The sequence below is a fragment of the Centroberyx affinis genome, unplaced genomic scaffold (assembly GCF_046629955.1).
Source record: "Centroberyx affinis isolate AG114_WGS23_722 - 3 ecotype Tasmania unplaced genomic scaffold, CSIRO-AGI_Caff_v1 ptg002834l_1, whole genome shotgun sequence".
Lineage (NCBI taxonomy): Eukaryota > Metazoa > Chordata > Actinopteri > Beryciformes > Berycidae > Centroberyx > Centroberyx affinis.
In genome coordinates this window covers 1-72,089 of record NW_027280976.1, presented here as the reverse complement: position 1 = coordinate 72,089, position 72,089 = coordinate 1, and the positions used below count along the sequence as shown (strand labels likewise).

The 72,089-nt window shown below is 38.9% G+C and overlaps 3 protein-coding genes across 4 annotated transcripts; 1 reads left to right on the top strand and 2 right to left on the bottom strand.

Annotated features, from left to right (window-relative positions):
* The first annotated feature begins 18,692 nt into the window (after positions 1–18,692).
* Positions 18,693–24,324, top strand: LOC139658112 (uncharacterized). Of its 2 annotated transcripts, none has more exons than XM_071536149.1 (2): positions 18,693–18,786; positions 21,377–24,324. In XM_071536149.1, exon 2 carries the CDS (start codon positions 22,171–22,173, stop codon positions 23,308–23,310), a length of 1,140 nt encoding a protein of 379 aa, XP_071392250.1. In that variant the 5' UTR covers positions 18,693–18,786; positions 21,377–22,170; the 3' UTR covers positions 23,311–24,324. The 2 variants fall into 2 exon arrangements, with proteins under 2 accessions (XP_071392250.1, XP_071392251.1); XM_071536150.1 differs by having other exon boundaries at positions 18,784–18,917.
* Positions 24,325–24,465: 141 nt separating this feature from the next.
* On the bottom strand, positions 24,466–48,893 carry gad3 (glutamate decarboxylase 3). The gene is made up of 16 exons (XM_071536148.1): positions 48,658–48,893; positions 41,881–42,000; positions 39,949–40,055; positions 39,703–39,838; positions 38,833–38,923; positions 38,257–38,369; positions 37,900–38,015; positions 37,398–37,477; positions 36,786–36,840; positions 34,970–35,086; positions 33,733–33,797; positions 31,624–31,702; positions 31,107–31,256; positions 29,861–29,968; positions 28,098–28,187; positions 24,466–26,987 (listed from the first exon to the last, which is right to left on the bottom strand). Exons 1-16 carry the CDS (start codon positions 48,677–48,679, stop codon positions 26,814–26,816), a joined length of 1,623 nt encoding a protein of 540 aa, XP_071392249.1. The 5' UTR covers positions 48,680–48,893; the 3' UTR covers positions 24,466–26,813.
* Positions 48,894–57,140: 8,247 nt separating this feature from the next.
* LOC139658113 (UPF0489 protein C5orf22 homolog) lies at positions 57,141–68,632 on the bottom strand (the record flags this gene model as incomplete). The annotated part of the gene is made up of 6 exons (XM_071536152.1): positions 57,141–57,648; positions 60,280–60,419; positions 61,297–61,363; positions 64,559–64,680; positions 67,096–67,158; positions 68,295–68,632. Coding segments are annotated over 6 exons (887 nt in total), but the record flags the coding sequence as incomplete, so codon positions are not given.
* Between the last annotated feature and the right edge of the window lie 3,457 nt (positions 68,633–72,089).

Below are 72,089 nucleotides of genomic sequence, written 5' to 3'. Positions count from 1 at the left end.
TAAGAGATGTGTCCTAAAGTGGTAAAATGGTTCAGCTCCTTTTTCCTCACTCCTATACTGGATATTGGTCCAACTTGCCACAGACACTGGCCACATTGTCAAACTGGTCACTTAAAACCATGCCCCAAAAAGACACAGAAAAAAACATATTATTGTTATATCTATTAAGTGTATAAAGGCAATGAAGTAAGTTTTATCTGGTTTCTGTTCCTCTTAGACTCTCTTAGAGTCTCCATGGATTAGGATTTTGGGCTTGTTTGAGGGACTGTTTACTGAATGTATCAGGGTTGTTTTGGACTCATTTAAAGATAAATATCAGTGCAGCGTGAATTGGTTATGATTTCACTGTTTATGGTTTTACTCTAGACCAACCCTGGATGGAACGAGCTGCAGCGACAGCCCCAGACAGCTGGGGAAGCTGTGGAGCTAAATATAAGCCCAGGTCATCGAGACCACATAATGGGACAGACGAAGGTAAGACTTTGCTTACCTTTTTAAAGAGAAACTTATCACAACTTATTACAACTGTATGGCAATTGCTTGTTGGTTATTGCCATATCTTCCATCAGCTTATGCAGCAGGGATAGCATATGCATGCCTATTGTGTTTGCAGGTGTTGGTTAATCAAATCAAAAGCTAAACTAAACATAAGAGGAGAAAATCACAGCAATACTTCATGTTGCAACAAAGCAAACTTATAGCTGCACTAGGCCCAAAGTGGCAGTGAGAGATAACTTTGAACTTTTGATAGTTTTAATGACTTTATCACCCAGAAATCATGTAACATGGTGTGCCCAGTCCTGAACTTAAATTTCTTCTTATTGGCTAGTGAGGGTGGAAATAGTGGGGGGGGGGGAAAGTCTATTGGCAGCAGGTGAGTCCAGCTTTTTCTGGCTGGAGTGCTCACGTGCAACTGTTTAGAACAGTGATTCTCAACCTTTTTCATATCAAGGACTCCTAATTTAGTCCACATTAGGGCCACGGACCCCCACTTGATGAGATTTTGTCTCTCAGACCCAAATCTGAGATTATTTTTATTGTTGGATATGATTTTGTCCAGAATCCAATGACTATCTGTATTGTAGGTAGCGAGATAACAGTGAAACTACGATCAAAATAGTCATTCTTCTACATCCTCTAATTGTGTTAATTAATATAATATCTAATAATAATCATATAATATTAATAATAAGTTTAATAATGTGAGAACCACTGGTTTAGAAGACTCTTCTGGATTTCACTCTCTCCATTCACTGCCATTGTACGGTGGAACAGGTCTCAAAATCACACTTCTAGCAAATGAAGAATGCAAACAAAGCAGATTTAAAAAAAAAAAACTAGTCCTGTCACTGAATTGTGGATGTGAATTGCTTTCTTTGTTTATCAAACCTTTCAGTTTGAGCAAGTGTAACACTGAAATCTGGCTGGAAGAAACTTGGATGGAATGAAGAAAACCAATAACTGTGAATAGGCGTAAAAAAGTGAGATACTTGTTTTTTTATATATTGGCAGCATCTGTCCTGTTATCCACTTTTTTTTTTTTGCCTATTTATAGTTATTGGTAAACACTCTTTTCTTCATTCTGATTCCCTTATCCACAATTCAGTGGCAGGACTACATATATATATTTTTATATATTGTCAGAATCTGCTCTGTTCCTGTTTATTTGTTAGAAGTGTGATTTTGAGACCTGTTCCACCATACAGTGGCAATGAATGGAGAGAGAGAGAGAAAAAAACACTCTTCTCCAATCATTTCCCACCAGTGACTATACAGAAAACAATTTAATTTGAGCAAATGGGGTGAATCTGCGGTGTCTCAGTTGGTGGGGATGGGATGCTCTTCTCTGTTGCAGCCCGACTTTGTGATTTAGGCTCATAAGACAACTGGATTTTTACATAAAAATCTTGCCTTGTGCTTTAAATGAATGACTTTTTTGGTCAGGGGCCACCTCAAATATTTGTGTTGCAATCCAACAGTTCCCATCTGTCTCCATCTGAACCCCCTTCCCTCTCTTTCTCTCCCCAGTGTGGCCCCAACGCAAAAGGCCCGCCTGTAAAACGTTTGTCCCGCAGAGGCCCAGGAGGACCGACCATGATTACAAGGAGAGCGAGGTCTCTCATGGTCACAGGAGCAGAGGTAATGGAACAAAAGCAATTCACAAATTTGACATGGGGAAATGGTGAGCAGGCAGAAATTGTTTTGATTATACAGAATGCAATGATTAGAGCTTCAGTGCCTACAGCGAGACAATCTGTGTTGAAACTAAGCAGTGACATTTTAAAGGCATACTGCACCATATACAGTGGTGGAAAGTAACTAAGTGCATTTACTCAAGTACTGTACTTCGGTACAATTTTGAGATACTTGTACTTTACTTGAGTATTTCCATTTGATGCTACTTTATACTTCCACTCCACTACATTTCAGAGGGAAATATTGTACTTTCTACTCCACTACATTTATCTGACAGCTTTAGTTACTTTTCAGATGGAGATTTGACACAATGGATAATATAACAAGCTTTTAAAATACAACACATTGTTAAAGATTAAACCAGTGGTTTCCAACCTTTTTGGCTTTTGACGTCTTACAAAAAGCAGTGTGTAGTCGGGGTCACATTTCAGATGTCTGAGTTGTTAACAGCTCCACCAAATAGTGATTTTTCCCTCTAAACCTCACATGGTTTCATTTCAATAAATGTTCAAATGATCCAATATTTCAGAAAAGATTAGAGAAAAAGTCCAAAAACTGAAAACAGATTTGTGTATCAGAACTTTTCTTCTTTCCTCTCCCATGAATCATCTCACGACCCCTCAGATTTATCAGGTGACCCTTTGGAGGGGCCCGACCCCTAGGTTGGGAACCACTGGACTAAACTAGCTAACTGTATATAAAGTAGTTCAAACTAGCTCCACCTCCAGCAGCTACAACAGTAACATGCTGCTTACACACTGATGCTTCAGTATTAATAATCTAATGATGTCATATATAATGAAATATCAGTCAGAGGGACCAAACCACTACTTTTACTTTAATACTTTAACTACATTTTGCTGCTAATACTTATGTACTTTAAGTAGTATTTTTCATGCAGGACTTTTACTTGTAATGGAGTATTTTTACATTGCTGTATTGGTACTTTTACTTAAGTAAAGGATCAGAGTACTTCTTCCACCACTGACCATATAAAAATGAGAACAGCACTGACTTGGTTATACACAATTAAGGTACAGCTCAATTTAGGTGTTTAGAGCTGCACTAGATTCAATTTTTATGGATGGGGGATGTCTGCAACTTAAGAGTGAAATCCAAAAGTGTCTCCTAAACACCTTTTCACCACCTCCACCCCCACAACACACTAGGAAGACATTTACTGACATCACCGTTACAGGATTTCTGGGTAATGAAGTCCTCAAAATTCCAAACGGTTACCTCTCGCTGCCATTCGGGGCCGCCACACATTTGTTTTAGTTTAGTCTGATTTTTGCAGAATATAAATTTTCACAGCCCAAACTAACCTGTCTCTTCTACCCAACAGGGTCCACAAAGAGAAGAAACACAAGATATTGACTATTTGCAATATCTATATTTAATATATTTATTCTAAATGTATTACTTAAATCTAATATAAATTCACTATGCACTATGTAATGCACACAAAGCACACTCTAATAACTTGACAGACACTAGTGATGAAAGATATTGGTGTTAATAGAGATTGTATGTCACCAGTGAACGGCTTGCTGTGAAAAGAGTAGATGCATTTCCATTGTTTCATGTTGGCCATTTTAACCCATATCCCAACAGGCTTAAATGACTGTCTTCCCTTAGTTTTAGGTGTTAGACACAAAGTTGAATCAGATTTCTGGGTAAATGTTCTCCATACTGATTTTACTTGATCTGTGTCTTTAGATCCTATGCAAGATGATTTAAATCCCTTTCCCCAATGATCTAATTGTCATGAATGGTTAGTGCTAAATTAGTATAGTTTTTTTTATTATCTAAGAATGTAGCATTTTATGGGCAGCCTGAAGCAGTCTTTCAAAATATTGTCTCCATCTGCTTCCCCATATTGATTCTGTAATGCTAATCAAATCTGAATCTAACCACCTGACAACTGGCTTTTTGCTCAGCCTCGCGTATACAGAACAGTATTGAGATTCTTCCCAGATGCTTCCTTCAGTCAGCGTCTCACTGCCTCCTCTCCCAGTGTCTGTAGATGAGACTAGGTCCGGGAGGTGTAGACCCAGTTCATCTGAACAGAGCTCTCCTGGTTTTAACTGGCAGTGGGACCTTAACTGTAGATGTCGAGCTACAACTGGTAATGGTTTCTTTCAAAATTAATAGATCGGTGTAAAACTGCCTGTTTCAGTGGAAATGGAACTCCTGATATAGCTTCTTTGTTTTTAAAATGTATAGCCAGCAACCTAACATTTTGTCCTTTTCTACTACAGATGGTCTAAATCAGTGGTTCTCAACCTTTTTCATATCAAGGACCCCTAATTTCGTCCACACAGTCAACAGAGAAACTATGATCAAAACAGTCATTCTAAAATGACCAAATAATGAAGTTTAACAATTCATCTGCAATTCAATTTGCTGGGGACCCCCTGGAATGCCCTCAACGACCCCTGGTGGTCCCCGGACCCCACGTTGAGAACCACTGGTCTAAATTGTATAGCTCCCATTTTCATTGTTCCCCAAACTCAACAAATGCATAATATAGCTAATATATACTCAATAGTCTACAAAAAAATGTTTGGTTTTTCACCCTGAAGCAGAGCAATGAAATTCCTTGATTGGATGTCAAGTTTATGTTATTGAGATGCTTCCTTCAGTGTCTCACTGCCTCCTCTCCCCAGTGTCTGTAGACTAGACCGGGTCTGGGAGGTGTAGACCCAGTTGATCTGAACAGAACACTCTTAGCTTTAACAGGCAGTGGGATTCTTACTGGGGGAAAAATGCCGAAGAATGAACTCTATTTCTAAGCTGTTTCAACAAAAAAAAAAACGATGGGGAAAAGAATTGATTTTATGTTTTCAATTGTAATTTAACTTTCCAGTCCTTTCATAGTGAATTTGAATTAATTGAAGCTGTATTGAATGTAATTTTTTTAGCCGCACAGGAGCCCCTTACACAGTGGAAATGCCATCAACTTTGATGAAACGTGAGGTGTGTTTGTCTTTGCAGGCTTTTGAGTAGCTCCGCAAGTGGAGACGCCTTGTGCAACTCAACCCCGCCTCACATTTCCCTTCATGCATGTGATGTGAATTATTTGCAAGCCCGGTATAAAAGAATCAGTCGGTTTGATCTGGCTTTCCAGCGCCAGGCTGAGTCCTTGAATGTGTCTTGATATTTTTAGAGTTGTGCAGACATTTTTAAACCATCATTGTCATGTTAAGATGGGTGACGGGTTTGTCAAGACTTGTGCAATGTTGTGTGCTGTTAAAGTCCTTGCGTTGCACCATTACACACTTGTGAATAAATTGGTGATTACTTGGCAAGAACAGTGTGTGGGACATTATTTATCACTCATATTTTGATATTTTTTGTTTCTTTAACAGCTACTTATTTGGGGTAAGCTGCTGTATTCACTGAGTTTATACAATAACAATTTGTAGGCTTTTATCAGTGGTGGAAAGTAACTAAGTGCATTTACTCAAGTACTGTACTTAGGTACAATTTTGAGATACTTGTACTTTACTTGAGTATTTCCATTTGATGCTACTTTATACTTCCACTCCACTACATTTCAGAGGGAAATATTGTACTTTCTACTCCACTACATTTATTTGACAGCTTTAGTTACTTTTCAGATGGAGATTTGACACAATAGATAATATAACAAGCTTTTAAAATACAACACATTGTTAAAGATGAAACCAGTGGTTTCCAACCTTTTTGGCTTTTGACGTCTTACAAAAAGCAGTGTGTAGTCGGGTCACATTTCAGATGTCTATGAGTTGTTAACAGCTCCACCAAATAGTGATTTTTCCCTCTAAACCTCACATGGTTTCATTTCAATAAATGTTCAGATGATCCAATATTTCAGCAAAGATTAGAGAAAGTCCAAAAACTGAAAACAGATTTGTGTATCAGAACTTTGTTTTTTCTTCTTTCCTCTCCCATTAATCATCTCACAACCCCTCAGATTTATCTGGTGACCCTTTTGAGGGCCCTGACCCCTAGGTTGAGAACCACTGGACTAAAATCCTTGCACTCTGTTATCTTCCCAATACATACAGTACTGTGCAAAAGTCTTAGGCACATGTAAAAAAAAAAATCCATAAAGCGAAGATGCTTTCAAAAATAATGAAATGAAAAGTGTCTAAATGTCAAAAAAATTACTATGAAGAGAGGTCTACTGACACACTAATGCAGAGAAAACAAATAAATATCTAAGATGAAATGTATATAAAAAATCTAGGGTGCCTAAGACTGTTGCACAGTACTGTACTTTAAAGTAATAATTGTGATATTTTCATATGTCATGTTTCTAATATATCATGGAATGATAGGTATTCAACCTACAGCCAGTCCATGAAAGCTTTTACATTACTGTTGTAAGCATCCGCCGTGGGGAAAAGTCCTCTGGCGCACAGGAAGTGATGCGTTTTACATTTCCAGTTTGTTTGGAATGAATAGCCGAACTGGGTAGTTAGCATGAGCGGTGATAGCCACCATGGCTGAACAGACAGAGAAAAGAGCGCCACCTACAGAAGCTCAAACTTCCAAGGAAAAAGGTGTCACAATACTGGTTTGATTGACAAGTGATCTCTAGGAAATGCACCACAGCAAGATGGAGACAAAGAAAAGAAAAAAAAAAAAAGGGAGGGTTTTTTTTGGAGGGTGAATTTCCTTGATTCTCAGTGACATCACAAGTGAAGAGTGATAACTAGGATACCTTCTGAACAATCTTCTTTCCAATACCATCTTTTTCTTGGTGGGAAATGTTTTGGATATATAAACTTAATACAATGCAACCACAAGGGCTGGATGATGGCTTTTCTAATAAGCCATTTTTATAAGAAAACTGGACTTTTTCTGTCTTCACATGAAGCTTCATGCTTGCTCTATGGAACATGTGTTTCTGAGATGGTGTATGGTTCTATCACAAATTTCATATTGTGTAGATCCTACTATGCATCTGAGTCTGACTAGTATGTCATGGTTTACTGAATTATGTTATTGTTGTGGCAGACACAATGCCATTTCCCCCCCCATGTTTTGTAGAATACTGTGCCCATTTAAAATGAATCATGATGTTGTGTCAGATAGGATCATATATTATAAATTGTAAGTTTGTAACTTGCCATATGTATGTGAGTCTATATACAGTATATTCACTTGTGAACTGCCCCCACACACCTGTGGTCAATCACTATTGCAGTATAAAAAGAGAGGCTGGTACCATTATTATAATAGTGCTCTGATGAAGGCTTTATGCCAAAGCATGTTAGCCTGATGAAGACAAAAAAAAAAAAAAAAAAGGTAAACTGAGACCAAGTCTTGCTGTGTTATGTATTTTTGCAGTGCCAGGATAACATTATGTGTTTGCTTCTACAACTGAATATTGTGATATTTTTGTATTTATTTCTATAATGTCACGTTTACATATGGATATTTACAAAGAGAGCACATATTTCATATTTAACTATATTATAGTAAGCAATCAATAACAACTGTGGAAAATGTTTGCATATGTTTATATAAGCCTCACAATTGTCTTATCTGATGATTATATTCACAAAACACTTCTAGCTCACTGCATGCACACACGCACACACACACACACACTCACACAGAAGTAACCAGGTCAACATTAGTTAGTCATACTATATGACAGTAGATCTACAGTAACAATACTAGAGTTGTAGCAGAACAGAACAGAATCGTAGTAGAAGACAGTAATGTCTGTCGTAGAAGATATTAATCAATACAAGAATCAATGCACTCAATAGAGCCGAGAAGTAGCCTAATAATCTCCCTAGTTAACTGTCAATAATGAGGGTTGATGACAGGTGTTGAGCCAAGAATAACAACCCAAAATTGAATAGTAGGAATCATAGGTAGGAATGCATGCCAAACATAGCTAGAGTTAGCAAACAATTTCCCTACAACATCAAGTAGGCTAACGCTAAGCATGTCTAGTGACAAAGTTATAATAATATTGATAATACATTAAAGTAATATTTCGACTTTTCTCTCGAAATTATGATTTAATTCTCGTAATGTTATGAGTTTCTTAACGTCATTTGGCCCATGGGGCAAGACCAGCCTCAGAGCCAGGCGGAATATTCGATTGCAAAGGATTACCCAATCAGCAAACAGATCCCGCCCCATTCACTTTGATTGACAGACGACTGAGACATTACGAAAAGAGACATTATGAAATGAAGAGTCATTATCAAAAGTCAAATAAAAAGAGGAGCAACGAAAAAAGAAAAAGGGAAATAAAAGAACCACTTTGAAAAATGTAATTCTGAATCTTATGTAATTAAAAATAAAAGCCATTTGAAAAATAATAATAATAATAATGTTTTTATGAAATACCAATACAATTAAATATATGAAATAATATTCTGTAATAATTTTGAAATTAAAGACAAAAATAAACAATTATTAATTTATTTACTGATGATATTATAGATTTCTGTATTTATATATGTAATTATTTATTTCACTGACACATATTTATTTATTTAATTGTGACTACTTTGGTCCTCCACATTTAAAAATTTTAATTTTAATTTACACATTAATTGCAACCTAAATCCCAATCTACATATGGCAGTAATAGTAACATTATTGCAGTCACTGCACTTGTCTCTGTAGCAATCACACAGTCACAGCTCATGGTGTTACTAAGCTATTTATAGGGCAGCAAGACACTTTCTTTTTTCACATAATAGGAAAACTGCACTTTGAATGACATTAAATAGAATGAAAAAATGAATAAATGATAACGTCAAGGCACCTATCCTTCTATCTTTTAAAAATGTTCTGTGACTTGTGACTAATCAACTAACAAGACAGAATATTATTTTACACAACTTCAAGGGATAAAACTGATGACATTAGTGTACTCTTGAAATGTTCACAATTTAATCATAGTAATATAATGTTAATGTATACAACATTTTATTGGTTAACACTTTATTTTCTGGGTCCACAATTTCCTAATAAATTCATAGAAAGGAACTGTTAATTTCTTAGGAAGTTTCCTGGAAAGAACCATGAAATGATGTAGTAGTTATACAGAAAATGTAAACAGTCTGGTGGAGTCGATAAGATATTGTCAATTTCTAAAAAAGTTTCCTGAAAGAACTGCAAAATTATGAACTATTTACTGGAAAAATAATAGGCAGAGGTCAATTATCAGAAGTCATTATTCATATAATTATATAATATAGTTATTTGTTGAATTCTTAATTAATCTGAGTTCATACAAATTACTGCAAAGCGTCAGTCCGGTATTGAGCCTCAGCAAGTTCACCCACCTTCTCTGGGGGTTGTTGAAAGGCATTCTGGGAAACGTAGGAAATGACTAACTGAAGTACAAGTAGATGAGACAGGAAAGTGGGCACACCAAAAAAGTAAATTACAACATTTCATCACAAATTCCTGGAGTGCACTGGGCATCACTAACTGATCATATATCTTACAGTGTAAGAGTATCTGGAATTTTCCTTTAGAAAATCAATAAGCAGCTAAGTGCTTTGTGCTTTGTGAAGTTTCTATGTGGTTCAAGAGGGATTGTGTCCTGAGTGCCAATAGCTCCTAACTAGTTTACCAGACAACATATACAGTACTATGCATAGCGTTAATCCCTACTGATGGGGATGGGTGAGGGGTGAGAGGGGTGTGTCCCCCATCAGATCAGCTGATGGGGGACACACCCCTCTCATCACCAGCTACTTGAAGTCAGGTGTGTCAGCTCCTCACTTTTAATCAGTTTGTCTCCTGGTCTGTCCTTTAAACTCATATCCAAGTGGTAAAAAAAGGTAAATTCACACTAGTTTCTGTTGTTTATATTAATACAGATGACAATTTCTAGGTAATGGTGATAGCTTACAGCACTAGATTTATTTGCTTATTTGTTCATGTGTTCCATCCTTTGTTTGATATCTATGTGCGGATGTTTGATGATGTATGTGCACTGAACAGCACAGCCTCTGTAACAATGTTAAAGGTTCGAATCCTTGTCCTTCTCGCCATCTTGCATCTTTGATGTCACTTTCAACTGTGTATTAAAGCACCACCAGGCAAGATTTACATGTTAAAACAATTTCTTGGGCTGCAACAGAGAAGAGTGTCCCATCCCCGCTAATTCAGATCCCATAGATTCACTCCATTTGCCCAAGTTAAATTCTGGTGTCTGTGTGGTGGGAAATAATCTTCACACAGGAAATGATGAATCAAAACTGGAGAGTAAAATCCAAAGGTAAACAACAATGATCGAGCACTCCGTCCAGAGAAAGTCGCCAACAATGTATCTTTTGCCTCTCTTGTCCCTTTGGTATGTTTGGTATAAAGTGATCGCAGACCATCAGGGTTGGTAAATATGAGCGTGCAGTTTACTGACATCACCTTACAGGATTTCTGGGTATTGACCTTATTCACACAGCGGCCATTTTGAACACTCTGGGTGGGAAACTACCTGGAAGAGCGAATTCAGCTCAGCTCTGTGCTACTGTTGTGAACCAAGATGCATCATACAAGCAATTAATGTTTTACAGATTCCCCACTGAAAATCTTTTATATATTAGACATTTTTTCTGTTAGAAACAAATGGCTGTCAATCAGGATGGATATAGGGTAACTTTTTTTAATATTTGTCCCATTATCGCTAGCTACCACAGTCTAGCCTAGGCAGCTAGCTAGTGTCTTAGCTAATTAGTAAGCTAGCTAACTTCGCTAAATTCAAGAAGTCCTTGCGGTTGTTGTTCCTGAGATTGCTGGTTAATTTGATATCTGTTCACTCTGTCCTCACTTATCTGTTGAAGTAATGCTAGTTTTATACAGTATAGGCCAGTCTTCCAGATAGTTTCCCACCCCAACGTTCAAAATGGCCGCCGTGTGAATAAGTTCCAAATTTGCCTACTGCTGCCTAAGGTAAAATAATATTCCTCTTTCCTCCTCTGTCTAGGTTGAATATGGCAACAACACAGTGTGCTAACAGACATCCCCCCTCTCATCCGAGACAAAATGGAGGCAACCCAAACCCTCAAGCCCATACTGCGACTGGTGTGCCAAACGCTGGACAGCAGGGTCCAGGACTGCACGCCACCAGCCAGGATCAAGGACCATCCCCCTATCCCTATCCCCATCCCCATCCCCAAACCCAGGTCCCTCCCCGGCCTTTCTTCTATGTCCAGGCAGCGCCTCCACCCCCCCTCCTCCACTACCAGTGGCCCATGCCCTTCCATTATAACCCGTTCGCTGGCTTCCCTGGCATGGGTGAGTTTTCTACTTTCTTGTAGTCAGGGCAAAATAGCCTCAATAAGACAGTCTGTATGCTGAAATCAATATAATGAGATCAATATAAAAGTTTTTATACAGACATCGGTGCAGAAAAGTGAAAAAGTCACTTTTGTACAAGGGCAGAATATATATATATATATATATGTGTGTGTGTGTGTGTATGTATGTGTATATATATATATATATATATATACATACATACATACATACATACATACATACATACATACATACATACATACACACACATATGTTAGCATTAACCTCGGCATAACTAACTTATTGAGGCTGCATGATGTGCATGGTGTTGCTTTTCAACCAAAACACCCAAGGTCAAATTTTTACTACTGAATGCAGACTCTTAAGACTCTTTCCCGCTATCTTCTCTTCTGATTCAATATAATTACTATTTTTTTTAACTTTTGAATTATTTTCTCAGTGCATTTGACAGATACATTGTTTGGTTTTTTTTTCTCACCTCTCAGGCTACAGCGTGGTCATGCCCCCATTCCCCCCCAACCCCTACATGGAGGCTCCTGGCTACATCCTGCCCCACCCCCACCTTCAACCAGTCGACTATCGACGCTTGCTCCATCCTCAGGTCCCTGCTGCCAGCGCACCCTACCAGAGCCAAAACCAGAACCGTAGATTCCGCCCTCAATACAATGTTTCTGTTGGCCGAGAGACCGTGAACTCGGAGGTCCAAACAGAACCGGCACTGACGAGAACCGCAGCCTGTTGTGGCGACGGAAGCCCACTGGCCAGCTCCGAGTCTGGGCATGGGACCAACTCTGCGTCCCCATCCTCCTCAAGTTCCAGCACAGGAAAACGGGGCTGTACCAATGTGGAGAACTACAATTTACCCAGCAGCAATGCCAAAGAAGACTTCCTGGTTAACAGGACAAGTCCAGTTAGAAGCACAGCCAAAAATGGCTATGAAACCTTGCCGACAACGCCCAAGAATGTCCAGTCGCATATCAGGACACCTTTAGAAGCAAAGAAGAAGCGTAAAGGCAGCGTTGGTCAGGAAAACGGTGCCCCTTGCATCCATGGGGGTCTTGGTCATTGTGACATGTGGTCGGTCTGTTCTACTGATAGTATGGTTCCTGTGTGTAGCTCTCCTGACCGAGAGGACGGTGTTGTTGCCAAAGAGAGACGGGTCTCTTTTCCCGATATTCTGATGAGCTGGGGAGGCGGCACCCCACCCCTGGCGATGCTCAAAATGGCAGACAAGGTGTTGCCTCAGAGCGAGGACCAGCTGGCCTCCTTTGAAGAAACCGAGGCAGAGCATGTGAAGACGGTTAACCAGAGTCTGACTGAGAGAAAGAGCAGCCAAGTGGCGGCTGCTGTCAATGAGGCTAAAGACGATGATGCTGAAAGTATTTTCAGTTCTAAGGAAAGTGAGGCCCTCAGCAAGATACTCAGACTGCCTTTTACCCTCCAACAGCTGCTGTCGGAATCCATGAAAGAGAATGAGCCTGTGGGCCTAGTTGGTTCCATCGGGCCTTGCATCCCCTCCTGTGATTCTAGCAGTTCACGTTTATTCATCCACTCTTTTAACGAATCCCAGAGGGTCCCTGATGCTGATCCTGAGCAAGAGAATGGCAATGAGTCTATTCCACATGAAGAGACGACAGAGATCATTCCCCATCAAATGTCCTTCAGTTATGTTCAGATCAAGAGAAAAATGAATGAGTCTGTCTGGTCTGTGGAGTCATTAGCCCCCTACATCCCGTCTAAAGAGTGGCTGATACAGAATGGCGTCATGGAGCCTGATGTGATCATTGAAGAGATTCTAGAGGATGGGCAAAATGGTGGCCTGTCCGCCCAAAATGACGACCTAATTGTGAAAGCTAACAGAGAGAGAAGGCGCAGTCGCAGGTTCTCCATGTCGTCTGTTGACGCTCTCCCAGTATACGTACCCTCAGCCAGTTGGTTTGGTGACCAGGGTAAAGTGAATTGCCACAACAGGTTCCCCTTGTCTCCTCAGCAGAATGTTGATGTCATGTTCAGTACCCCAGTTAAGAAGGTAAGCCCACAAAAGAGGCCAGAAATGCAGTGTCAAATTCACCCCTCTAAAGTGAAGGAGGTACAAGTGAAGCAAGGCCCGAGTATGGACCCTTCAGTTGATGATTCCCTGGCTTCCCCAACTCTCCTGCAGAATAAAGTGAGTTCAGCTACTCCCAGTGAAGAAAACAAGGAAGAGAAGGATGCCAATGAAAATGGGTCTTCTGAACCCGAGGCTAATCGAAGCCCGAACCAGGAATCTCTTAATGTAATCGAGCAGCAGGAGAAAAGCCCTTGTTCTCCTGAGCAAGTAGAAACCCCTCTCTCCAACCCCGTGGCAGGGGAGAAAAGGCCAAGTATCGGCCAATTGCGTCTCCATAACAAGGAAGCGGAAATGGAGCAGGAAGCTGCAATATGTGGGCATGAAGAAGCCAATCTGCTGGGAATTGAGCGACAGGGTGCCGAGGCGGCCGAGCAGAAAGTAGCTGCCGTATCTCTGTCGAAGGGACACTTTGTGGACTGTGGCGTCCAGTGTTCTGAATTACAGGAGTCCAATTGCTTCTGCAAGGGGTTCAAGGGCAAGACGGGGGTGAACAGAAAGAGCCCATTTAAATATCCAGGTAAGTTGCACTTTTACTCCACAATATCCAAAATCAGCAGTTTCTTATTACCTTAAAGGAATAGTTCACCCAAAAATGAAAATTCTGTCATCATCTACTCACCCTCATGCCAAATGAAACACAGGTGAAATTTGTTAGTCCATATAACACACAAGGAGGTTGCCAGCACAACTTGGTAGCAGCCTTCTCCAAAACAACTGAAGTCACTGGGGACTTGTTCTTTAGAGTTCAAAAACAAAAACAGCCAAACAATCACACTGTGAATAGAAAGACCTATACATCATTATTTGTTGCAAATCAATCAGCTGTAGTTAAGATGTGCACTAAATGATGGTGTAAATATACTGTAGGTGTTTTTGGAACTCTGAAGAACTGATCCCCACTGACTTCAGTTGTTTTGGAGAAGGCTGCTATGGAGTTGTGCTGGCAACCTCCCTGTGTGTTATATGGAGAAACTTCACCTGTGTTTCAACTGGCATGAGGGTGAGTAGATGATGACAGACGTTTCATTTTTGGGTGAACTATTCCTTTAAGAAAAGTGTTACGTTTGTATAGTACTTTGACTGCCGGTTGTCTCATACAGACTGGAAGAAAGCCAACAAGGCCAAGACTGCTGAGGAAGCCTGTGAGAATGGACACATGCAGAAAAACCAAAAGAGGCATGGACAGTGGAAGAACAGGCCGCAAGGTATAGTCTACTGCAGTGGTTCTCAATGTAGGGTCCAGGGACCACCAGGGGTCCATGAGGGAGTTCCAGGGGGTCCCCAGGCAAATTAATGAATTGTTAAACTTCAGCATTATTTTATTTACAAGAAGTTAACACAATTAGAAAATGTAGGAGAACGGCTATTTTGATCATAGTTTCACTGTTATCTCTCTACCTACAATACAGATAGCCATGGGATTCTGGACAAAATCATATCTAACAATAAAAAATATTCTCAGATTTGGGTTCAAGAGACAAAATCTCACCACATGGGGGTTGGTGGCTCTAATGTGGACTACATTAGGGGTCCTTGATATGAAAAAAGACTGGTCTACTGCATCACATAATGAACGTGTTGCTGGTATAGCACGATCCCGCCGTCATCCAATACCAAATCATAAACATAAAATTATGCAACAATGACTTTTACACAGTAGAAAGATAAGAGAAGATTTGCTTGTGAAACTGGCCATTTTATAGATATCAATCATACATCATTGAACCTAGAGTGCTATGTAAAGTAAATCCTCACCAAAAGGAAATAAATAACATTGAATAAAAAAGATGCTTCAAATCCATAGAATTATGCTTTTAAGAATAGTCTTGTATTTATTCTTCAATCTGATGTTTTGATTGCTTCTTTTTTCGATTCCAAGGCATTATTTGTGTCTATAGAAAGTAGCAGAAAATTGTAAAGCCTGAAAACTCTCACACTGCCTGAAGAGTAATGGGTTTTTATTAACCAAACTTGACAAAAATCTAAAACTCTGCAAATGAAATTGCATGAAATGTATTAATGCCAAACTCAAGCAAGCATATTTTGACTGACAATGACATTTTGACAATGTTAACATTGAATTGAGGGGGCATAAAGGCTTTAAGAAGTGTCCTTTTATAATGAATATAGAGATGGGGTTGTAGTTATGAAAATACAGTAATGAAATCTATTTTCATTGCTAATTTCATAGTACCATAATTTTTGACATTTGAAATTACTTTCTATAGAAAGGCTCATGTTAGCGGAGTTTTACGTCAATATCTTTCTCTTTTTAGACAGACAACAGACTCAGACCAACCCATCCAGCAAAGCCTTCACTCAGTGTCAGGAGGAGGCCTGGAATGGATACTACAAACCTGGGAAAACAAGAGGTGAGCATCACAACTACATCCTCTACTGAGTGGTTCATCTATCTCAGGGATAGGCAACCATGTGCCATGGAGTGAGTGTGCAGGTTTTCATTCTGACCAAAGACTACACCAGGTGATTAGCACACGCTCAACCAGATGGGAGGAACTAGTACAGTCTTTGGTTGGAATGAACCTGCAGACTCTGAGCACCCCATGATCTATCTAGTCTGTAGTCAGTCATGCATAGTCATTGATATTTTCTTGCCAATGCGTCCAATTAAAGGCATTACAAGTAAACATTGATCACAGTGAATTTAGTAATGTTTGGGACAACACAATCAACACGAACAGTCATGTTCAGATTAATCATTGGCTTCCTTGGTATAGTAGAAAACGCTAAAAAAAAAAATGTCCTTTTTTTCTTCTTTTTTCTATAGATTAATGATAAACCTTAATTAATTATAACCTGTGGAGACTGTCTGACTGACTGTCTGTCTCTCTGTTCTGTCTGTCTGTTTGTCATTTTATCGTCACTAACACTATGTAGGGGTCGGTGGGGCCTTTTTGGTTTTTGTTTGTTTCTTTTGTTTTTTTTATGTATGCACTTTATCTTGGTTCTGGTGTGGTGACACCTTGTTTGTAAATAATAATAATAATTTAAAAAAAAAAAAAAAAAAAAAAAATCTTCTCATGAACTCAAGTCAATATGACACCAAATTTGGTATGCAAGCTTCTTGGACTTGCCTTTACTTTGAAGCTAAGGAATCAGTCAAAAAATGGCACAGTTATTAACCAATGCAGTGGAACCCGTTCCATTGCTGCCATGCAGCTATATTTTCACATTAAATCTGTAATTATAGAAGAAAAAAAAAAAATAAATTAGTTGGATTAAGAGTTACAGTGTTTTGGCTGTGGCTAGTAAGTCTGTCCTGTCTACTAGCCGCTTTGGCAGACAGTGTTTGATAATTCTATTCCGGTGGTTCTCAACGTGGGGTCCGGGGAACCCCAGGGGTCCTTGAGGGGGTTCCATGGGGTCCCCAGCAAATTGATGAATTGTTAAACTTCAGCATTATTTAATTTACAAGCAGTTAACACAATTAGAGACTGTAGAAGAATGACTGTTTTGATCATAGTTTCACTGTTATCGCTCTACCTACAATACAGATAGTCATTGAATTCTGGAGAAAATCATATCTAACAATAAAGATATGTCAGGTTTGAGTCTGAGACAATATCTCATCAAATGGGGGTCTGTGGCTCTAATGTGGTCTAAATTAGGGTCCTTGATATGAAAAAGGTTGAGAATCACTGTTCTATTCTAAAAACAGTACTTACTAACTACGGTACAAAATTAACTGAGTGCTGAAATTCTGACTCTGCTAGCCTCTACGGCCAATTGATGGAAAAACTTTGATCAGCTGGTGTTGGTGCCAATGCCTCTGGAAGCCATTCAATTATGAGAGGACAAATATGACAGTGTCTTTAGAGACTCATACACTGTTAGATGGTATTTACGGAAGAGGATTAGGGCCACACAGTTTAAAGTCAGAATTCTGAGAAAAAAGTCAGAATTCTGAGATTAAATTCAGAATTCTGACTTTATTCTCAGAATTCTGACATTATTCTTCAAAGTCAGAATTTTGAGTTTTTTCTCAGAATTCTGACTTTAAACTCAGAACTCAAATACATTTTTCACATGTGGACCTAATCCTCTTCCGTAGGTATTGGTTCCAGTCTGGCTCAATAAGGTTTTCAATCTAACATCAGGACCCTGTAATGGGGCTGTAAGCATATTTAGAGACGTGTTAAATGTTTATGGGCCAGGCAAACCACAACTCTTTGGGGTCAAAGAGAGGTCTACTCTCCAAGGAAATTGACTTGGGCCTAATCCAAATTCCATGCAGTTTTGGACAGCTGACAGTTTTGACCCTAAAGAGTTGTCATTTTCCTGGCCCAAAAACATTTAGCCCTAGAAAAGCCTCTGTCAATTTGGTCACAGCACCATTATAGGACCCTGATTTGAAATGGAAAACTTAATAGGGCCAGGCTGGGACCAGTGCTATCTAGTATAGCTAGACCTTTAAAGAATGGAGGGTTAAACACACATACACTCTCACACACACACACATAATCAGTTGCGGAAATTGTCAGCAGGTTTCAGCCTGTTGTAAATTCATTGACATGTACTTTGAAACAGGAGCTGTTAACTTCCAGCATCAGGAATAGAGACGGCATAATTTACTTATCAGCGAGCGACACTGCAAGAGATAAAGTTGGCTTTCATGCTTTTCCCCGGGCTTTATCAGATTCTAACCCAGTCTGTGTGGGCTTCTTGCAGGTGGAAATGGAAGGAACCAAAGATACTGAGGACTGACTAGACCTCTACATGCAAGACAGCACTTTATTTTAAAGAATGAACTTAAAATTTTAATGTAATAAATACTGTTTTCAATAAATGTATTGTGCGTGTGTGATCATTTTGTGGCCTCAAAGCTTTGTTTAGTTACTCTTGTAATATTAAGTAGTTTTTTTTTTTCTCTGAGAACTGCTAGGATTTGTTTAAAATAATTAAAATAAATAAATCCTTTTCGGTCACGATTGTTTAGAATGCAACTCCACTTAAGATTCAGCCAGTCGGGAGTTCTGCTTATCATACCTACAGTACCTTTGGAATGGAACCTCCCCCAAGTACTTATTATTTAGGGTGAGGCAGACCAGACATGCTGGGACAAAACCGGTTTGCTGCATCTGCCTCTGGACGTCCTCCAGCTCCTGGTTCAAATAAAGCTTTGGAAGGTTTTGGCGTTAACAGCTAGAGGACACATGCCTTATAGAAAGGTAAGAGTGCAATATTGTATTCACTGACTGGGATACAATAGACTGCTTGTTGTACTGAAGCCAATGGAGTATGTTATTTGCTTATCTTGACCAACATGAGATGTCATTTCTAGAGTAAAACTACAATTCAAGTCAGTATACCTAACAGAATAATGTGCATGTTAACTTTATGGGCTACTCTGTATAGGTGGAGGTTTGGTTAAACAACCATTTCAGACTGTGCCCAGTAAAGTATTATGCTAAGCAGCCTAAGGACTTTGTTCTTACTGTTTCCTTGGTTCACATTCACTTATTTTCAGTGAAGCCTGAGCTCAGGCAAGTATTGTTTCATTTGATCGCCTAAAACAGCAGTGGTTATTGGAGGCATGTTTTCACAGTTTTTAATGGAAACCAGACTTTTGTTTTGAAAATTGTAGTTGCAGAAATGCATCCTTAAAACGGTTTTACTTACTGACTGTAATACCTATTGCTTTGAATACATCATTTCCAAATGCAAAGTTTTTGTAAGGATCATTTTGCACTTGAATGCATTTCTTTTTTCTTTTTTAAATATAGCTGCAACTCTGTGATTACAACTTGTCAAATCTGATTATAGCATCACAGCATGTTGAATCTGAGCTCTCGGACTTCACGCCAGTTTGGATCAAAATAATTTGAGAACTTGTTTATCTGACAAATCGCACCAGCTGTTTTCAGTAGAAAGCACTGAACATTGTATATGGTCTATGTATCAATGCAGCCAAGAGACAGCAACTTGTCTGACAAACAGGTTTGGTTGGTTCTGAGGTGCATGCAAAAACCTGACAAATATTTCCAAGTTGCGTTGACATTGCACGCATGCCTACAGGTAGCTGTAGGCATGTAGAGTTTGCACAATACATTTTCTCCTTTTGTTTTTAAAGCCCATTTCTTGAATTGGACATTAGTCTGGGTCCACGTACACAGTAAGTTGTAACTGTTTCATGAGTGTGACTTGAGCCGTGAGCTAGAGATCTAGCAGTCTTTGCTCTAGTACAAGCTTCAGCACACATACTTGCTCAATGTTTTGATTGCCATTGCTTTATTGAGCAGCAAGGCAGTGCAGTAAGAAGGGAGATCACTTCAGCTGGAAGACGTGGGTTCAAGCATCCGCCCTGCTGAAGTGTCCTTGAATCCCTCCTGGCTCCAGGGGTGCTGTTCTGCAGCTTTACTCCCACAACACAGGAAGATAATGTTTGGTTGATAGTGTATGTGTTAAAAGTATGAACCAAATGAATCAAAATAGAAGGATTGGAAGCATCTTACATGTGCAACGTCAACAATTTATTAAAGCTTCAGAAGCCCATCAGTAAGCAATACTGCGCATAAGGAGCAGGTGAACATATTGGCTCTAAACATGCAGAATCTGCAATGCGTTTCGAGCTCAGTGCTCATCCTCAGGCAGCATTGAAACATGATTACACACTTAACCATATAGTTAGTTAGTTAGTTAGTTAGTTTATTTTTATTTCTGTGTCATGCCAAACATCTGGCCCATCCCACATGGGATTACAGGACACACCATTTTACAAAACATACATCATCTGGTGATACATATAAGAGCAAAGAGTACTACTATATTCTTTCAAATAACATATTTGAAATGATAGGTTTCAACTGAAAGGAACTGCTACAAACTTACAGTTTAAAGAGCTTTTTTTCTCATCTCCCAGGCTTTCTCCAGGTAACTAGCTAATCTAAATGTTTCATACAGCGAACAGCCAACTCAATCTTTGTGCATCATCCATATTTACTAAATCAATATCTGTTTTTATCTTACTAAACAAAGTATTGCGCGGTTCCCAGTAAAAAGGGCAATAGAAAACAAAGTGAAACTCATTTTCTGTATCAGTCAAACAGCACATTGAACAAATCCGCTTTTCTTCTTCCAGACTGACATACTGCCCAGTTTCAACCGTAAGTGGTCAAATACCAGATCTCAGCTGGGCACATAAGGCTCTTTGCTTTTTAGATAAATTATATACAACAAAATTCTCAGTACCATATTCATATTTTATCATCCCAAATATACGCAATTTTGGTTTAGTATGTATATCATCAGCCCATTGCTCCTTATACTGAGTAAACACAGATTCTCTGAACATACAAATGTTGAGCTAACCATATAACTAAAAAAAAACAATGGATGTTATGAATAGTTTTTCAAATTCAACATTTGCTCTTATGGATGTCTTGTTACTATACCAATCAAAAACATTTAAAACTCATGTTTAGCTGTTACATACTGTGCTTGAATCAGAAGCTCAGTCAATCAATTTGAGAGTGATAAGACATCAATCCAATAAATTAAACATTAAACAGTTGCTCAATAGGGGGCAAAATACCACAGCTGTGCTTTGGGCCTTTAAGAAGTTGACTATATCACTTCAGAGTATGTGATCCAGAGGCCTGTTCTTCGTCTTACATTACTGTGTGACAGTCCTGGACAAAGTGTTGGAAACTCACTACTACACTTATGTCATGCACACTGTTTACAGACCAGAGAATAAACCTGGGATTAAGCTACTCAGTTCCACTTGGTCTTGACTAATAGCTTTCTTCTCTCTTGCAGGGTCATCACAGCCTGGAGTGGATTACAATAAATCTGTATAGCTCTACATCAACAACTTGAAAAGGAATGAAGAGGAAGATATCACTCCAGGGCAATTAATCTCTGGACAACTCCTACTCTGTATTTTGAGTGAGGAGGCCAAACTACAACAGAGGGCTTTCAGATGACATAACTCTGGTGGCCATATTGGATATAGGGCAACAGTGACCGAGAACAGTTGACTGCCTTTCTAAACGTACAACTTGTTAACTTACAACTTGTCTTGTTAACACATCTGATTTGACGCTAGCTAATTATCTAGTAGAAGCTAGCATTAGTAATGGCTAGTAGTTGCATGCTAACAAAGTAGCTAACAAAGCCAAAAACCAACAGTTTGTTCAGGTGAACTGAGCTGACTCTTCTCAAGCTACAACTCAGAGTGTTTTGGAGTAGAGACTAGGGCTAAAGACAAGACTCGTGTTGCAGTAACCTACATTTGGAAACAAATCCACCTTATCAGACTATTACTTTTACTTATGTTACCTAGATCCACACCACAATAATCTTTTGAGGACCTCTCCTTTTCTAACCTGGTTGTTATATATTTGGAAGTTTTTAACTAACAGCCAATTCTCCAGTGAACCTCCATGATGGAGACAGACGTTAATAGGAGATGTGTGACACAACTGCCATGTCTCTACTGAGATTCTAACATTCACCATCACTGAGAGACAGCACAACTGAGCCTGACTATATAAAAAGGCCAACGAATTACAGGAGAAATTACACATAGATATATATTGATATAATTTTCAATGGAGGGGATTAACAGTAACTTGGAATGTCAGATCTGTCTGAATGAGTACAGCTGGAAGCGCAGGGCCAAGCGGCTGGCCTGCCAACACACCTGCTGCTCTGCCTGCCTGAGTCGCCTGGTCACCGTTCGGCACAATGATGTGGACAGAGGCCAGATGAACCGACCCAGCATGGACAATGATCCCCAGATCCAGATGACAGTCCAACATGTGACAGTCACTGGAGAAGAGAGCACAGAACGAAATGAGAGTTACGGACATAACGGTATGGAAAACGGACTTGGACATATGGGACGCAGTGAGCCTGAGTTTGGCTACCACCAGAGAGAAGCTCCAGTCAGAAATAACTCTGTGGAGGTGAATATGAACAATATGGAGAGAGAGGAAACAGCGGAGATGACCAGGGGACATATTCAGATCTTGACCAATCGAAGAGAAATTGATCGAAATGAGGTCAGCGTCATCCAAGCGGACATATCGACGAACTTTAGCGCGCCAAGAATGGGCCAGAGCGAGACGACCGAGATCAGCACCAATCAAATTGAGGGGCGGACTAGTTCGCGTCAGATTTGGGTGGGTCCAAACTGTAATGTAACCAATCAGAGAGTTATCCTCTGCCCCTGGTGTCGATGCGTCACTGCGCTTGCCGCTGGAATGTCTGTTAACAATCTCCCCGATGATGACAACATGGCCACTGTTGTTCCGACGACAACGGCGCCACTGTTAATCCCCGACTTCACACCTGTATTCATAAGATTGGTACCCAGCGCTAGCTCCCACTACGTGCCGCCATGGTACATCGATGTAGACGGATGCGGTCGTAGAGACAGAGCGAGAGGAGCTGTAACCCTGCCCATCTCGAACCTACGTTCTCTGCCTCTGGACGGAGACTCAAGGATGTGGGAAGGACAGGGTGAGGGGGGACGGATGGACGGCGAGATGGAAGTGTGCGTGGACAGGAGGAGAGAGGAGGGGTGGGATGAAGGAGGAAGGGAAGAGGGGGAGACGAGGTCCACGAAAATGCAGACCAGAGTTTGCGCGGCGCTCGTTTTGGGCCTAGGTATTTTCTTTCTGACATGCATCGTTCTGCATAGCCTGACCTGTCCATCCAAGCCTTTTACCATGATCACCTGTGGTTGATGGGGCATGTTCTGTCTCTGGCCATCTGTCTCTGCCTCTGTAAAGTAATACATCAGAAAGAGATTGAAGCAGGAGAGAAAGTATCAGTATTATTAGTGCTGTATCCTTTCTCCTCCTTTCCAGTCCTCTCTTAATTTACTGTAACTACTGCATGATGTACAGTACACATTTGGTTGTCATGTTGTCAGTTATATACAAATGTTTTTCATGAAAGTTGATTCATAAAAGTTGTTATAAAACACTGTCTGGATAATCTGTGCGCTTGCTGAGTTTAATAGACATTTTCTGTGAATGCGGTCGTCCCTGTTTTTACTTGACCACTAGATGGTGCTATTGCATTATTAAAATCATAAACAGGTGAGGCAAACAGGAGCACAACAGAAGTGAACCAACCCTACCTATCTATTTGTGTCTGTGTATTTGTATCACACACTCTTAAAAGCAATGTGTTGAAAATTACAGTCTTTGAAAGGGTAGAGTCTTTATTTTATAGCATAAATAATAGTTAACTCAGGGTGTAAGTATTGGCCCATCAAAGCTGTCCAAGTATTCACAGATTATTGGTGACCTTTTTAATAGAAATTCTATTGATTGCACACATGAGCCAATGAAAAAATACAATGAAGATGATCACAGATACAAACTGACTCAAAGAGGTCTTTGATATTTATTGGATGATTTGGTAAGATACAATAAAAGAACACAAATGATATTACTACATGTCACATTTGTACAAATATTTCTATGTAAGTAGGATACTTTTTTTTTCATTATACTAGAAACAGTGCTTTATCAAAAAGTCATCACATATTTTTGGCTTTTTTGTAAAAAAATATTTTTAGAACATAGTTTGTCTTCATTAACTGAATTTGGGCTCAAGTCAAATAAAGTTATTCTTGCTAGGGGAGGGAAATGGGTAGCACTGTTTTTATAGTGGAGTCTCTCTTTTTCCATGACTAACATTCAATTTTATATATTAAAAAACGTATATTAAAAATGCATTATTTGTAGGATACTGTGAGGAGACGTCAGATAATGTGCCTAACTATCACTTTAAGTGTAGGCCTCATTGTCATTATCATTGGCCATGTAGTACGCAGCATATAGGCTTTTTATCATGTATAGGCTGCTTGAGAACCTGGGCTCATGTAGAGCTTTTTTTTTGACAAATGTCTTTATTGGTGAAAACAGAACTGATACAATTCAATTCACAGTTTCTGACAGTGTTAACACCACTTTTCTTATTACACACCCATCTTCACATCCCTACATATATCAACCAAAACAAAAGGAAACAAATTAATGAATTAAAATTTAAAATTTAAAATCAATGAAATGAAAATCCATAATTAGGGTGCGGGAGAACTCTTCTTTAGTCTAAAGCCAGTGGGTTATAGAGTATTCTTTGACGAGACAGATCTGAATAGGCATAGAAGGTACCAGGTTATCTAAAACTAGATGTACTCACTCTGGGGGAATATTAGGTAGATTGTATAACTCTATAATATGCACTTTGTAACTGAAAAAGAAAGGGCAACAAGGGATACAAGGGCCTATACTATATGATAAAATCATACTGCTGATTTAAATAATTACAATACAATGTAATGACAGACAGAAGGACTAATGGAATGTTAACAGTGATGATGTGTGGTGTCCAGAGACACAGAAAAACATATTGGTTTAGTGGTAAATAGAGTTTATTATAAAGGCAGAATGGATAGAATAAAGCTATCCAACAACATTTTACTGTTGGTGAATGTCGACATGAGCCAATTGGCTGCTTCCATAAAAATCAGATTTCTTTCTCAAGAAGAGTCAGTTATGGAGCCGAGAATGAAGTGGTGGGTATTCTGTATGATATTATCATTAATTAATTAATTAATTCATTATGTCTTTACCTGCTGATTCCTATTCTGGGTCATGGGGAATGAGCCTACTCCAGCATGTATTGGGCGGATGGCTAGTAAGGCTAGTCTGAATACTAGACTAGTCTTCTGAATACCAGACCATCCCTCTAAACACCAGACTAGTCTTCTGCCATCCTGCCAGCATTGCCTTTCAAGGTAGATCTGGACACCTCTCACCACAGCTGAACATTAGTCCTCCACCATTATCAGCCACTGGATATGCAAATCACTAGTGTGACACAGTAGTAATCCAAGTTTATTTGTATGGCACTTTTCAAATCACGGTTCCATGAAGTGCTTTACAAAGGAGTAAATAAAAGCAAAACATAAAATCAACAGCACAAAAAAATAGCAATATAAGCGAAGCAAGAATATGTAACAAGTGAAACATAAAAAGGGAGGGAGAACAATTAATAACAGGTCATGACATAGAAGTGGGGTGCGACATCGATCCCTGCAGGACCCCGCCCCACATGACTGCTGAGGATGAGGATGAGTTGCCTATGTTGACTGAAAATGTTCTATTTGAAAGAAAGGAACTGAACCAGAGAAAAGCTTTGTCCCTAAAACCAACCCAATTTCTAATCTAATAAAATGGTATGGTCTCTAGTATCGTAAGGCACACTAAGATCTAAAAGAATTAAAATGGAACATTCCTTGGGATCTGCTGCCAACAGGTCATTGGTCACTCTGAGGAGAGTGGTCTCTGTGCTGTGAAGTGGTCTAATACCATCATTTTGACTCATAAAAGATTCATTGGGTTGAAACAACTTATAACCTTGGATAAAAAGGGCAGTTTGGAGATGGGCCTGAAGTTTGCAGGAGTTGAGGTTTCTTGAAAAAAGGTTGAACCACTGCATGTTTAAAGTAAGGAGGATGTTGACTCTTATATCCTCTACCTTTTTGGCAATCTCGTCTCAAGTTGCTAATCGGACTGTAAACAATGACCGGCGCACGGAAGAGGAAGTCTTGGCCCGGATGTCCACTGGCTACACCAGAAACCCCGAAATATTGGCCGTCGCCCCCAGAGTCTAATCGTCGTCAGACCGATAGACGATGGGTTCCGAGATTGCCTTTCTGGTAAAGAACATTCAAAATTCTTCACACTTTTCAGGGGAGGCTTCAATACAGTCACAGCGAGAGGTGCTAACAACTGAGTCAACGACATTGAAAAAGACCCTAGAGTTATGACGCATGATTGAACTCCAATGAGAGAAATAAGCCACTCTTGCATCCTTAACCACTTTCTGATACTTCAGAATCAAGTCCATTATATTGTAGGACACTTGCAGGTCACCAGCCTTCTTCCGCGGCTTTTCAACATTATCTCTTCACAGCCCCGAGCCCGTGATATCACCTCAAGATTTTTTTCTTAAAGGAGGCAACAGCTTCAAGAACGCTCAAGAAGCTCCTAGGGTTAGGGTTGGGCACAGTTGCTAGAGTAGTACTGGAAGTAGTAGTTGTCGAAACTGCTGGCAGAAGCAGAGTTAAAGATGCAGGAGTGGACGGGGAGCAGGATAAGACAACAGCACGTTAAAAACAATGGCCTTAAGGTCAGATGTACCCATTTCTTTGAGAACTATAGTTCTTAGGTCATAGGTCATTGCCAAGCCGAACGATCTCCTCTAATAAGAAGTCAATGTCCTCTTGTTGCGTGGCAGGGTTGGAGAACACACATCTGAAGAAATTGACCTTCGATCCCAAAGGCTGGTAGCCGATCAGAACGGTCCCCTTCTCCATCATTCTGGCTTTAATCTGAGGAGCCACCTGGGGAGAAGAAATGGGTCATTCTACAGTATGAAGCTCTCTCTTCCACAGTTGGTCTCTCTCTCCCTCTGTCTCTCTCCCTCTGTCTTTCTCTCGCTCTTTGTCTTTGTTACTGCCACTCTGTAGATGCTTTCTGTGTCTCTTACTTTCTCAGTCTCTTTCTCTCTTATTTTCTCTTTCCGTCTGGGCTTGTCCTTTCTGCCTCTGCTTCTCATTCTCCTCCCTCTCTTCTATCCTCTTTGTCCCACTACCTTTTTTTTGCGAAAAGTGATCTCATGCATGTTTAAACAAGCAAGTCATTTGTGCCGCTTTGAGAAGAGAGAGAGAGAGAGAGGGAGAGAGAGAGAGAGAGAGAGAAATTGGTGTATTCAGTCAGTTTTGACTTATTCACATTTATTCATTTTCCTAATGATTCTATTGCTTATGTTGTTGCTTATGACAGTGGTTCTCAACCTTTTTCATATCAAGGACCCCTAATTTAGTCCACATTAAGGCCATGGACCCCCATTTGATGAGATTTTGTCTCTCTGACCCAAATCTGAGAATATTTTTTATTGTCAGATATGATCTTGTATAGAATTCCATGGCTATCTGTACTGTAGGTAGAGAGATAACAGTGAAACTATGATCAAAATAGTCATTCTAAAATGACAAAATAATGAAGTTTAACAATTCATCAATTTGCTGGGGACCCCCTGGAATGCCCTCAAGGACCCCTGGTGGTCCCCGGACCCCAGGTTGAGAACCACTGGCTTATGATGTCTATATTCCCATAAAATGAACGTCACTGTGTCCAAGTCAGCCTTATTGCCAAGGATAGGAGACCTGCCAAGTCCCAAGACACTTGGTCACATGAGGGCACTATTCTCTGCAAGCTCATAATAATAGCATTAATAGTATGGTCAGCTAATCATAATGTCTTCTCATCTTTGGACAAATTAGCATACTGTGCTTAAAGCACTTGTGGGTATATTCTGATTTTTTTTTTTTTTTTTTTTTAAATACTGGCCCTGTCCTTGTTTGTTTTTCAACAAGGAACATTCCTGAACTCGTTTTCCCATAGTCTCTAGCAGTGATGGCAGTATTGTTGCTGGTATGTTCTGCACTGACCTGATGGAGTCTTGCATTTCTGTCAGGGCCAGGCAGCAGGTTTCTCAGACTGGGCGGGATGTACCAGAAACACACATTACTGTGCTCCGGCTGGGGGAGCATAGAAGAAGAGAGGAAAGAAATGACATCAAATATTGAGGGAAAATACTGTATGTCAATTGCAAAAACTGACAGACTTGTTAAGTTATTGTATCTTGTATCCAGACTTATCGAGCTTTAGCATTTTTTTTTGTGAAATCATCTTACTGCACTGGCAGATAACTTTGCTAAATTTTTTTTCAGGATAATGTCACCTTTTTCGGGACATTTACTTGGTAAAAATGAAATTGTCTTGGAGAAAGTTTCAAGATTTTCTTCAATGTTTTATAATGATTTCTTGAAATTGTAATTTGGCATGCATCAAGTGGAATTTACTGAAACCAGCAAGATTATCTGATAATTTGACTGAAATTATCACAAAATAAACTTGATAGGTCTAGAAACAAGTTAAAATCACTTGATCACTTTCCAGTTTTTGCAGTGTAGTACATATGTACCAACAGCACAGATTGCTGTGTTCAGGCTAATGGGATGGAGGGATGGAGAAAATAAAAGAGGAATTAAATAATACATTAAAACTACATTCAATTCACTTTAAAGTCAGTCTATTCAAGAAGTGGGTTTTCTTTAGGGGCAGCAGATTAATGGAGCATCACATTAGTTCAGGCAGAACACTCAAATTGTGTGAGCTGATCGGCTATCAGCTGTCCCATCCAAACAGCACATCAGCTGAGCAGTAACAGCTGAGTGTCAATCACCAATCACATTCAAACAAGTCAGTAAGGAGGTCTTTATAATCTGGCAGCTCACACTCACTCTGCTTTATTAATGCCTGTAATAATCTCATCAATATTAAAGAAAAAATACACTCTAAAACACTTAAACACTGTTAAATAAAAATGTACTTTGCATTCCTGGTCCCATTTTGTTGTAGTGTATTTTTGTATTCCTGTAGGTAAATGACCAAACGTAGACAACATGACTCCTTGTTGAGATATTTCCAGTGCAGCTAAAATAGAGTTTGATAGCAGAAAACAATTCAGCTATTGGCAGATTTTGGTGTCAACACTTCATCACAAAATAACTCCTGGAATGCATAGAACATCACAGATTGATGATATATAACAAGAGTAAAGAGCCAACAGTAATTTGAACACAGCACAGCAGGTATGGTCAGATAGGGCAGTGGTTCTCAACCTGGGGGTCGGGACCCCCCAGGGGGTCGTGAGATAATTTTCAGGGGTCGCGAGATGATTTATGGTATAGGGGGGAAAAAATCTATTTCTACTATACATACTATATTATTATCTATTTTTTCAGTTTTTTTTCTCAACTTTTTTGCTTTTTTAACAATACTAAACTAAGCAGAAATACTAAACAGCTTTCATTAAAACAAGCTGAAAAAAGATAAAACATCCTTTATATCGTTCTTTCTCTATGCGCTCCTGTAATGGGGGTCGCCAGTAGGCATCTAATGGTTTTAAGGGGTCACGAGCCAAAAAGGTTGAGAACCACTGAGATAGGGAAGCCTTGACCAATAAAACATAATTTAGGATATTTATACTGTAGGGAATGGAAGCTTGTTCAAGTGTGCTAAAACTCAGGGAATTATAGTTTATGGATGTGAAGCTTTATCTAGTGATAGTGGGGTTTTTTTAATCAATTTGGCAATTTCATGATCTTGAGATAAAGTCAAAATTGAAATTCAAATGAAGCAGTCTTACTTTGCTTGTGAAGACCAGTTCAAAGTCTTTCCTCCTCTGCAGTTGATCGTACAGATACTCAGCATTCTCTAAACACTTGTTCACCTGGGATCCAAAGCCCTCTGAACCCTGGGAGAGTGAGAGACAGAGACAAAGACAGAGAGATAGTGAGAAATGGGAAAACAGTGGAATATGAACGGGGAGGGGAAAGAGTCATAAGAGAGACCTCAAGTTACCATATATGAAAACAAAGAGCTGAATTCTTTTAGATTAATAAAGCTTGTAAATCCTTATTCTCTAGTGCTCAAGCTGCCACTGCTAAGAGCCTCAATCTGTCATTTCAGTCATTTCTTTGTAACTGGCTTTGTGTACTGAGGGATATATTGGATTGAAGGCAATTTGCCACTTTGTAATTTACTCTGAGTTTTTGATACAAAGATTGACAATATGTGATGGCAAAAATTAGTTTTACAGTAAATTGTTTGATTCTTACTGTTTGTACTTATTGTTTGCAGTAAAAAAAAAAAGCTATATTTTGTAGTTATGATGACAGAAAAAAACAATCAAAAAAACCTTGTCAAAAGAACGTATTGCTGCTGTCATGGGAAAACGATTTTTGTCATTTTTATGCGTTTACTTGAACAAAATGTTTACATCATCCTTTCATGGGTTACACAACTTTCATGTCAGACCCTGAAACTTGATTAAAAAACAAATATATAGTTTAAAAATCTATAGTGGACAGTCTGCAAATACAGTTGTTTTTCATAATTCCTAAAAAAAAAAAAAACTTTTGAAAGATACAAGGTTTTCATCTGACAGCAGTAAAATATGAAGCCTGTCTCCCCCACAAAAAAATGTATTCGAAAAAAAAAAAAAAAAGTAACCCCAACCAAATCTGTGGTGAAGCCTGACACCTAATGGTGAAAAGTAGGGTATTGCACTGGCCATCTGCTATTGGCTGGTCTTTGGTGCCAGGCGATGTCACCCTCTATAGAGTACAACAGGTGGTGACATCGCCTGGCACCAAAGACCAGCCAATAGCAGATGGCCAGTTCAGTACCCGACTTTTCACCATTAGGTGTCTGTTTCACCACAGATTTGGGTTCGGGGTTCAGTTACTCTCTAAATCCTTACAGTGTGACGTGATTTTCAATTCTATCACTACACATCAAACATATTGCCTAATTTGTTTCTTCTTTGTGGCCAAATAAGCGTATCAAAATGTATATTGTATATGTATACAGAGAATGCAAAAAAAAGACACCTTTGCCTTCCACATGAGCCAAAGTTTGAAGGCATCTACGTGTCGGCCACACTGGATGCTCTTATCTCCCGTATCGTAGGACACGTCATAGGGTTTGTCCCTCTGGAAAAGGTACTCAGCACCTAACTGGTTGCACTCCTGCAAGAGGCCCTGCAGGGAGGAGAGGAATGCAATGGAATATTAATACAAGTGAAGGCTGTATATGATACATGGACGACCTGTTGAGGCAATTATGTCTTCAGCAAAGATATGGTTTAATGGACTGGCAAATGGGACAAAATCAGCATGGAGGTTTAGTCAATCTGGGGAGTTTTATGGAACAAAAGTTGAATGAACAAAAGGTTGTAGGCAAAATTGTGCATCTAAAGGCCATTGCCTCAAAATCGTGTATCATGGCCTTTAGATGCCTAGAGAAAGAATGATGTGACCCTAACCCTAAGTATACATAGAAGGAGAGAGAAATAATGTGGGAAGGGGTTAGAGAGATTAACAAATGAGGAAGAGGATCATTTCTTACTCTCTTCTTGACCAGAATGACAGAGCACTGCAGGGGGACGGCCATCATCTTATGAGGATTCCATGTTACAGACCAGGCCCTGTGGAGGATCAAATTAAAAACAATATTTAATGAGTTTAAAGATGCCATGTTTGTTGGATTTACACTAAATGTAGCATAAATAATGTAATGACTGCAAGACATTAAACATTATAATGACCACGTTCTGTAGCCAAAATTCTATATCTTATATTTATTTAGTATTTCAAAGACACAGGGGGCTGCATTCTAAAAACAATGCTACTAATTTGGCAGAACACCATGCTTCTAAAAACCTCAATGGGTTTTAGTTTCACTGCAGCCATGATTATTTAATGATAGGTGTCAGTTTTAACATAGTGAATGTTTAATTTTGCAGTGAAACTCTCTGACACAGTATTGTCACATTAGAGTAAGTGATCAGTTGAACTTGGATTTTAAGCATGTCCAGAGAAGATGAGTTTGCTGCAAATAATAAATGGCATACGATATCAGTTTCATAACAGAAACCCCTACACAATTTTTTTCACTCTTGATTTTGAAAAAAAAGGGTATTTCCAGGGAGACTTTTGCTCAAAAGGTTCACCCAATAAACTGACACATAATTTCACTGCTAGCTTTTATGAATGTGCCTTTTAGCTGTTATGAAACCGGAGTTCATAAGATAAGAAAAGATAAGATTAACTTTATTGTTCCTTGAAGGGATATTGGGTCATTGCAGCAAAGAATTGAATGTAGATAGCAATACAATAGATAAGGAATATTGAGGATTAAGGATATCATTTCCTCATCTACTGAGTTCCTATTGGCTAGATTGTTGTTGACTGTTCACAGACGTACATGTTTTCAGTTTACAGATTTAAAACACTGCTCTATAGTCCAGTACAAGACCATAAGAGCAAATGTGCATCATTGAATATTCACAATATCAGATTTACAGAGCAGATTTACACATTCAGCTATTCATTGAATATACATTGTTAGCTATTGACATTACTTGGATTTATGAATGGCAACTAACATGTACAGAAATGTGTGCAGAATTGCAAATGCGCATCATTAGCTATTCACATTATCAGGTTGACTGATGAAAGTAACAGAAATGATCTGAAATGGTCCAATGAACAAACTCATTACCCTAAACTAACTAGGTTTGTGAGACTTTCACCATGCAACACTGGCACCACCGTTGCATGGTGAAAGTCTCACAAACCTAGTTAGTTTAGGGTAATGATGCTACCGCACAGGGAGCCCATTGGTGGTTACGAGATCTGGATCTGCTTCGTCGATAATTTGTAATACAAGGGACTTGAAAATGCTCTCCATCTATATGAGGAGGGTCAACAGGAGGTCTTCTGAGCCGACAAGTCTTTGCAGTGCTGCTTTACCAAAGTGGATCCGATGCTCCCAGCCAACGTGTGAAGCATCCGGAGTAGCACTGAATTTGAACTCAATCTAACAGGTTTTTAGGTCCTGTTGCATCTATGGCTCCATGGCTGAGAGAGCTTTTTGTAGTTCTTTCATTTCGCGGACACTTGGCCTTGGTCAGAGAGGATTTCATGATGACCCCTTAAAAGTCTAAAAAACATCTTTAACACTACTGTACAGCGCTTAAGTCAAGGTCCATCCAATAATTCATATACGAAAAATGAACATCTGGACTGGGACAAGCAACATCAGTGTTCGTCTTTTATATATTCAGTAGTGTTGGCCCACCACAACTAGAAAATATCAGCCTCTGCAAAATGAAAAAAACTAGGATAGTGGAAAGGTTTGGAATTAAGGATTTTAACACAATCAGGGATCCAAATAAGAACACTACAACCAGCAGCATAACTTAAACCAAATTAAAATGTGGATTTATCTCAGACTGAAACCAAAATTATTAACCATTGCTACAAAAAAATACAAGGAAATGATTGGACTTGATCTCAATTGTTAAAACATTTACAAAGAAAGAAAGGAATGGAAGAAGGATGATAAATATTCGGCATAGAGAGCTGCCAGCTCACTCTTCCACATTTATGACCTGTCTTGAGTTCAGCTCTGGTTGGTTATCTGAGGTGATAGATTGTGCGGTCATGCAGTTACCGTTCAATGCCCTGCAGTTTCATCCTGTGTCTCTTTGACATCAGCAAGCCTCCACCCCAAGCCGCCTGGAGGGAGAGAATTCAAATAAAAAAAATGTCCTGTATTGACAAAACATACCAATTCATTTAAATTCATGAGAGAGAGAAAGAGATTTTGTACTGTGTGTGGAACTGATATCAGTGTGTATGATAGGAATGGCGATGCAGCTGCACATTATGCTCCAATTCTGGGTGTGTCACAGTGTGAGTGGGCATACATGTGTGTGGCACCATTATCTTAGCAGGTGTGTGTGTGTGTTAAATCAGCATACACAGTGTGTCTTCAACAAGTGTAAAGGTAGATTAAAATTGAGATGCGGTAGCTGTGCATGCATGTACATTTGTGTGGCTGTGTGTGTATATCAGTCCCTCCAGACTCGGCTAAGTTTATCTGTGAAAAAAGTACTTGATTTTGTTGCTGGTTTTCTTAAAAATAGCAATGCAATTTGAGGAGTTTTAGATATGTATTTGAAGTAAAAATAGAGCATTGGTAAAAAATCACAGGTCAAGGAAAATTACTAAAGAGATACCAAAAGTGGGAGTTTTATATCTACCTCCCATTAAGAGTGTTGTACAATCACTTAATAATAAGCATACTGCATATTACAGAAACTACTAACTTAATACTTTAGTACTCATCCTTTTGTTTCTGAACAGAAAACATCCTGTGCTCAAAGTTTCAACAAAAGGAAAATACTGTCAGGTATTTGACAGTAGTGCATTTGCTGACAAGTCAAGCAGCACGCAAAGACTTTCAGTGAAAGAGGTGCCACAACAGTCAATGATGGTGCAGCAGTCAATGTAGTTTCTAACAAAAGAATGAAAATCAATCAACCTGAGAACACAAAGCAGGCAGATGAAGGAACATTCAACTGTTAACGATGTGGATGTCAACATAATCCCCAGCAATGTTCAGTTTATGGTAAGTGATGCAGTAACTGCATTGGAAATAATCACTTCTCCAGGCATGCTTTTTCAAAGGCAAAGCTTTCAAAGGCATAGTCTGTTGGTTTGATTGGACCATTGTATACGAGATATTGTGTTAATTTTGAAAAATTGTTCTCACAAAAAATTTAGGGATTGGTTTAATTTGCATTAATTATTGCAATTGCTAATTCCTGGAGGGACTATGTGTGTGTGTCTGTGTGTGTGTGTGTGTGTGTGTGTGTGTGTGTGTGTGTGTGTGACATTGGCCTTACATCAACATGCATCCAGAGTGCGTGTCTATGGCAGATGTCTTCAATGGCAATGAGAGGATCGAAGGCTCCATACACTGTGGTCCCTGCTGTTGCATTCACATAGAATGGAACCAAACCCTGCAAGACAAGGACAACTGGGAGTTTTAATACATCTTTGACCTCATTTATATCTGGTATTTATATGAATTCTGGTTGTCTGCATTCAGTCCACATTGTGATCGGATCTCATTTTTGGCAAAGCAGGCAAGTAGTAGTAGTAGGTGACTGGTATTCTACCAGTGGGAGGCACTGTGAAGACATTTCTACCTTAAGTGCTGATGTTTATACCCATGGTGATGATGTTCCTACCCATGGTGATGACGTTTCTACCCATGGTGAAGACATTTCTACCCATGGTGATGACGTTTCTACCCATGGTGAAGACGTTTCTACCCATGGTGATGACGTTTTTACCCATGGTGAAGACGTTTCTACCTTCAGTGATGATGTTTCTACCCATGGTGATGACGTTTCTACCCATGGTGATGACGTTTCTACCCATGGTGATGACGTTTCTACCCATGGTGATGACGTTTCTACCCATGGTGAAGAAGTTTCTACCCATGGTAATGACGTTTCTAACCATTGTGAAGACGTTTCTACCCATGGTGATGACGTTTCTACCCATGGTGATGACGTCTCTACCCATGGTGATGACGTCTCTACCCATGGTGATGACGTCTCTACCCATGGTGATGACGTTTCTACCCATGGTGATGACATTTCGACCCATGGTGAAGACGTTTCTACCTTCAGTGATGATGTTTCTACCCATGGTGATGACATTTCGACCCATGGTGAAGACGTTTCTACCTTCAGTGATGATGTTTCTACCCATGGTGATGACGTTTCTACACATGGTGAAGACAGTTCTACCTTCAGTGATGATGTTTCTACCCATGGTGATGACGTTTCTACCCATGGTGATGACGTTTCTACCCATGGTGATGACGTTTCTACCCATGGTGAAGATGTTTCTACCATCAGTGATGATGTTTCTACCCATAACGATGATGTTTCTACCTTCAGTGATGATGTTTCTACCTGCAGTGATGATGTTTCTACCTGCAGTGATGATGTTTCCGCCTGCAGTGATGATGTTTCTGCCTGCGGTAATGATGTTTCTACCCATGCTGATGACTTTTCTACCTGCAGTGATGATGTTTATACCCATGATGACAATTTTTCTACCAGAAGTGATGATATTTCTACCTGCAGTGATGTTATTTTTATCCATGGTGATGATGTTTCTTCCGCCGTGATTATGTTTCTTTCAGCGGTGGTGACAATTCTACCTGTGGCGATGATGTTTCTACCTGGGGCAATGACATTTCTACCCACGGTGATGACATTTCTACTTACTGTGACGACGTTTCCACCCAGGACGTCACATTTATGTGATATGTACCTTCAGTTGTTTGAGCCACTAGAATGCCCTGTGATGACGTTTCTACTGCTTGCTACCTGCGGTGATAATGTTTCTACCCACGGTGACAACGTTTCTAGCTCTGCTGATGATGTTTCTACTAGCAGTGATGACAATTCTACCTGCAGCGATGACATTTCTACCTACAGCAGTGATGTTTCTACCCATGGTGATGACATTTCTAGTCGCAGTGACAACATTTGTACCCCTGCGATGATGACGTTTCTTTGTGCGGAGATGACATTTCTATCCCAGGTAATGATGTTTGTACCCATGGTGACAATAAAGCAGAGTTAAAAGCAGATTACTCTCTTTTCTGTGTGATCTCACATTCTTATATCTCATCCTTACCTTTGCTTTAGCTGCGATGATAGAAGACTCGAGTTCAGCAGGAATCATCTTCCCTCTTGAAGGGGCAAAAGTTGACAAGGTTTTGATTAACAATAAATTTGAGAATGACTCACTGTACCATTTTTTTGTTTGTCGTTAAGGTGGGTGCATAGATAAGGCAGATCCAACAGACAATAGTCTGTGTGGTACCCGCACTCTAAAAGAAAATCAATACAGTATGAACAATATACAGTACATCAAACTAAGGATTATGATCTTGTGAAGAATTCTATTAAAACATGACAAAAGTTATATGAACACGCATTGATTACTGCTAGACCAAAATGCTTCAGCTTTTGTTGTGGTAAATTATATAAAGAATTGCCTATCTGGTTGTTGCTGGTTATATTTTTAGCACCCATGAACATGAAAATACATGCATCCAAGCATGCATGTACACATGTTCTCAAAGACATACACACACACACCCACACACACACACACACACACACACACACACACACACACAAAGCTCAAACAGGTGAGCAAACATTTATTTTGTTCTATAACATTCACCATTGACAAAGACAAGTGCACTCTTCTTTCAGTGACTGTCTGTCTAACTGTACCCACCTTTCATCACATTTCACCACCACCACATTCTCACTGCCCATCCCCAGCACCGCTGCAGATTTCTTCACTGAATAGTGGCCCTGAATAGGAGAAAAGACGATCATTCATCTTCAGCTGTTTGTTTCGCTTTGGTGGCACTAAAAGCCATAGGTATACTTTTTAGGAACAAACAATGACTGCATTACTTAGTTATGAAGTCTGAATTCTCAGGTGCACAAGACAAGCTAAACCAAGGATACCTGAAGTATATTTCATTGTTAGGTCAGTCTGTTCAGACTGAATCTGTAAACTCCTCACACTATCAGATAGTCTTTGCCAACCATCACTCCTGATCAAGCCTCCGATCAGGACTTCCATCCCCAGTTGCCATTGAGTAATTGCCTAAACTGTGGAAGCAGTTATTAATTGACAAAAACCATGGCTATAACCAATTAAGGCTAAAACCATGCATTCCTAAAGTCATCCAAAATATGATAACAGGATGTGAGGTGCCAGTGATTACATGTTCTGAAGTGAAGAGGGCCAGCTGAGGCAGAGCGCCCATCCCTTTGGTCTTCACCTCTGGGTAGAAGTGATATCTGGCCACCAGGATGCTATACATGTTGGATATTGTGCCTCCTTGGGAAAACACAATACACAATTTAGCGAGAACATCAGCACGTGAATCTTATTAATATAGACATCTAATGTTACTGTTATATTAGCAATAACAAGTCAACAACCTGGTAGTGTATGCACACCCAAACCCTTGAGCAGGATTACTAATGTCAGCTCTATGAAAAATCCAATCAATCCACACTGGTGGACACAAGTATTCTCAGAGACTAAGACATCATCCATCCATCCATCCATCCGTTACCTGGACAGAAGATGCCATCTCCCTCATCATCAGACCATCCCACAATGCTTTGCATCTTCCTCAGTAGAACCTCCTCCATGAGAATGAAGACGGGAGACACTTCATATGTAAACCTGGTAAAATTGCTTTGATAAGTCTACATAATGCATATGATTCTTGAAAATGACTGTAAATAAAGACATCACTTTATAACTACCCTGGTGTCTTGCAAACATCTCATATTTGGCTATTTGGCATCTCATATTTGACATAGTGTGTCCTTAATGTATAAAGACACAGAGATCAAATCCATGACCCTGGACCCAATCCAAACCATGGATAATGTATTATAATGTGTCAAACAGTCATGAGCATCAGTGGGAAAATAGGCCAGTTTTTCCCAGTTCCTAAAAAGCAGACTTGTTGGTGAGACTTTCATGGGACACTGAAAATATGGATTTTGAAGATGTCTGTAAAGTACACCTGCATCACTTTACAGCCACATTTCCATAACATTGTCTCTACAGTGTAGTCAAATGAATATTGGTCTTCATGGGGAGAATTCAATGTGTTTTAATAATAGCGGTGAAATCTTACATGTTAGTATTGGCTGTAGAGGTCAACCACTCGCCGGCTAAGCCAATCACATCCAGACCTGAAGATAGCTGGTTGAAGAAGCAAGGATGGCCTGGAGAAGGCAATAAAAACACACCAGTGGGCAATTAGTTGCGAGACCACATTAGAAACCAATGAAGATGAAGTAATAACTATCATAAAACCATAGCAGAGCACAGAGAATAACGAGAAGGATGGTAGGAAATTAAATTCTGGCTTCCACCCACTTTCCTATGAAATCCCCTGTTTCCTGTTAACAAGGTTAATGGCCAATTGGTCAAAGTTAAGGGGGAACAGGTAAGCAGCTATTTTTTTTTTCAATACTTTATCATAAATTATACAGTTAGAATGCAGGTGAATTGTACTGTACTAATTTCACTGTCCTAATTTGTACATAGAGTCACTATAGAGCCCTCCTGCTTGTTCACACTTTAATAAGTAAGTTGGATGATGGGTTGCTCTGCAGCTACAAGTTTTGAACAGTCAAATGATGTATTTTTCAGTGGTTTTGTTATTGCCTTTCATAACATTAACATCATTTTGATGAGTTAAAGGGATATTTCACCTACAAAGACTATATATTTGTTTTTTCTGCAGCGATATCCTCAACCTCCTCACTGCAACCGTTAGCTCATTTCCATGATCGTGATCTGAACACCTAGCTTAGCAGCTACTGGCAACACACCAATAGCATCCTTCTTGGAGGACCACCCAGATATTAGTGTTTTAAAAGAGCAGCAAACATGTGATTGCGCCCCACATGAGGGCAGGGCAGAGCTTTAGAAGGGTCACAAGGGTCACAATCTTGAATATCCAATGATAATAAACGCACACGCTTGCACACGCACACACCTGTTTTGACACCATACTTGAGTGTGTCCCTACAATCAACCAGTATCTGCTCTAGGGTCTCCGGTTGGTCAGACAGGTCCAGACTGAAACCCTCCAGTCCCTCCTTCAGCTGATGAGGATGGTGGAAGTCCAGGACCTAAAACACAGGGAAGAGCTGCCGCATTTCAGAATTCTGACTTTAAACACAGAACTCAACATGTCGATCCACCAGGATGACCTGTAGTTTTACTAGAATCTGTTCACTACCTTGGAGCTCCTCTGACTTGACTTGCAAATGTAACCCAACAGGATGTTAACCAGCTCCTGCAAAAATCCTCTGGTCACCTCCTCGCCACTGAATGCTGGGAGCAGGTCTGTAACACAAACACACACACACACACCATCATTATCATATCATCATCAAACCGCTGTTGCCTAACAGGGAGACATGGGGTGACTTTGAAATAACAGTACAAGTCATTTTAAAAGAAAATCAGAACATGTTTTTTGGTCTATATTTCCTCAAAGACATGATAACTTCACATTTTAGTTGTCTTAATTGGCCAATTTTACATCAATAAGATAAGATAAGGTAAGACAAGATAGCACTTTGATTCCCTAAGGGAAATTGCGGAAATACGGTACATTATGCTCCTGTAAAATAACTCTTATCTCAGCAGTTTTTAAAAAAAATCTTTTTTAGGCATTCACTCCGTACACATTTCGTGCTTGACGGAGATATGGTTGTCAACAAAGAAAACCCAAATAAAGAAGCTAACTGTGGCTCATAACAAGCTAGCTAAGTTAGCTAACTTTGCCCGCCTGAAGTTGCACCTTCTGTTCATGTTTGTGATATACCTGACAATACCTGTGTCAATACCTGGTTCCATGTGATAGCCTTATCAAACAACAGAACTGGCAACCCTGAATATAGCTGAAGCTTGTCTGGTAGAAATTACTATCCATTGTGTTTTTCAGAGCTTACCTACTTTAGATTTAAGATTTAACATTTACATTTAAGATTTAACATTTACATTTAACATTTGACTTTTACATTTAACATTTAGGTTTAACATTTAACATTTAGATTTAACATTTAACATTTAACATTTAACATTTAACATTTACATTTAACATGTAACATTTGGGTTTAACATTTAACATTTAGAGTTAGATTAAACATTTAGGTTAACATTTAACATTTACATTTAACATTTAACATTTACATTTAACATTTAACATTTGGGTTTAACATTTAACATTGAGTTTTAGATTAAACATTTAGGTTTAACATTTAATATTTAGATTTAACAGTGACATTATATTTAATATATTTTTTACAAGAAAAGTAAATATGACAAAGTTCACAAATATTGCTGTAAATCTGGTAAAAAGTGACCTTAAAAAATTCATGCCACTTTTTTAAACGTTGTTTGGAGCTAAATGTGGCGAAATCTTGCTGTTAATTTCCGCGTACGCCACTTTACAATCTACGCCCCATAGACTTGTGGGTTGAAGACTGGGTAGAGAATTGCTAGAGCCCTACGCTGAGAGGAAATGTGAGTCCTTGCTACTGTTCTGCATCAATGACATCTGTAACATTGGTGCCATGAACAGAATCACATGGTAGCGTACAGCTAGCTGTTCAGGATGGTGAGTGTAATCAAGTTAAAGAAGTCATACAAATTAGGCTGGGGACACACTAGAAGACTTTTAAAATCCTAACCAATTTTGAAAAGGCACTGCATCGAATTTAACAGATTTTTAGTCTCTAAATGGTAAATCTGCTCACACTAGATAGACAGAATCACACACTGAACCATATAACTAGGATTTTCCAACCACTTTTGTCACCACCTCTAATCTCCAACCAATCAAAACATCACACTCACTTCACTGAAAACTGGTCTCTCATTGGCTGCTAGCAGTCTCCACTCACCTCACTGTAAACTGGGCTCTCATTGGCTATTGGCCATCTGTGATCCCGACACAATATAAGAAGTGCTCAGGACCTGTCTTGATTTTGGATCGTAAATATCAAACATTGATATTGACCCCTCACACTACCAGATCATCTCTGCCAACCATCAGTCCTGACCAAGCTTCTGATCAGGATTTTCCTTCAGATCGTTCCTCCCGATCTGGAGGAAATCGGCCACATAATCCTCTGGTGCGTCCCCAGCTTAACTCATTTCTCACCTTTGCTGTAGATGCTGTTGAAGTCAGTAGGTGTCTGGGTTTTCTCCTCGGCTGCCGGTGAGCCGTCCTGCTGTTTGTCCTTTCCAACTGGTGTTGTGGTGCTGTTGTTGATGATTCTCTCTGGCGAAAAAGAAATGCATGATTTTGTTGATGCAGGTTTCACATACAGGGTGAAAATTAATGAAGCACTTTTACTCAAGCATGAAGAAACTGTGAAGGGCTGTGCCAGGTTGAATGATAAAAATGAACAGATATTCTCCATTACTCAGATCAGGATGGAGGCTATCTTTTTGACAGTGGTGGAAGAAGTACTGAGATGTTTTACTTCAGTAGAAGTAGCAATACAACAATGTAAAGATACTCCATTACAAGTAAAAGTACTTAAGTAAAAGTACATAAGTATTGGCAGCAAAATGTACTTAGAGTATCAAAGTAAACATACTCATTATGCAAACTGTCCCCATTTAGAGAGTTATATTTTTCATAAATTATTGGAATATTAATACTGATTTATTGACATACATGTACATGTAAGCAGCATTTTAAAGTTGTCAACGTGAAGCTAATCTTAACAATTTAGCTATACTTTTGGGTAGTCTAATCTATAACAATGCTATTTTATAGTTATTTTATAAAGATGATCAAATATTTTAAATAGAAAATATTGATCTGAAAAGTAACTAGTAACTATAGCTGTGAAATAAATGTAATGGAGTAAAAAGTACAATATTTCCCTCTAAAATGTAGTGGAGTATAAGTACAAAGTAGCATAAAATGGAAATACTCAAGTAAAGTACAAGTACCTCAAAATTGTATTTAAGTACAGTACTTGAGTAAATGTACTTAGTTACTTTCCACCACTGCTTTTTGGTAGGTCCCAATGTGTGCAATTTAATGGGCTCAGTTTTGGGTCCACTTTTATTCAGTATATTAATAGCTTGAGTCAATATGTACCAAACCCTACTTTTTAATTAAATGAAGATAATAATGTCCAACATATTTTCAAAGCTCTAATGAATATGTATTATGTCTACACAAAGCATACAGATGTATATCTAAGGAAGGTTGCCACGGCTCTCTTTCTTCCTCTCTGTGTTTGTCTATCAAGTACACATCAAGGGCATTAGTGGTCAGGAAATATGGATCTAAAACATTTTGCATCTTATTCAAATGGATAGAAGTGCAATGTTTTAATCAAGTATAAATGCTGGTGACAAATGCAGATCAACATTTCTGTTTAAGTACAAAGAAATCCCTTTTTAATTTTGATAAGTTCACATGATGGGTGACTGGCTGCAAGATGTTACAAAATGTTTGTGTGTTCTTGACATTTCAACTGTGAAATAAAAGATTTCAGTTTGTTGTCTCTATTATGTCTCTATAGAACAATATCCTCTACCTTGGACTTTTTAGTATATACAACATATACAATATTTTAATGTACCAAGCAATGGTCATATAACCATGAAAGAGACTTATACATGGTAGAAACAACATGTGACAGGTTGTGGTGGACAGATATTTTACAGATAGTTTACAGTCAACGTTTCAGAAAGTCCAAAGCCACTTTTGAACTGTTGGACAAGGGAACTGAACCATTCATTAGGTCGATAATGCCAAGCCTATATCATTATTTATTTGACAAATGTTGTGTTTCTGTCACTATCACATAATTCTTAATTAACAAAACAATTTTCTGCTTCAAGCGAGTGTAAAAACTTTTTGTGATATTGAAGAAATGTCTATTGTGTGATGTGTGTAGCTCCGCCCATTGAGGTTTAACTCAACCAATGAGATTATTCCTGCCTCCAGAGCAACTCTGCCTCTGAGTGATGTTTGTAGAACTAAAACTCCAGTCTGCACCTTTCAGAGATTATTTTTTGTCCAGACGTTATACCGCTGGTAAATATAATTGACATTATTATATACACATGACTTGACATAAAGCTGTAATTATACTCCTTATAACAGTGTTTCAAATATTCTTTAACAGGCCCTTTTCACAAACATGGCTGCTTTGGTATCACCATTGCCAGCAATGTTAAAAAGTGAACTTCCTGTCGCCCATATAACTCTGTCTGTGATCATTTATTTTGTGTTTCAACATAATGTATAACACAATACAAGTGTTGTCACTGACATATCTTTCTGTTTCTGTTGTCAGGCGACTGTGCAAGTATTAAAAAAAGTGATTTGATCGAGGGTCACAAAATGCTAACAGTACAGAAATTAGTGTTAGCCTTGGTTAGCCAGTTAGCATTTTGTGACTCTCGATCACAGTTACTTGCGCAGTCATAGGGATTTTTCACCATGTTCTGTTTTGTGGTAAAGCTTAAAGGTGTTTTCGTTCAACCGCCAAATACAGCATCTCGCATGTTAAGCCTTGTGGGTTTGCATAAACCTCTGTACCTGTCTGTCTTTTTCCGTTTCTCCCATTCACACTGACAAATGACTACTGTTTGGGTAATAACCATCTGTAAAACGAGTAACACAAGGTACCGTAATGTAGGTCTTGAAACTCTTGGTTTGGAGCTCTTTCCAGCACTGTTACTATGTATATCTATTCGTGTTTTTGATGTATTAATATCACAGATATCGGCCCTTCTCCCCCTGGAGAAATTGACTCATGATCTCATGATAAATCGGACAAATTCTGGAGACTCTGGAAACCTTTGCATTCTTTCCTACAGAGACTTTGATCTACTTGTTTGTCCCTGGAAGGCGATGGCTGATTGCTCCATCTGTATGTGCTATTTCCTTGTTTCCTGTCGTATTCCTGTACAATTTATATATATATATTTTTTTTTATTTACTTATTTTTTTACTTGTTTTTCCTTTCAATTTAACTTTTACATATTGCAGCGTCTGTTGTTGGTTTGGGCTGGGATTTTTCTGTTTTGTACGTTTTGCTGTTGTTGTTTATGTTGAGAGGTGTGTATGTGTTTGTTAAATTAAAAAATTAATAAAATAAAAAATAAAAAAACCCAGCAGTGAGCAACAATGGCGATGGGAGAGAAAGAGTTACTTACATGCAACACAGGTAGTTATACTCAAACTCATAGCAGTATGAGTATATTTTATGTGTCTTGGTCTGCTTTGCCACAGTGTGCCCCTTATTTCAAGTATATCTCCATCCCCTTTTCTAATTTACTATGTTTTCTTACTGTGACCCAATAGATGGTTTCACTCCTGTGAACCTCTGGAACTACAACCCAGCTGCTTCCCTCTGTTTGGACAATGAAAAAAACAGCTTATAAGCCAAAGCTCACTCCAGAGGAAATTGAGTACCTACAATACACAGCATGCCACAGTCTCCGTGGAACCCACAGACTGGTGAATGTCTCCAGAAGCTATGTGAATGCTCTGGAAATGAACTAGCGTGTAATCTGTACAGTTCCTTAACATGTGACAAGGATGTCCAAAGGCACAACAATTCCATTCTTGTGTACACCAGGCTGAGACAAGCTGTTCTAAAAAAACAAAAAGGATCTCCAGCTGTGGATAGACCATACATTTGAAGAACTTAACTGTGAGGATGAGAGCACTGAGGTGGCCTATTGAGCTCACGCATTTCCAGCAAGATGAATGGTCTAAATGTAACCATACAGTCCACATGGTCAGTTGTAGACATCAGCAGCACTGTTGCAGGATGCCCACAGCCTCAGGCGGCTTCTTAGCCTTTCAAAATGACCAGCTGGTCAAACCAGGCAGCCAACAGTGCACCAGTCAACAGCAGCAACTCCAGGGACTTGAGCTGAAAGTCTCAAACCAAGCTGTACACATGGCACGTCTAAAAAGCCCTACCAAAAGACCTTATAAACCACTGGAGGATTGCAGGGCGGTGTATTCTGCCATCATGAATGCATACAACCTGGCCTCCCCCGGGGCTAAGGCCACATCCTCAGGTGAGGTGGGGCTACAGTAACAAGAACCCCACGAGGCACCGTCATATCGGTGATGAGGAAGAGGTGATGGAGACGGTGACTCGAATGAAGAATCCTGAGGAGCTCCAGTCTAGCATCATCTTCCATCCCAATCAGCAGCCTGCTAGGGCCTCACCTTCCTTCAAGACAGTTGTAGTGCACCAACTACCAAAAACTACCAAACGCTGCCAGGATGTAAGCTTGGGGGATCGCAGCTGCAAGAGTGCAAAGCTCCAAAAGAAGCATGACAGCTGTTTCACTCCAACCATCCCAGACTCCTCCAGCTGGCAGAGAACCCAGAGGGCAATGGCTCAGAAACTCAAAAGGCAAGAGGAGAGATGAGACTCCTCCACCTGTAGAAGTCTTTGAGGAAGACCTGCAGCAAAGACAGCAATGGATGGGCATCTCACCCTCTACCTTATTTCTACCGATATATTTTTCCACATCTTGTTTTGCATTTCAAAATCAAAAGAAAAATAAATAACAATTCATTAAGGCAGATTCAGTGCTGTGACTACTTTGCTACAGCCCATGCTGTTGGTTGAAGGAAAAGAAAGCATGATCCAGGTCACTCATCAGCAATGGGGGCAGGGGTTCAATTTGAATTTCTGATGTAGAGGAGCTCTGATTCACTGGGGTTGACAGGTGGCTGTGTTTTTTTTTTTTTTATCCCACATCTTCCCATTGGTGGCCCATGGTGCTCTGGCACAATGTGCTGGATGTTGCCACCCTCAGTGCCTACACCAACCTCACTGCACAACACCCTGTTTACATGGGTGGTGTGACCAATGCACGGTGGCTATTCATCAAGGAGCTGGGCAAAGAGCTTGTCATGCCACATATGAAGAGGTGCATGAAGGGCACGCCCCACCTTCAAAAGCATATTACAGAGGCAATGGGAAGATGTGGGATAAACAAAACAAAACGCAGCCACCACCCAGCCACAGGAGGACATCAGACAGGAGGGCCAAGTGAAGAGGAAGAAGTGCAAGATCTGCCCAGCTGCCAAAGACAGAAAAGTCAGCAGCTGGTGTTCCCAGTGCACCAGGCCTGTGTGGAAGGAGCACAAACATGTAGTATCATTTGTGACATTTGTGAGGCATGTAAGCACTGAGATGGCAATTTGCGCTGTACCCATGTGATTTTATTTCATCAGTTTTATTGTCTTTTATTCGGTCACATTCACCACAGTTCACTACAGTCACACTACAGATACACTACAGTTCAATATCAGTGTTATCGGTTATCAGTGATATGTGTATGTTATGTGTGACAAAGTGACAAATAAACATATTTCAAATATTAAATGTATTATTGTTTGGTCCAAATCACTGCTAAAATAATTATTTTAAAAAAATTATTATTATAGTATGTTTTTGTTCTTTTAAATCACACTTGCATACATGGGTCATTTTTGACCCATGTGTGTAAACTTGATGTAGTCATACAAAAAATATTTTTGTTCATAAAGTAAGAAAGGAAAAATGAAAATAATGATTTGTGGTAATCAAAAACAAGATATTTAATGAATACTTGGAATATTAAATGATAAAATACATTTATTTCAAATTTATTTCCATGCATGAAATAACATAGGAAATGAATACGGGTCATTTTTGACACATGTTGTGCATTAGAAGGGGTTTGCATAGCTTGTGCATCAAAGGGTTAATATAGTGTGCCTGGTGACATTTGGAAACCTATGTTCCTGACCATTTTTTTTTAGCTAGTATTAGAATTTGTCATCAGAACTAATTACACCGCAATACCTTAATGAGAAAATCAGGACACATTTAAATATTTGCCTAGCACCTTGGCTCAGGCTCAGAATTTTTGGGTCATTAGAGGCCCAATAGAGTGACAAACCTACACTTAGTTGCCAGTTTAATAGATACACACCTGTTCACAAAAATGGATGGGTGAATAGATTGGTGGCACACTTATAAAAGGTTTAAAGAAAATGGTGAGTCATGCAGCAGTTGGGCCACAAACAGGTAAACAACAAGCATCAAGGAACAAAAGGAACACACACCAGTATTAGAGCAGTGGTAGCTACAGCAGAGAACCTATCTTGTGAAAATGGGGGTTGCTGCACACCAACTTTGCTTAAATAAAGATATATTTCGGTCACACTTTATTTGGATAGTCCAAATGTTGATACTCAATTTTCCTATACAGTGACTATAATATGTCACTACAAAGTCTACCGAGTTTCAGGTGATACTCACAATTATGTGAGAAATTCTTTATAGTTATTCAGTGTCTGGGCTAGGGTTAATCTTAAGGTTGAGGTTAATGTTAGAAATAGGGTCAGGTTAGGGTTGGGTTTAGGTTTAAAAATGGGGTCAGGGTTAGGGTTACATAGTCTGTAGAGAGTCAGCAAATGGGCAAGTGACACTTTGTTGAACATAGATACTATTCGTCACAAGTTCAACTAGATCTAGGCGACTAGATCAATGCTGGACTATCCAAGTAATGTGTTACCTAGATTTTTTTTTTAATCAAGGCTATGATTGTGCAGCAAACCTCATTTTAACAAAAAACAGCCATCAACATCATGGACTCTCAAAGACTTGTACCCTCTCCCTACTGTGTGGTGGGCTTGTCCAGGCATGGCCAGGCATGATCTGGTCACATGCATGCCAGATGCACGCACACGTGGATTGACAGATTAACAGATTTTTGATGCTTATAAATCATGATCTGGTCACATTCACGTGCACATGGACTGACAGTTTGACAGATTTATTTATAAGTACATGGTACATTATAACCACCTATAGTCTATTATATCCACACTTACAATGTACTATAATAATGTATGTCATAGAAGGAATTATCAAAATACTCTTACCTGGCAACTGTAAGAAATCCATGTCAACACCAGCAAATTTCAGTTCAAGGTCACCAAAGATTGTTCAGTGCGATTCAATTCAATCCCACTGCAACTGTTTTTATATAGCCATTAACTGAAATATCCCTAAAGCTTGTCCTAGAAAAAAATTAGATTTTGATTCTGTTTTACTAGAAATATGCGGATAAATCTCTCAGCTGACTAACTGGGCTGGAAGTCTCTCAGTGTTAGTAATCCACGTAGCCTGAGGCACAGAGACAGTGGTGTCAAGCTGCTGCATTAAATAGCAGCAGGTAAACAAAGGTGTGGTGTTTGGTGGGCTAGTGTGTTTAGCTGGTTGTCAGTCAACAGAAACCAAAGTACAATACCTACATGATGCTTTCATTATGTAACATTATGCCAAAAAAATGCCAAAGGAATTGGTGCTATTACTATTTCACTATCAGATGATAGCAGTGTTAATGTAACAATACAACATACTCTCATAAAATGTTGTGTAATGAGTATGAACTCTCAAACGCAAGTTACGTACTATGGACATGAGTTATGTGAACATTATGTTCCTTCACCACAAATTGAATTTTGTGAAAATAGCACAAATTGGACATGCCATTTTACCTGTTCATCACATGAAAATATTAGCTAATTGTTAAGTTTAGGCAAGTGAACAACTTTGGTTAATGTTATGGTCAAGGTTATGGTTGAGGTTAGGAAACTAAAACAACTTTGGTTAGGGTTTGGTTTAAAGTTTAATTCCAGTTATTTTCACCCTGGGCCTTATTTTTCTAGTTTTTGCCATCATGACGTAGGGCTGCACGATTAATCGTATTCCGGGAATCCTCCTCCACCTCAGTCTTCCTGCTTTGCTGGCTTAGGCCTGGGTACCTACCAGTGTCCATCACATTTGCCCACCAGTTCACCATGTTGTCACCATCAGTGTACAGGGGAAGGGTGGAATCAACATTGACCTTTACCACTTCCAGTGGCACGTCACACTGGGGTGGCACCAAGTGGCCCATCATCCCTGCCAGCCGCTTCAGGAGTATGCCAGTCTCTGATACCCCTTTTCCACCAACATGGAACGGGTTCCGTTCCGGTTCGCGCACCTAATTTTGAACCGTTTGGAGCATTTCCAAAAATAAATTGGTTCGGAACCCGAAAAGTTGGTTCTCAGCTGGAACCAAAAAATAGCAGGTTTTCAAGTGTGAACCTTGACAACATCAGTGGGCGTGTCATATTCTACAGGTGCACGTAATAGTTATCTACGTCTTCTTATCATTAACACTTGGTCCATGCTTGTTTTTTGGATAAAAACAAATATCTGTATTAACAGAACAAAAGCTTGCGGGTAATCAATGCGATCCGCCATCTTGCTACTACTGTTTACTTCCGGTGTGCATTGTGCAACGCCCTCCTGATGATGCATCCTTGATTACAATGGTTCCGCTCAAAACTGGTGGAAACGCGGGCTGGTTCGCTAGATAGCACCAAGGGTTCCAAGAATCCTGAACGGAACCGGTTCAAGAACCAGAGCTAATTTGGTGGAAAAGGAGTGTGAGTGGCCTTTCACCAATGGGTCGAGAGCAGACAGTGATTGTTCCATCTCTCCCTGTCCCCCTCTCCTCGGTGCCATGCCATTGTTCCGACGGCCCATTATTCCGAAACCCCAATAGTCTGAAAACTCCATGCCTGGCTCCATCCACAACCGTGGCTTCTGACAGCCTTGACCGTAAGCTTGCTCTAACCCTAACCTCAGTGACCTCATGCCTCAACCCAACCACCTCCGGGATAATGGGCTGTCGGACAAATGGGCTTTTGGTCCAATGGGTGGACATTTTTCAGACTATTGGAGTTTCGGAATAATGAGCCGTTGGAACAATGGGCAGTCCCCTGATTCACAGGGATGACCTATTTTGGAAAAGAAAAAACAGCGAATTTCACCAAAAGGTGACAAGTTTGCACCCATGAATTACAAGGATATGTGGGGATTTTTTGCAGGCTCCAATATCTCCCACCAGGCATCATAAATTGCAGAATTATGTCAACACAAGCAGTAAACGGCAGCGAATTCAGTGATGTCGGCAGTCCAAGGTATCCAAAATCAAAATTATCACTTATATTCATGCTAACACAATCAGCCGTACCTACAAAAAGCGAGAAATAACTACCGCAGTTTATGGTTGATTTTAAATTCATAAATACAAATGATATTGTATGTGGGTGTTGCAATGAGTAAAACCCGAGTGTAAAGAACGCTTTCAAGTTGAAGCAATGAAATTCTTCCACTTACACTGAGGGCCATATTGTCTCCCGCTATTTAGTTTTGTGTGGATAAAACTGCAGAAACAGTCGGACAGGTGGATTTTTTAAAAGTCTATATGGGATTTAAAACTCAAATGCCTGGGAAAATTGGTGCAAGGAAGAGAATATTACATTCGCAATGCCAGAGCACAATTTTTAAAACTCTATAGCCAATGGCTAATAACCTTAACTTTCTGTTAGTATTAAAGGGATACAGTGAGTTTTTGGGAAATTGAGAGAAGTGAGATTTTATCTTAGGCAGGTAGTGCAATGGTGCTACATCTTCCACAAAAAAAAACAAAAAAAACCCGAATTACCCACTTTTGTTATTCCTTGTAATTATCAGACTTTGAATTATCCCCCCAAAAAAAAAAAAAGATTTGTCTGTTTAATTATAGTTGGTAGACCTTTAGTAAAAAAAAAAATTCTTGTGCATATTCACAGTAATGAATACCTCCAACATGTCATGGCAACTTCAAACACACAGACATATGCACTCACACTCACTCTCTCTCACACACAGACACACACGCACAGGGTTACATTATCTCTCAGACTGAGTGGAGATGACCATGCATTTAGTTTCCGTCCCTTTGTTCTCTGACTTTGATCCATTCAAAAAGATGGGTGAGGCTTTTTGAAAGGTCTTTTCAAAGATCAAGAGTGGCTTCTTTCTATGGAACCATCTCACAATGTTAGCTTTAGAAAGAATGATTAATGATGGTTTTTAAAGTAATATTAAAACACGAATGAATCAAATGACGAAGAAAAGGCAAAGAGGCCTGCTGAAAAACAGGAAGCCTGCTATTTTCAATGCATTACAGCATTTACAAAGACTTCTGCTTTTGCCAATAGTGGGTAATAATCAACACTGAATAAAACACTTGTAAATGCAACGTGATTAATTATACTCTTAATATAAAGGTGGTTTCAAGTTGTGGTCAACAAAGATGCGGTCTGACCAAGTGGCCAAAACCACAGGTGAATTTTGAAGTCAATACTGAAATGGCGGCAGGTGGCAATTCCTCTATTGTCCTGTAGGGGCTGGCTCCAAAAAGGCTCCAAACTGCTCAACACCATGCAGGTTGGGACCACAACCTAAATTCTCACTAAAATTATAAAGTCAATACATTTTTTTTCACAAGAGGTTATTGCCTCAGTAGCTAATTTCACTTCTTCTAATGTGTGTCCTTATGGCGATTTTCAAAATAATTGTGTCATTAACGGGATATAATGGATATAAAACTGGGTTGTTTTTGATTTATTTGGTCATTTGAATCTCTCTGTCTTGTGTGAATACAGAGAGATTTCAAAGGCTTGTTTAGTCTGAACAGAATTCCTAATTATAAGTCCAGTTTGATGTAAAAGTGCAATTCAGAAATACCAAATAAACACAGTTACATTTCAGGTAGGTTGTTACAACGTTTTGATTTGGCTATGACAACGTTGCTGCAACATTGCACACAAGTCTAAATGCGCGTGCACGAGTTCATGCGAGTTAGGAGTTCAGCTTTACCGTTGTTGCCCACCCGCGCGGATATGTAGCTGCCAGTTAGCGAGTTAGCTACCTCAATGGGAAAGTGCAAATTTAATGATGCGTGGCTTGAAAACCCACATTACCACTGGGTTAAGCCGGTACCAGAAAACATCCACGAAGCCCGATGTATTTTATGCCGCAAAAAACATTTAAACTAGGGACGATGGGGATCATGGTGTTGGAGTCGCACATGAAGGGTGACAAGCACAAGTCATTTGCAAGAGCCCACCAGTAGACGTCTACTCTGGGCATTGCGCAGTTCTGCTCATCGCTGACAGCAAGCACCTCCGCGGCTAGCACTGCCTCAACATCAGCAACCTCAACATCAGCATCCGTGCCAGCAGTGGACCTGAGAAAATATTGTGGATCAACGCCCACCCTCAGAGCTGAAGTGATATGGGTCCTAAACACTGTCTCGGGACATCTCTCCTATAATTCTGACGAGGGAATCGAAGAGACCTTTAGGTGCATGTTTCCTGATTCGGAACTAGCAAGCACATTCTCACGCGGCAAAGACAAGACGGCCTGCATTACGAAATATGGCCTGGGTCCGTTCATCAAAAACGAGATCACAAGCAAAGTCAGCCAGGCCACCTCCTTTGTCATCATGTTTGACGAAAGCCTTAATAAAAAGATGAAGAGTAAGCGATGGACGTTCACGTGCGTTACTGGGTAGATGACCACGTCCAGTCCCGATACTTCAGGTCACAATTCATGGGGTGGTGGACTTACTCAAACAAGTCAAAATATCACAATGTTTTTTTATTTAATTAATTAATTTGATAAGTGGATACATCTATGCATGAAATGTAAGCATAGATATTAGGCAAATCTCTTTGTTTCATTATTTTTAATCAAGTTTAAATTACATTAATAAGTAGGGCTGTGCAAAAAAATCGATACAGCTGAGTATTGCAATATTTTTTTCCACAATACTGTATTGATTTTCCAGCCCCTCGTACTGATACATTAAAAAAAATTATTCATGTTTTAAACAGATTTAAAATGTCCTTAACTTTCCCTCAAATCCCTGTGATCAAATCAATGCCTACAACCTCCCCTCCTGTAGATGTCGCTGTAGGGCTAGTAGGCTAGTTCCCACCCGGCACTTCCGGCAGTATTTCAGAAGCGAGCATGGCGGAAAATATTAGAGCAGTCCCTTCATTGTTCAAAGCCGACGTTTGGGTGCACTTTGGTTTTAAAACCAAAACAGGGAGTAATGATTTAGATAAAACAAATGCCGTTTGCAAGCTTTGTCATACTACAATAAAATATTCAGGAAACACAACCAACTTGTGATCTCACTTAACAAGACACCACGCAGATAAAATAGCACAGCAACCTCATCCAAAACCTGTGGACCCAAGGCAAACTACACTGGACAGTACCACCTACAAGCTTCCATGTACTTCAGCTCGTGCACAGAAGATTACAGAGTCGGTGGTGCTTTTTATTTGTAATGACTTGCGCCCGTATAGCGTAGTTGAAAACCCCGGCTTCAAGCATATGGTAAACACTATGGAGCCGCGCTATGTGATCCCGACTCGCCGACACATGACGGATATAGCAGTGCCCAAGATGTACGAAGAGGTGAAGAAAACTGTTCAAACATTTCTTAGCTCTGCAGAGAGAGTGGCCCTGACGTGCGACAGATGGACATCAAGAGCCACCGAATCGTATGTTACGATTACGTCCCACCATATCTCTGAGCAGATGTGAACATCTGCTGAAGAAATTGTCAACGCTATGAAGCCCATGAAGGTAGCTACACTTGTTATGTCAGAGGAGAGCACCCCAACACTATCAGTTGTGGCACCACTCCATGCCCAGCTGATCCATGATCTACAAGAGAGCCCCAGTGATTCCATCATGACAAAGGAAATCAAATCTGCCATATGCCTAGATCTTAACAAGAGGTACTTGGACCAGCAGAAGGAGACTCTTTATGTGTCCTCAACTATGGATCCAAGGTTTAAGGCTCTGCCCTTCCTGTCCGAGGACGAACACCAGGACATCTATGTTAGAGTCATTGCAGAAGCTGCAATGACTCTATCATAGATGTCAGCAATGACAGCCAGTGGCCATTTCAGGTAAGCTATGCCATTAAACATTAGACTGCTTTGTCAATACTTATCAATAAGATTTAAAAAAATATCCATTCACATTTTCACATAGAAACAAGGTGAAACAATCAATACAAAGAATTGGAATAAAAGTTTAAAAAGCATAAATACTAAAATTTAAAAGTAAAAGTTTAAAAAGGCATACTGGCGAATGATAGTAAAACATTTATATTACATGAAAACATAATGTTGGCCTGAATTGTCACTTAGTTTATTGTATTGCTTATTTACTGATTCACTAATTCCTAGAGAATCAAAAGCTAATTTGATGTATTGCTGTTTTTCCAGCAGAGAGAGACTGGAGTGGAGACAGGAGAGACTGATGCGGAATTGGTGCCAGAGGAGGAGGGCAATCAAGGTCCTGTGCAAGAGGACATCTCTGCAGCCCCATCCAAGAGATCAAGGGATTCTTGCACTCTAGCTGACCTACTTGTTCAAACATATGGTGCTGCAAAGAAATTGAAAACCACACAGGACCAGGCAGAGGAGGAGATGACAAGATACAAGAAGGCAGCACCCATGCCACTTGCAGGAGCCAATCCACTGGACTGGTGGAAGGAGCACCAGAGCGAGTATCCACTCTTGTCACACCTTGCGAAGAGATACCTGTGTATCCCCGGGCACGACTGTCTCCTCAGAGAGAGTCTTCTCTACCGCGGGGGATATAATCACAGCACAGAGTGCACTTACCCCAGACCATGTTGATCAAATTCTGTTCCTGAACAAAAATCTGAAGACAAAGTAGGCCTGCTATTGTATCCATGTGTTGAAGAGCCTGTTCAGTTTTCACTTCAGACAGGCCTAAAGTTACTCACCTTAAAATGTAACCATTTTTTCTAAGAGTTAATATCAAAATATAGTGGACACTTGCAAACAACTTTTGAGTTGGACTACAGTATGTTTAGTTTATTTACAGCATATTACTGACTATTTCAGTTTTAGGAATTTTGTTTATAAGAATACTTAATACGCCCTTTATTTTCATATGATGTTACGGCATCTACATTTCAGTTCAGTGTGTTCAGTGACACAATGAGAATACTTAATATGCACTTTATTTTCATATGATGTTATGGCATCTACATTTCAGTTCAGTGTGTTCAGTGACACAATGAGAATACTTAATATGCACTTTATTTTCATATGATGTTATGGCATCTACATTTCAGTTCAGTGTGTTCAGTGACAGTGTGCAACTGTGCAATGCAAATACCGTTCTAATAAATTGGAATGGAAATTTTGAATTAAATAGTTTTGACTCAATTTGTCTGCTGAGTTATCAATATAATGGCATCATTGCTTGGCAGCTCATTAGATATATAGCACACACACACAAACTACAGTCTAAACCTTTTTTTTCAGGAGTGTGTGCAGGACCTTGACTTGAGGAAGATGATCTATAGATGGGCCCAATGTTAAGCTGGTAGTTGTGGGGAGCTGTGGCCTCCATACTCTCCACGATGCAAGTGTGGATTCACGAGGTGGCAGATCAAGAAGCTTCTGAGGGCTTTGCACACCACTTCTTTAAACATGCCTGCAAGAAGAGAAGACTTCTCCATTCTGACCAAGACAACAATCTTCGCTCTGCCGTTCTGTGGCAAAGAAGCTCCCTAATGCTGACACCTCCTCATATGACAACATTGCAGAGGCAACCAAGGATCCCCTCATCCCGGCCAAGTTGCACTTTTTCATGGCACTTTCCAGAACCTTCACGCCATTTCTCACAAAATACCAAACTGATGAGCCTGCGATGCCATTTATTGCTAACGACCTGGCTGAGCTGCTGAAGGTAATGATTGTCTTGTTATCATTGCACTTGAATTCAATGATTTTGTACATTCACTAATGGATAGCCTATAGCACTACTGCTGCAATGCTTATGAGAACTGATAACTTATCTCCATACCGAAGTAATAACTTCGGTATGGAGTGTAGTAAACAAAGTTTGCAGAGTTTGCTGAGGCGATTCATCAAGAGAGAACTTCTCCATGACATTACAGCTTAGCGAATGGTCCGACTTGATGTCACTGACAAGAAGTCAAGGGTCCGCCCGATGGATGTCGACATTGGCATTGGAGCAGAGGCTGTTATAAGGTATTGTGGGAATAACCAATTATGATCTGGATGCTGATAATGGAATCATGTCTGTGGCAGCAATAAAAGGTTATTCTCCACCCTCCTTGCCAGGAACTCCAGCAGCAGACTAAACCCAGCATAGGAGAGCTTTCTGTCTTGAGTTCAGAATGGAATGCATTGAGGAACGTTCAGGAGAAGAGCCCCTTGAAATATCGTCAGATGACCTCCCTCAATCCAGCCATCATATACTCTGATCCAGACTGGTGCCAGGGCAAGATGAAGTGTCTAGTGCAAAGGCTGAATTTTTACACAAAAATTTGGACTAGTGCAGCTTTAAGCATCTTACCCAAGAGGAATTACCTGGAAAAATTTAACTTTGTTCTCTTGTCTTCACGTTCAAAAGAATGGTTCAGAAACACTTGTTAAAATAAGCCCATTTACTTTCCACAGCATAACATTCTAAAATTGAATGTCCACAGTGTCTTCTGCAGTGCTAATACAGGATAGATGCAGGATGGAGAACGTCTACCATAGCTGTTTCAAATGTTAAGCATTTCCTACACTACACAAGACAAACCAGCTCAAAACATGTTCAACTGACATACACATGTATTTCAAGTTTAATTCAAACATGTCTGCAGTAGGTGCAGCGTGTGTGTGAATGTTACATGTGTGTATATGGGAGTATGATTTTATTTTTATGTCATTCAAACAGGATCTCCATCAAGTCCAACAGTGATATGTGTCTAGGTGTGTGTGTCAGTGTCCAAGTATGTGTGTGTGTGTGTGTGTGTGTGTCAGGAGGCCTGTGGTTGGCTGCCCTCAGCCTCTGTGCTGGTGTTGTCGTAGTCCTTATGTAAGTCCAATGCTCCATACAGGCTCTCCAGTATAGCCAGTACTCTGTTTTGGATCGAATTCACCTGCTCTGCTGGGCAGTATTCATCTAGACTGGACCTGGAAAAAAAACACATATACAGTTAAATTATGGAATTATTAGGCCTGTCTATCTACTCTACTACTACACTTTCTACAAGGTGTGATCTGTGGCTCTGAGATTAGTCTTTGAACTAGACTCTAAACACATACATACACACACACACACACACACACACACCCACACAGACAAAAACAAACGCACAGAGAGACACAAACTTCTTAATCTTAATCTTCATTACAAATTGATCCAATCTAAATTTTAATGGCTCAACAGCACATGAAGACACAAGCCAATGATGTCGGCATTGGTGAAGTTACTTCCACTGCATCCTACATTGTCAAGAATACATTAACCCGGACATAAAATTATACTGTGTCTGTGTGAAATGATGTAGAAACCGGCATTATTTTCTTATTAAAGGCTAGGAAATTAGACGATGTAACAACTGCGCAAGGTTTGAAAGTGTACATGTGAACCTTAGGGCTGATGAGAGAATGACTCTGATGTTCCATGATGATGATTGGCATTTATGTCTAAATCAGTTTAAACAGGGGCGTGTTGACATCCATTTATGGCTAATTGAGCAAGTGGTGATTCATAATGATAAATCGCGCGTGAACACATGTACACAGGGTTTTATGAATCAGACAAAAAGACTGTACGCATATTTCCCCTTTTATGCATACACAGATTTTTAGTTTTGAATCTACACAGAGTTTTATGTAGGGCTGGGCAATATATCGATATTGTATCGATATCGTGATATGAGACTAGATATCGTCTTAGATTTTGGATTTCATAATATCGTGATATGGCATAAGTGTTCTTTTCCTGGTTTTAAAGGCTGCATTACAGTAAAGTGATGTCATTTTCTGAACTTACCAGACTGTTCTAGCTGTTCTATTATTTGCCTTTACCCACTTAGTCATTATATCCACATTACTGATGATTATTTATCAAAAATCTCATTGTGTAAATATTTTGTAAAAGCACCAATAGTCATCCCTATAATACTGTCGCAATATCGATATCGAGATATTTGGTCAAAAATATTGTGATATTTGATTTTGTCCATATCGCCCAGCCCTAGTTTTATGCATAAGGCCCTGGTGTGGTATATCAAGGGCCTCCATTACACCTGACCAATCACATAACATAATAATAATAAATTTGAAAACTGGATCATTGTCATTTGTAGATATTTTGGAACGCAGCTACAGTTTTAGTTTAAAACCAAAGTAATAAAGTAGTAATTACTATTTAAATGTATTTTTTTAAAACAATGGGAGCCTATGATTTCTGGTAAGTAGGGCAAAGCTGCAGTAGAACAGACAATAGCAGCTTCTGACTGTGTTACACTAGTTATAGTGTAACATAGAACTCCACTGTATTAAAAAAAACAATTAGAGCCATGCCGTTGCTCTGGCAGCATATTTCATCATCACGATGCACCGGGCCGGCCGACTTTTTCCTCAAACAACTTAATAAGGCGGCTGTAAACACGTTTGTGATCTCAGGAAAGTAGTTCCGTAGCACAGAAAATAGTCCCCGGAGTAATGAAGAATTTGTTCCCATTTGAATTTGATTTGATAATAACTACAACAGTCTGAATTTTTGTGGTAACAGTTAGCGATTTTTAAAATGTAAACTATGTCTTTGTGAGCTGTATTTAAAGGTTTTTAGCTTACAATTGGAGCCAATGACTTCTGGGTTGACGGCTAAAAACAATACGTGGGAAGTCAGAAAGTAACGGGAGTAGAGCAAACGCATTGTTGATTTTGTTATTTTCATAGGATTTGTTGACGGTAAGCAATGCATTAAAAAACACCAGCCTTATCCTTTAACCTTACACTTAGACTAACCTAAACTTAATCCTAATTCTAATTTTAGACACGCAAGAATTTCTTACACAACTGATTTTTTTTTTTACACCAAAGTTTGCAGGCTGGGCAGTGTTTGGACCTTCAGGCCAATCACAGTGCTTAAAAATGGAAAACTCTAAAACAGCCTTGTCCCTGAGAAGGGGGGAGGGTGGAACCAACAGAGAGTCATCCCCTTGACACAATTTTGATGGAGTAAATCCTCAATCCCAGACATGGGAAACCAAAAATACCTGAGAAGTAGGGCTGGGCGATATGGTTGAAATCAATATCATGATAATCATAAGGATTTTTCTCGATATCAATATCACGATATGGTTCATGTATGCAATATCACGTTAAATAATCAAATTAATGTTCATCTCATTGAACCGCATGGTAATGTTAGGTGTGATGTCAAACAAAGCCGAAATATTCAAATAATATTCCTACCATACCTCATTTTATGAGTTTTTAAGTAAAATGTGATGGTCATCATCAATTTTGGCAGTAGAAATGTGTGTCACGATATCAAAATATCTTCATATCATCACTATATGATTCCACTGAAAGACGATAAACGATAATATTGAATTATCACCCAGCCCTACTGAGAAGCATTGGTATTTCCAGTCAGAAGCACTGATAATCCGCCTAAGGACCTACTACATTAGATGTACTGTATGTGTTTCCTTAAAGGTTAGGAGTTAGGGAATGAATGTAGTCAATGGCAGGTCATCATATGTATAGCAAGCCAAATGTGTGTGTGTGTGTGAGAGTTTTATTTACCTGGAAACAGTAACCAGTGTAGGTTTGGGCAGGGCCTTTAGAATGAGTTGTACTGCTGAGATCAGTCTGTCGATCTCCTCCTCGGTGCTGATGTGGTGAGGAAGCTCAGAGTAGTCACAGGTTAACCCAGCCTGATGGACCTGAGACGGAGAGAAAGAGAGAGAGAGAGAGAGAAGAGGTTAGATGGGGAGAGAAAGAGGGTTGAAGGAGGAGGGTAGGAGATGAAAGGGTTGGATAGAGTGAGGAGGGAAGCACAGAAAAGAAAAGGGAAAGACATATCAGCTTGCTTGCCTTCCCCTAATATGCTGATGACACTTGGCTGTATCTCTCTCTGTCCTAAAATGTCCTTAAATGATTCCTCCGGTGTCGGTGAAAGTTCTAAAAATCTGAAGTGCCCCATAGATGAGGATCAATATCAATATTGGCTGATGCTGCTTACATGAGATTGGCAATTGCTTTATCCCCATAAATCCAGATAGGCCATCTCTAGTATGTAGCAGTATGGATTCTTTCTGACACTTAGCATGGAGTTTCCTCCAAAAATAAGAAGAGATCTCATTATTATTATTGTTGTAGCAGTAGTAGTAGTTAGGGCTGTGCAAAAAAATTGATACAGCTGAGTATTGCAACATTTTTTTCCATGATACTGTATCGATTTTCCAGCCCCTCGTATCGATACATTAAAAAAAATTATTCATGTTTTAAACGGATTTAAAATGTCCTTAAATTTTCCTCAAATCCCTTTGAATTAAATAGTTTTGACTCAGTTTGTCTGCTGGGTTATCAATATAATGTGATGTACATATTAGACTACCCAGGTGGTACACAGCAAGTTGTATTTTCAGCTCTATTTTTAAATTTTCAGTAAATTATGTAGAGTATTGCAATGTGTCGCAATATGTATCGTATCGCAATATATCGTGATACATGTTGTATCGTGAGGTCCTTGCCAATACCCAGCCTTAGTAGTAGTAATAGCAGAATATTAGTATATTATAATACTAGTATTATTATTACCATTTCATAGTCAGGAGATTGGTTTCTTGACTTCAAACTGGAAACCAGTTGGGCTAGCGAAGCCATCCTGAAACCACATGTAAAAGTTAGTAAGATTCTCTCTCTCTCTCTCTCTCTCTCTCGCTTTCTCTCTCTCTCTCTCTCTCTCTCTCTCTCTCTCACACACACACACACACACACACACACACACACACACACACACACAAATGACAAATCGGCACCAAAAACAAGTCAAGGCTAGGAAGTATGATACTTTTATGCAGACTAAAGCCTGAAATGTACAATATATTTAACCTGAATAATAAAATAAGAAATGTGACCTGACTTGACCCACCCAAATTTGGGTTCAAGCATAAATGTCAAGCTCTAAACTAGGCTCGGGCATAACTAAATTCTACTGGAAACATAACAAACCACGAATCAAACTATCCACCCTGCAGAAACCGAGAGATTGTGGAGGCCTAGCCGCCCCAAATTTCCGATTCTACCACCTTGCAAATCATCTTCAGTATATACTCATATGGTTGCAAGAGACTCAACAATCACCACCCCCTGGCTGGATATAGAACAACATGACTGCCAAGAATTATCAATATCAGTAGAGATGCACCGATCGATCGGCCGGTGACCGGAATCGGCCGGTTTTCAGCTGATCGGCCATGACCGGTGACCGGCCGATCAGTCTCATATATCCGATTCTGTGCCGGTCAAATTTAAGACAACAGTAAAAACTCTGCTGTAATTAAGCAATATTACACGAGAGGATGCCAATAATGACGGTAAAGCACACCCTCGAGTGTAATATTGCGATTATACAACAGTTACCAACAAAATAAAAGATATAATCAAAATGTATTCATATTGTGGGGCAATTCGCTCTCAAAATAAAAAACTTTTTGCTAGTGTTATCTCCGTTTCCCTGGAAATACATGGGGTCTGACTAATAACTGGAAAACAATCAGTCACGTCAGTAGACTCCTATGTAATGGAACCTAGTTTACTACTCCAGCAAGTAGGCCGACCCTTAGTAACGACCTAGCAACAGAGACGATTTCTAGTCCCTGTTGAGTCAGCCAGCCAACTTGAGCTAATGCTTTCTAGAGATCGTGGGATTTCCCAAACTGAATAAATACCACACATATAAACACAAAACTGCCTTGCTAGCTCAATCTTGTTGTAACTAAGATATCTGCTGAAAAAAATAATTTTTCCATGGACAGATTTAGCTGCTACATCCGCAAACTTCACATGTATTTTTAAGCTAGTAGCGCCGTGTCACCGACTCACCGGCACAGCTGATGGAGGATGCCAGAGCGTCTGGTAACATCAAGGCTGAACAGAGTTATATTTAAATATATTGTATGATAATATGGCGGAGTAATATTTAGTGATGAGCACGGCTAGGTGTGCTGTCATGCTGATTTGATCACGTTCTAAATGTCTAGTTGACCAATCAGATTGCTTGGTCGGAACTACCTGTTGTATAATAGTCCATAATAGTAATAGTCTGTGTGTTGTTATATAGATCTGTTGCACCTGTTTTCTTTCGGGAAAGTATAAAGTGGGATATACTGCAATTCATTTTCATTTGGATTTTATTTGTTCAAAAAAGCTCTGTCCGGTAACCTGGAGCACTTTTTTATTTTGAGATTTGTTTGAGTGAGAGTGAGAGAAGGTCCTGTAACCTGGTGCAGTTTTGGAGAAAATGTAAGTTATTAATAGTCAATGTTTTATTATGAACATACAACTGAATTTTAATTTTCCATTAAAGAAAAGTTACAAAAATGTTTGTGTGTGCTGTCAATTATAGTTCTTAGAAAGAAAATCGAAATCGGCCAAAATCGGAATCGGCAGGTCAGACTTTTAAAAAATCGGAAATCGGAATCGGCCAAGAAAATTGCAATCGGTGCATCTCTAAATATCAGATCTCCCGTTCCTTACCAAGTCAATTAAAAAACATAACTGTTTCAAAAACCCATTCATAGCAGCGACTCTGACAGCTTGGTGGAAATCCAACCAAATCACTGGACACCCCACATCTTCAAATAAATTTACCCCAATCTGGCACAACCCTGACTTTCAGATCAAAAACAAACCACTATCATTCAATTCATGGAAAAAAGTAGGAATTACACATCTGGAACACTTATTTGAACATGGCTCACTCATACCCTACGAAACACTAAAACAGAAATATATCGGTGGTAACAGCTTCTTACAATATTCACAACTGAAACACTGTTTAAAAGGAAAAATCAGCACATCAAACAACACTCTGCAAACACCCCCATTGTTCAATCAACTCAAACTTATAGCCACTCAGAAAAAACCCTTTTCAAAAATGTACAAACTTTTAATAAAAACAGACAATAATCTCCCACGACCGGTCCAAGATTGGGAAAAAGACCTAGCTGTTACCATCGATATCAACTCCTGGATGCACATCTGCAACAACATCTTCTCAATGTCCCATAACTCCAAACTGCAACTTATTCAATACAGAATTCTACACAGAGTTCACCTCACCCAATATAAACTACACAAAATGGGACTCACAGACAACGACACCTGCATACACTGCACATTAAACACTAGAGATGATTACCTTCATGCCACCTGGCTCTGCCCACCCATCCAGACATTCTGGACAAGCATCACACATACACTATCCTCAACCATAGGTCGCAGCATTCCAGCCTCCCTATCTGTATGTCTGCTAGGAGATCTCTCATCAGTTGAACCGCCACTGAAATATGAAAATCCCATACTGGTCGCTCTAACAATCGCTCAGAAGACAATCCTCCTGAACTGGAAAGACAGAAATAACCTCTCAACATCCCAGTGGCACCTTCTACTATCTGACTATATCACAACAGAAAGACAAATAGCATTAAAAAACAATCAAATAGACTAATTTCCCATATGCTGGACCCCATTTATCAATATCACTATACCCATGTAACACAAACCAATATACATACATACACACACGGACACATCCTCACCCAGATAACAACCTCCCCCTACTGCCGGTGACACCAGTGCCCCCCCCCCCCCCCCCGCCACCTATACATACTTGAACTGTGGATTAGACCCTCAAGCCCTGCCAGGACCCCCCCATACTACAATAGCGGACACTTCTAAAAAAAATAAAAAAAATAAAAAAAATAAACTAGGCTCGGGCATTATCGAATATTGCGATATTTCACGCGATATTTTCACATATATATTTCATATATATAATAGTCCACATGAACATTACCCAGGGTTGTTGGCCCAGCGCGTAACGGTCTCTTCTCCATCATCTTCCAGCAGATCAGCAAACGCCGCCTCCAGGTCCTCTAACTGATGGATACGATGATCCGCACACTCACTAAGCTCCTCCTGGACACACACACACACACACACACACAGAGGTCTAAAGTTAGCCAAAATAAAATAAACACCAGCACTCGATGTTAAGAAATTTTGGATTCTGGTTTGGACCAGTAGGTCACACTTCCACTTGCCCCTAGTATACTTTCACTGGCCCAGCAGGCTAAGATTAAAACAACCAATTTTTTTCCAGAAATTCATGTAATTTATTATAGGGCTGAACAATCAAAATCAAAATCAACATCAAAATTTTAGTAATTCTAAAACTCGAAATCGCAATATGGCCTACTGCATTTTTAAATCGCAGGAGGCACAATATTTGTTAAAGGCGAAATGTGTGTCAAAATACCATTTTAAATGAAATATTGTGGTGCTGCAGAGATGTCCTGGCCTACACATCATATTCTACAGACTTAGGAAAACATCTTGGTTTGGTACAGATCCTCGCAAAAATCACACCATAATCATTTTAATACGTTTTTCAATGAAAATGAGAATAGTGATGTAAAAATGATCATTCCCTCTAATATCGCAAATCATATCGCAATTGCAATATCAGTCAAAATAATCGCAATTAGATATTTTTTCAAAATCGTTCAGCCCTAATTTATTACTATATAACATTTTACAATAAGGGTACACTAAGTTAAGGGTTAGTTAATGCTTAATAAGCATTAACTAACCCTTAATTAACAGTTAACTAATGTGTCTGGTAATCATTTTGTTCATGTTAACGAAGGTATTAATTTATACATTATTTAATAGTTTATAAAGATGACTTAAATAATGTATAAATTAATAGCGTAGTTAATAGCTTAGTTAGTAAAGCATTTTATACCACTGCCCCGTACGCTATGTAGTACTGAAATATAGCTGCTAGCTGCAATGAACAGATTACCACAGTGTAACAAAGAATGCGCTGAGTTATCTGATTGCAAGGCATCGTGGGTATTAGAGTCTTCAAATGTTTTCCGTATGGTAGGCATCCGAGTCCAATTCCTGAGTGTTCAAAGATAATAATAAAAAAAAAGAGATCACCTGCATTAACAGAGGTTTTCCCTGTAAAATTGTGTGAAAGCGCACCTTCTTTATTTTCCTATGTAGTGATCAAGGTTATTATCGTTAACGAAAACTAACGAAATAACGAAAACTAGGTGTGAAAAAACATTTTCGTTAACTGAAACAAAAATAAAAACGAGGCTTTACAAAAAAACGATAACTAACTGAAACTGTATTGTGTGTTTACAAAACAATAAATAAAACAATAAAACAATAAACAATAAAATAAACTAAAATTATAGAGAAAATGTCTTTAGTTTTCATCTTTGTCAATTTATTTCATACATAAGCCTGGTATTTTGAATTTTTGAATCTCGCTCCTGACAAATACCCCATATTACAAAAAAAGACTAAAACTAACACTGAAACTAATAAAAACTAAACTAAAACTAAGCATTTTCAAAAAATAAAAACTAAACTAGCAAACCCACTTTAAAAACTACTTAAAACTAAACTGAAATTGAAAACAAAAAGTCAAAACAAAATAAAAATAAAAACTAATGAAAAATGCAAAACTATAATAATCTTGGTAGTGATATGAGAGGGTGGTTATTCATATACTGTATACCTTTTAAAACCTCTGAAACGGGATTCAAATTACATCCATAGGGGAATCACATATTCCATACTGTCCTTCTCTACTATTCCAAATATACAATATACAAAGTCAAGGTTTAAAATGTGTCTTTCTATAGAAGCGTATCGCATGCATAATTCAAATGGAAATGTCATATGTAAAATGGCTATGTAATCCTACATTTGAATTTAAATTTGCCACTTGTATGTGCAGTTTTTGACTCAAAATGACAATTCAAATTCAAAAATGTCATTTGCATTTGATTCGACAATTCCTATACTAGTATTGACATTTCATTTAAACAGAGATTTGCACGCTTTATTTTTAGCTTTATTCAAATGATGATGCAAATTGGAAAATTAAAATGTATTTCCCAAACTGCATAGATGTGTTTCATGTGATTATGCAATAATGGTGTCAAAATTATAATTGATATGTCATTTACCTTATATGATTTTGCACTCTCTAATAGGGCATTTTAAATTTCATTATCAAAGACAATATTATGTTGTAAAGGTGGCAAAATGTAAATGGTTATCCAAATGTAAAAAGCGAAACAGCGCCTCCTGTCTTTGCCTTGTCTTTTTTTCTTTGAAAATAAAAGCCCTGCACGTACAAGTGGCAAATTTAAATTCAAATGTATCCATATCTTTCTGAAACATATCTTGAATTTGGTTTAAATACCTTTGGACTATGGGATCCATGCATGTATTTTGTGTTGTTTCAGTGCATCTGCGATCAGTTCCAGGATATAACTTGTATGATTATCAGGTGTCGCGCTCTCTCACCTCATCAGCGTTTGGGCTGGGTCTTCTGAAGCTGTAGAGCTCTTTGAGGATGGCGTATTCTTCCTTGACCACATAGAGACAACATGGAGCCCAGGTCAATTCATGAAACCAGATTTTACAAATACTTAAAAACTTTCAACCTACAGTGAACTCTGTGTGTATTTGGACAATGTTTTGCATGCGAACTGACACGATTATTGTGGTCCCGGCTTTAATTTAAAGTGTTTTCAGCCATATGGGGTGAGCAGGTAAGGAACTTATGGAAGCCCATTCCCGCCACTCAATAAAATAAAAAAAACGACTAAATTGTGAGTTTTTTTCCTCAGAATTCTGACTCTTCCACTTCTGACTTTATTTCTCAGAATTCTGACTTTATTTCTCAGAATTCTGACTTTATTTCTTCCACTTCTGACTTTATTTCTCAGAATTTTGACTTTATTTCTTCCACTTCTGACTTTATTTCTCAGAATTCTGACTTTATTTCTTCCACTTCTGACTTTATTTCTTCCACTTCTGACTTTATTTCTTCGACTTCTGACTTTATTTCTTCCACTTCTGACTTTATTTCTCAGAATTTTGACTTTATTTCTTCGACTTCTGACTTTATTTCTCAGAATTCTGACTTTATTTCTTCCACTTCTGACTTTATTTCTCAGAATTTTGACTTATTTCTCAGAATTTTGACTTTATTTCTTCCACTTCTGACTTTATTTCTCTGAATTCTGACTTTATTTCTTCCACTTCTGACTTTATTTCTTCCACTTCTGACTTTATTTCTCAGAATTCTGACTTTATTTCTTCCATTTCTGACTTTATTTCTTCCACTTCTGACTTTATTTCTTCCACTTCTGACTTTATTTCTAAGAATTCAGACTTTATAAAGTTAGAATCGTGAAAAAAAAGTCATACTTCAGAGATTGTGAATTGTGAGAAAAAAAGTTAGAATTCTGAGATAAAAAGTCAGAATTGTGAGAAAAAATCTCAGAATTCAGGGATATAAAGTCAGAATTCTGAGAAAAAAAAACTAAAAATTTTGTTGTATCTTGCATCTTTCTTGCCTTATTACACAAAGGCAGTATGGAGTAGATGATTGGCTAAATATGTATGTGGTTAATAATGGATCAGAGTGATCAAACCAGCGTTCTGAACCAGCCACAGAGCTGGGAGATAAGCATGAGGTAAATAGAAGAGAGATATACCTGTGTGTACAATTCCTTGAAGGGGTTCTTACAGGAAAAGAAATCCAAATCAATGTCCAAGATGTATGGCTCTGTCTCACTGACAACTGAGAATATCCTCTTTACAACATAATTAGTTGATCCTTCATCATCATCATCATCATCATTCCCCAGGCCTGTTGCTTTCCTGCCCTGTTCTTCCTCTTTTGCCGTCTTGTTGTCATTGCTGCCCTCTGCTGGTTGCAGTGTGTCAGTAGCGTCTGAGAGGGGCTGAGGGCGGCTGGACTCCCCAGCTCCCTGACACTCTGTCCTGGGCTTCTTGGCTTCACACTTCGCCCTGTCCTCCTCGGTTTTTCTTTCTGAAATCAAATGGCAGAATAGCATAAGATGGGATAACATAAGATGATCCTCTGATAGGGAGAAGAAACTTCTCCAAAGAGAGGCATACTGGATACACTACTTACAAACCGAATATCCTAGAGGCTTAAACGAAGAATTGCTGTTGTCTTGTTTTTTATGAATATGTGTATTATTGATGTATATGCATATTTACATACATACATTTTTTATTGTTAGTGTGCAAACCTATTGTTCACTTATCTGACTGTTGCAATCACAGAATGTGATATAATTAGTGTGTAAATCCAGCAGTCACTTATCTGGCTGTTGCAATCACAGTTTGTGATCTTTTCCCTCCTGTTTCTTATTAGATATTTTTTCTTGTTACTATTTTTCTTATGTATATGTATTTGCATTTTCTATGAAGGTTTTGCACATGATTGGTCTACATACTGTATATACATACATGCATTTTTATTGTTAGCGTGTAAATCTGTCGGTCACTTATCTGACTGTTACTATCACAATATATGAGATATTTGGTAAATCTATCAGTCACTTATTTGTCTGTTACAATCACATGTGTGATATATCGAGTAGATCTATCAGTCACTCATCTGGCTGTTGTAATCACAGAATGTGATATATTTCCTCCTTTGATTATTAATTTTTTCTGATTACTATTTTTCTTACTGATATTTTTCGGACTAATATTTGTTTCTTGTGGATGGTTGTTTGTATTTATGTACATGCATTTGTAGGCTATTTATTATGGAGATTCTGCACATGATGAGGTTACAGATCAATAAATCAATCAATCGGTCACTATCTGGTTGTTGTAATCACATAATGTGATATATCTCCTCTGATGGCTTAAACTGTCTCAGATTTTCTTCATTTCTATTATTTTTCTTATTAGTACTTTTTTTTGATGCCTGTTTGGATGATTTGTATCAGCTGGTTGTAATCACCAGCAGGTTCCTGGCTGCTGTTTATTAGGGGTCACACACCCACAACTGTTTCAGTAACGCTGAGGAAAGCCTGGGGCTGAAACGCGTCCATCTTTTTGCTGCTGTGCTCATTAAAGAAGTGATATACACTTATCTGTGAGTGCTGACCACTTCATTTGTTATTTTTGTGATTTTTGGGTTGGCACCCCTTACACTCTAAAGACTGTGAGTTGAGCACGCCAGTTCTTTCATTTAAACAGATGAAACATCGTTGATCCCCCCGTGTGGGAATTGGGTCATTGCAGCAGTAAAAGTCATAACAACAAAAACAAAAATTATAAAACCAACAAAAATAATAATAAAAACAGAATATGATCAATTGTGGTGGGGGTTATATAAACATATGCAGGCAACCATTTCAACACGTTGAGCCGACTGTATGAGAAATATGGGGAAGAGTATGGATTACTTTTTTTTTTTTTTTTTCATTCACAAACAAAAGTTTTCAAAATCACTTCCTAAGATCTCACCTTTTCTCCTAGAACTGAATCCTCTACTTAAATCACTCGGTTTAGTAAACAACAAAAAAGTAATACGCTATTGAAACATTATGGAACTTTTTTCCCTGAAACCTCTGACTAAATATGTTTATATTTATGTATATGTGTACTCCTATTTCTTATTTTTATGTAACTGTCTTTTATATTTTCCCTCTATGTTCCTCATATACATTTGTGTCCTTAAATTTGATATATGTGCTGCTATTGTTTACCTGAATGTTTGTATATTATCCTTTTGTTAATAAAAAAAAGAAAAAAAAACCGTATGGATTTACTTACAGTTGTCACTTACAGATGTTAGTAACAGTAGTGATTGCTTACTTAAATATGGATTAATAAATATGAAATATATGACAGCTCCAGCTTCTCCTGTCTTCCTCTCTACAAACCAGTTTACATTGACATGCTCTTTCCATGAAATACACTAATCAGGTGAATCCAGGTGAAAGCTCTGATCCCTTATTGATTTACCTGTTGAATCAATTTCAGTCATGGAGGAGATTGAGAAGCTTAAAGAAGGAGGTTTAAACCTTCAGCCATGAGGGAGAGATAGAGATAGAGATGAAGGAGAGGAGAAGCTTAAAGGAGGTTTAAACCTTTCAGCCATGAAGGTTGGAGATAAAGAAGAGGAAAAGGTTAAAGAATCTTTCCATCTTTCCTGTCTCTCTATACTGTCCAACGGTCTAATAAAGCAGGAAAAAAACATTTTTAAAGAAAGAGGTTTAAACCTTCAGTCATGAAGGAGTGATGGAGATGAAGGAGAGAAGACTGGTTATAGAAAAAAAAAAAATTCTGAATCATTAGGACCCACAGGTGATCTTACAAGTGATCCACCAAGCAGCTCATATTTCAATAAAATTTCAACTCTCACATTAGGGCTGGGCGATAATTCAATATGATCATTTATCGTCTTTCAGTGGAATCATATCATGATGATATGAAGATATTTTAATATCGTGACATACATTTCTGCTGTCTTAATTGATGATGACAAGCAAATTTTACTTAAAAACTCTGATAAAATGAGGTATGGTAGGAATATTATTTGAAAATTTCAGTTCACACCTAACATTACCATTCGGTTCAATGAGATGAACGTTCATTTGATTATTTAACATGATTTTGCGTGATATATACTGATATCGAGAAAAATCCTTATGATTATCATGATATTGATTTCAACCATATCATACAGCCCTACCGTCAAGCGAGTTTTCGAAAGCCCCACAAGAATATTATGATCATTTTGTACTATGGAAGAGTAAAGTTTTACTAATGTCACATGTGTGCCGTAGGTACCTGTGGATTGTAAAAATTCAGAAAATATCTTGAATGATGTTGTACGAGGTTATGTAACATTTGCTGATCAAAATGGCCATATTACAAGAGCAGCATCTTACATGGAATTTGCCATTTGACCTTCTAGGATTGGACAAAAGGTGATGCAACTCAACATCAGCATCCATCAGGATATAATTCACAATGTTGGCAAGTAAAGGGCAGTTTCAGTGTTGTGCTGCTGACAAAAACCAGACTGAACATTTTCAAATATGTTACATTCTAAATATTCTAGGATTTTTTTTTATTTTTTTTTTTTTATAGGATAGTCATAAGTCCTCCATATGTTGGTAATAAACTTTTTCACTTCTGTTTGGCTCTTCTAAAATCCCTTTTTAGGCAACGGATTCTTTTGTTTATCCAAGAGCAAATACTAATATATTTTGATGTCATTTTCACTGGTGGAGTACTGTCTCATGCTGAAGACCTTTGAAGCTAGGGATGCCTCTGTTTTATTTTTTTCCGAACAGGGTGTGTAACAACGCATTACGTAATAACACCGCATTATGTAATAACACCGCATTATGTAATAACTCGACAAAATGCAATCAATTTTCGCTTCATTATGTAATAACACTCGCATTTTGTAATAACCTGCCGCATTTTGTAATACACAGGCTGAACACAAT

What these genes read in the sequence shown, in the direction of transcription:
- LOC139658112 (XM_071536149.1), top strand. Translation starts at nt 22,171, where the DNA reads ATGGAGGGGATTAACAGTAACTTGGAATGTCAGATCTGTCTGAATGAG.
- gad3 (XM_071536148.1), bottom strand. Translation starts at nt 48,679, where the DNA reads ATGGATTTCTTACAGTTGCCAG. An exon ending in CAAGTCAGAGGAGCTCCAAG is followed by an intron (nt 39,839 to 39,948) that starts GTAGTGAACAGA and finishes CCTGTGTTTTAG; the next exon opens with GTCCTGGACTTCCACCATCC. An exon ending in CACTCTGGATGCATGTTGAT is followed by an intron (nt 33,798 to 34,969) that starts GTAAGGCCAATG and finishes CTCTCCCTCCAG; the next exon opens with GCGGCTTGGGGTGGAGGCTT.